Source organism: Malus domestica, chromosome 01 (assembly GCF_042453785.1).
Source record: "Malus domestica chromosome 01, GDT2T_hap1".
Classification (NCBI taxonomy): Eukaryota; Viridiplantae; Streptophyta; class Magnoliopsida; order Rosales; family Rosaceae; genus Malus; species Malus domestica.
This window is the reverse complement of record NC_091661.1, coordinates 10,570,625-10,642,713: the sequence shown is the minus strand read 5'-3', so window position 1 is coordinate 10,642,713 and position 72,089 is coordinate 10,570,625. Positions and strand designations below refer to the sequence as shown.

The 72,089-nt window shown below is 37.8% G+C and overlaps 2 protein-coding genes and 1 long non-coding RNA gene across 3 annotated transcripts; 2 read left to right on the top strand and 1 right to left on the bottom strand.

Annotated features, from left to right (window-relative positions):
• The first annotated feature begins 39,173 nt into the window (after window positions 1-39,173).
• On the top strand, window positions 39,174-44,673 carry LOC103406066 (protein SCO1 homolog 2, mitochondrial). The gene is made up of 7 exons (XM_029105814.2): window positions 39,174-39,473; window positions 40,164-40,299; window positions 40,481-40,559; window positions 43,604-43,804; window positions 43,894-43,983; window positions 44,104-44,236; window positions 44,321-44,673. Exons 1-7 carry the CDS (start codon window positions 39,403-39,405, stop codon window positions 44,427-44,429), a joined length of 819 nt encoding a protein of 272 aa, XP_028961647.1. The 5' UTR covers window positions 39,174-39,402; the 3' UTR covers window positions 44,430-44,673.
• Window positions 44,674-45,425: 752 nt separating this feature from the next.
• On the top strand, window positions 45,426-48,249 carry LOC103432344 (inactive TPR repeat-containing thioredoxin TTL3-like). The gene is made up of 5 exons (XM_008370564.3): window positions 45,426-46,524; window positions 46,631-46,826; window positions 47,040-47,212; window positions 47,404-47,737; window positions 47,869-48,249. The coding sequence occupies exons 1-5, from the start codon at window positions 45,566-45,568 to the stop codon at window positions 47,989-47,991; spliced, it is 1,785 nt and encodes a 594-aa protein (XP_008368786.2). The 5' UTR covers window positions 45,426-45,565; the 3' UTR covers window positions 47,992-48,249.
• Window positions 48,250-50,464: 2,215 nt separating this feature from the next.
• LOC139196602 (uncharacterized) lies at window positions 50,465-52,694 on the bottom strand. The gene is made up of 4 exons (XR_011581687.1): window positions 52,529-52,694; window positions 52,354-52,422; window positions 51,564-51,622; window positions 50,465-50,682 (listed from the first exon to the last, which is right to left on the bottom strand). It is a non-coding gene; the product is annotated as an uncharacterized lncRNA (long non-coding RNA).
• Between the last annotated feature and the right edge of the window lie 19,395 nt (window positions 52,695-72,089).

Genomic DNA, 72,089 nt, shown 5'->3' with positions numbered 1-72,089 from the left:
CACCTTCCCTCATTTCCCTCCTTTCCCTTCTCTCTGGTTGGTCAGTCTCATCTCTTCCTTTCCTCCAATTGGGCAGCAGCCCTTCTTTGTTCTCTTCTCCTGTTCCCCACTTCTTCTTTCTCTTCTTCTTCAACTTTAAAAATCACTAAATGATAAATCAAATATAAACATTATAAAAATATATAAATAGTGACTAAACAAAAGTACTTCTCGGGTTTACAGTTCCGTAAAACTTTAACCGTAACTCCAAATCCTCTTCTGCTTGCACCTACGAGTCCGTGATGTCGAGTACTTCAGGAAAACGCTAAAGGATTAATTCATACACCTCAATATACGTTGGTCAACGGAAGTCAAGACCCTCGCCTCTAAGGGCATTTTCGTAAAATCACACTTTTAAAATTTGTAAAAACGTAAAATTAGGGACAGGTCGTCACAATAAATCTCATAAAATATCAAACAATTAATGTCAAAACTATAAAAATATAAATATTAATTGTAATATAATGAGGTGTACAAAGTCAAGAAACTTTGATGAAACTTTGAATACCATTAAGGTTTTTAGTCAAAGAATGTTAAGGATTAGGGACCGCATCCAAAGTATCCCAAATAAAAAAGAAAATAAAGATGGGTGTTTTCCTCTCTATTAATAACCCTAAACCCACCACACCCTGCGAGGAAAGTTTCCATTACTTCCAACAAACCAAACCAAACATAAAAATTTCCTAAGGTCGTGGACAACTGTTTACTCCATCCATTCTTTTGCTTCTCTTTCTCCTCCTCCCTCTTCTAATTTTGAGAAGAATATGAACCACCATACTATGTTGGTTGCCGGCGTCGACATCAACATGGCTCTGCCATACTCCTATCAACACCAATTCACAACCGTCTCTCTCTTTCCCAATTGATTTGGTCCAAGTTCGCATAAAGAAACAAGAAAGAGATAAAGTAGAGCATTAATTGTCTGAATTCTCACATCTCCTCTTCGAGTGCATGTTTTCAACCGTTAGTGTGTCATTTCGGTCCTGCTTAGTACTTATTACTTATCATGTAGTTTTGAGTTGCATATTGTATAAATTCTACGTATTATTGGTCATGTTACAATAGTATGTACCACCTAGTGACACAGGATAAAATTTAATTATTGTAAAGATTCATTACATATCTCTATATGTAAAATATTATCATAATTTTCTGAATTACTCAATAATACACATTGCAAAAGAAAAAGGCTAAATAGCCAACATAGTCCCTGAGATTTACATAACTCATCACTTTGGTCCCTAACATTTCAAATCGATAAAAGTGGTCTCTGAGATTGTCCACCATCCATCATTTTAGTCCTTCCGTTAAAAACTCCGTTAAGAGTCTCGGAGCTCTTGGCCGAAAGTTTGGGCAATTTTCAAAGCTTCGTAACTCAATTGTTTCTTAACCAAATTCGACCCATAATATATCAAAATGAAGATAGAAAAGTGTAGAATAAGATTATACCTATTTGGAAGTTCAATGGTTTCCGGAGATGGCCGTAAAATAGCCTCAAAGTTAACTGGTCCGAGGGAAAACTTGAAAACTCACCAGAAACTAGGTAAACTTTAAACGTTCATAACTTATTCAATACTCAACGAAATCAAGTGATTCAAAAACGAAAATCATGAAAATCATAGTTCTCAATGTGACGAAGAGAATGGTACCTTTTTAGATGGTTAACGCGCCGTGTTTTGGCCTGAAAACGGCTCGAAAGTGGCTATCTTGGTCTCGAGTTAGCCACTTTCGAGCCTTTTTCCGGCCAAACCACGTTGATTTAGCCATCTAAAAAGATATCATTATCTTCCTCTCGTCGAGAACTATGATTTACATTTTTGAATCACTTGATTTCATTGAGTATTGAAGAAGTTATGAAAGTTTAAAGTTTACCCAGTTTCCGAAGAGTTTTCCAATTTTCCCTCGGACCAGTCAACTTTGAGGCTATTTTCAGGTCATCTCTGGCAACCATTGGGCTTCCAAATAGGTATAATCTTATTTTACTCTTTCCTATCTTTATTTTGATATATTATGGGTCGAATTTGGTTAAGAAACGATTGAGTTACGAAGCTTTGAAAATTCCCCAAACTTCCGGCCAAGAGCTCTGGGACACTTAATGGAGTTTTTAACGGAATGACCAAAATGATGGATGGTGGACAATCTCAGGGACCACTTTTATCGTTTTGAAATGTTAGGGACCAAAGTGATGAGTTATGCAAATCTTAGGGACCATTTTGGCTATTTAGCCAAAGAAGAATGACATATTATCATATGTTTTTGTCATCTTCTTATGTGTATCCTCATGGCGTTTATTACCCTCTAATCAATTACCTAATTGTGTCATATTTAAGTTACTTGAACTTGTAAAAGTGCTTTTTTTAACCATATGTGGGCGGAATTGGATCCTCTCTTAAGCAAAGGCTCGGGATCCTCCTAACCCACTAACACGGGCCATTGGATTTTGATTCAACGACTATAATTATTATAACTTTTAGATGTGCTCCCTGTTTGTAGCCGTTAGATCCAAATCCAATGATCCGTGTTATTGGGTCAGGAGGATCCTATGCTTAGGAGAGGATCCAATTCCTATATGGGCGCTATCTCTGCCAACTTGAAAGATTAAGTAAGATCAAAAGTTTGGGGTTGATGGGACCTCCATCATTTTCAATGAACCCGTACCTCACACAAGGATGCAATGCACACACAACCATTATTATTGATCTTCACCATGGGATTCATTGGATCTTCTTTGATGCGTCATCTGTGTGTTATTTCAGACACATGAAACGCTCCGCTTCAAAATATTAGGTACATCCACTAGTAGAAAAAATAGCTTGGAAAATGAGATTTTGTGCAACAAAACAAATTTCGTCGCCTAAGTGGCACTTGCGTGACGAAAAAATATATTCGTCGCACAAAAATGGCAGGATAGGAAAAAAAAACTTTATGCAACGAAAATATTCATCACGTAAGAATATTCGCACGATGAAAACTTATGGTCATTGCACAAGAAAAAGCGGGAAATTTTGTTTTGCCGCCAAGTGTTTGCGCAACGAAAATTTCCACATATTCATCGCTCAAAGTTTCACTGAAATGATCAGATACCCTTCAACTGCGCCCATTTAGTGCGCATTTTGAGAGACAAACCACACATTTTGCGCGACGAAGTGGTTCATCTCGAAAAGTGTTATGGGTTCTATGTAAACACAATTTCAGAACCCTAGTTTTCAAAGGTTTTGTTTCAAAGGCAATGGCCGATTCGGGGAGAAGGCTCTCGCGAAAGGAAATGTGTATTGCGAATAGAGAGATACTGTCGTAAGCAAATGCCTTACTTTGAAGACAAAAGTAGGACTGATGCATACACCGAACTTAGGTTTGATATTGGGGTTTGGTGCGGAGCAAATGCTATGCCGAGTTTGAGTCTTGGAAAAGGTTCCTGAGGAGTTGAAGAAGGCTATGGTGGGGGAGTTATCGGTAAGTTTGTATTAAATAATGTATAATTATTTTTGTTAAAAAGTATTGTTTTTTAAATTACTAATTTATTGTTATTGGCATTAATATAGGTTCATTGGAATGTTGATGAAACCAATGAGAAGCAACGGAAGTATTTGGATGACCTTTTCAAGATGCATTTCCAACAATGGAAGTTCGATGTGTTGCCGGATACGGAGCAAGGTGCTGATGCCCCGGAGGACGAGGATTAAAGTTTAATTGTTTTTTTTTTATGAAATAAGATTTTTAGGACGTTATATTTGACTTTAATTAATAAATTTATGTTATATGGATGACTATTAATATTAATTTACATTTGTTATAATATGTATTTGGAATAATAAATTAGTTTTATTAATTATTTTGGTAATGTTTAATTAGGTTTGAGTTTTTTTATTTAGATTAAAATAAAAATTTACAATAGTTGAAAAGAAAATGGTAAAATATGCATGTGGCATGACCAAAATAGTATTCGTTGCGCAACTTGTTTACATTAATAAATTAAAAAGAAAACAAAAAAATTTAAAAAAAATGTAGACTTACACGACGAATATATGCCTTAGTCGCGCAAATATATTTTGTACGGCGAACATCATATTCGTCGTTCAAAATGAGTCGTCCAAAAGTAATCTTTATAGGGTGGTTTCAGCTGCAGAGGCAGAAAATTGCAGATTCAGCTTCTGCACCACATCCCCTTCGTTTTTCTTCAATATGGCATCCTTCACTTCCATTTTCTTTCATTTTCATCATCTAATGTTCCCTCCATCTTCTTCTCTAGGTTGATCGAGCTATCTTAGTGTGTCTAGTAAGGTTTTTTTTTTTTTTTTTTTTTGGTTATGGTAAAAGTACTAATATAAATTCATACTAACGCCATGAAATTTGTTGTCTATAGGGATATTGTGTGTGATTGGTGGAGAACGATTTAGAAGATATTTTCTTCGTTTTATTTTTAAAGAATATAAAATTATTTAAATTATGTTGAAATTATGTTGTTATGTTTATATTATATTTATATTATGTTGTTAAATTTGTACGTGACGTACAAATATGTGTTGTGATGTATGGAGTTAATTGTCATTAACTTCGTACTTGTTTGTTTTATTTTTAGTAAAACTTAGTTTCCCGTTTAAGGATTAGTTAGATTTCTCCCATGCGCAAAATCATGACTGCGGTCCAATTGATTCTTGAATTGTCCCATTATTTAAACAGTTTGGGATGCACAGTTATGGCACATAGTTTATGGTTGAAGGATTAGGTTTCGGTTGTGGGGATTTCGATGTCATCTCTGTACGTTCTTTGGGTGGCACATAGTTATTTCATATCTACGTCGTCCATTGGAAGAACTATACCGAGATGCTGCCGAAATTCCTCCACGTTGAAATCTAATCTGATGTAGCCGTAAATTACGTGACATAACTTTGCATTCCTGAATCGGATAGGGCCCTTACCAGAGGCATAAGGTGACAATATCATTTGTATGAAGTTGTTGTGATTGTTGTACTGTTATTGTGGTTGCAGGAATTATGGACAGAACGTGGATACATAACTCAAATAGATGCACGGATGAATACTTGGATGGAATTGAGGATTTTATTGACTTTGCACGTACACACAACCCGGGTGTAACTAGAATCTGGTGCCTTGTAGAAGATGTAACAACACGTTAAAGGACACAATTGAAAATGTTCGATTTCATTTAGTAAGGAATAGAATAGTTGAGACCAATAATACTTGGAACCATCATGGGGAACAATTAGACAATGTTTCGTCTTCAAACGCCACAAGAGTGGGCAATGTTGAACCTAATGTGGATCCTAATGAACAAGTCATTGATATTATAAATGATGTTTTTCCATTTGCATCAACAAACACCAACCAGGAAGGGAAAGATGACATGCCTACACTAATGGACAATGCAAAGTTCGAACAATATAAAAAACTATTAAAAAATACCAACCAAGAGTTATAACTGATGTGTGAGACATTTTCGATTCTCCCGGCCGAACTAATGCACGGAAATATAAAGTGTAATTCCCTGAAAATTTAAATATATGAATATGCGGAGGAAAATTGAAAATAAATCGATTCATGGTTATGAAAATTTAATTGAGGAATTTTAAAATTTTGTTACCATAAATTATTATAATTTATGTATTTGTATTATTGAGATTTTATATTATTTTTCGAGAATTTATATTAATTTATTTGAATTGAGTTTTAAGTTAAACTCGTTATGAAGTTTGAAGTTTGGAAATTAATGATCTAAAATTCATAGACCCTTCGAGGTCACAATTTATATGTTTGAATAGAGCTCGATCTCACGAACGCGTAGGCGCAAACCGTTCATGAAACAGAGTTATAACGAATAAGTTATTAACGTTGAAAGTGAGGGATATTTTGGTAATTTTAACCTTCTTTAGAAGGCTCCAGATTTTTTGGAGCCATGTGATATGCCACGTGTGTGGTTGGGATGAAAGGAAAAGAAAAGAAGAGTGAGAGATGGACGGCTGGGATGAGAAGAGAAAGGAGAGAAAGCAGGAATGGGACCGGCCAATCAGGAAGAGAGGAAAGGAGAGGAAATGAGGGAGAAGAGAAAGAAGGAACCGGATCCCTCTTCGACCCGCCAACCCAACTTGGCCATATCTCCCTATTCCAGCCATCGTTGACGACGGGACCGGTGCCAAAATGATCCTTACCTCGGACCCATTCGTTCTCTCTTTTAATTTCACCCAAAAATATAGGAAAATTGGCCTCAAATTTGGGAAAAACTCAACAGTGGGTGTGGGGGTTCTTACCGTTGATCCTCTCATTTATGAAACAAATTCCTTCAATCACCACCACTTATAGCATCCTCTTGAGGCCAGGAACAAAGTCCAAACAAGTTTGGAGGCGGCGAAGCTGTTTTGGAGTCAAATCAAGAACACCCAAATTAAGGGTTTCCAGCACTTTGAGGGTGATTTGAGGTGTTTCTTGGCCGAATTGGACTTTAGCCCAGGTATGAAAGTTGTTCCTCTCATTGAACTCTTCTTACCTGTAAAATTTGGTAGTTTTTTAGAGTTAGTCAGAAAATTGGGTTTCCGTTTGCCGAAAACCGCCACCCACGGCGGCGCATGGCCAATGGGCTGATGCTGCCATTTTGTACAAATTTGGAGATTCTAAATATGAATTTGGTACCCATTGGATGAGTTTCAATCATTAGAACTAATGTTGGATATTTCGTTTATTTGGAATATAATCGAAAATGGATTAAGATTGAATGGTGAACTACGAAGGGATTGATCCCGCTCAAGGGTACGTAGGCAGTCTAACAAAGGTTAGATGTAGCCCTAAATAATCGAGAATTAATATTTTGTTGAGAAGTTGTTTTAATAGAAGAAATTTGGGGATTAAGTTGATAATTTAATCGTATGTTTTGATAATTAAAATATGGATATAGTTTTGTGAGGAATTAAGGGATTGAAGTTGAGAATCATGATTAATGGTAGTAAATTAAACAAGAGTTTAATTTGGGCCTATCATTGGAGTTATTTCCCGAAAATAAGTATTTCGGGGGCGGGGCGTTACATAAAGTATCGTATGTCGAACCAGTGTTTCGATTACTTTTTGGAGGTTTTCAAGAGAATGCTTCCAAAGGACAATTGTTTACTGAAAGACCATAGACATGCGCAAAAGGTGTTGAATGGTCTGTGATTGGGTTATGAAAAAATTCACGCTTGCAAAAACAATTGTATTTTATTCTACAAAGAGAATAAAATATTGGATAAATGCCCTGTATGCAATAAGTCGAGGTTCAAAATGACACGTTAGAATAGAACGACTAAGATCCCACAAAAATTCATGCGTTATCTGCCTTTGAAACCTAGGTTGCAGTGATTGTATATGTCGATGCATACTGCCATCGACATGAGATGGCATAAGGAAAAACGGGTAGACGACGATATGATGAGACATTCTGCAGATAAGGAATCATGGAAAGAGATCGATCAAACATTCCCCAAGTTTGCTGCTGATCCCCGAAATGTTAGATTGGGACTTGCCACTGACGGATTCAATTCGTTCGGGGTTCTAAATCAACACCACAACACTTGGTCAATTTTCGTATTTCCATATAATTTGCCGCCTTGGAAATGCATGAAAAAAGAATACATGATGATGACTCTTTTGATAACTGAGAATCCTGGTAGGTCAATTGATGTTTACTTAAGGCCATTGGTTGATGAGCTAAAGGATTTATGGACAAACGGTGTGCGCACGTACGATAAGTGTACTGGTGGTGATGCTGGTCTGCTTATGCTATTTTGGAATCCACTGAATAGTGGAGGTTGATGGTGCATCATTATGCTACTGAAAGGCACTCTTTTACATTGTGGTCTTATGCTATTTGAGGATGATGGTCCACGGTATTCCATTTTTGTTCAACAAATTAATCTTGATAAGATATCGGCTAATGTATTGTCATTACCTTTTATATGTTCAAAAAGTGGTTTAAAACCATTTCCTGTAATTGAATCAACAAAATTAACCCATCTTCGGGCTGCCTGTTTATTAGCATGTCTATTGTTATAATGAGAAACTATATTTTGACAATCTATTCTAATCGTAAATACTTCATTATGTAAAAATAAAGAGAATGCTTCAAGTGAGTTAATTATTCCTAAAATTTCTAAATCTGTTGATGGTAATCTCGAATGTACATCACTAAATTTTCCTGATGAATATCTACAAACTTGTTCGTCAGACTTTGGAGACTCCTTATGCTTTTTTTGGTATAGTATATCTGCCCATCCTAATGATGAAGCGTCTGTTTCAACTATTTTATAGCTATCATCTAATGGTAATGTTAATGGCTTAAGTTTAGTAATTTCTTCTTTTATATTTTGAACTAATTTAATATCTTCACTATTAAAATATTTTTGTCCTATTTTGCTAGTTTTACTATGTAAAACTGCTATTTTTCTTCCTAAATCCGGAATAAAATTTCTTGCATAATTTAACAATCCTAAAAATGCTTGTAACTGTTTTTTTGTCTTCTAACTTATCTGGAAATTCTAAAACCTTTTTAGCTATATGATCTTGTAATTGTATTGTATATCTGACTTTATATACATTCCTTAAAATTCTATATCTTGCTTTTCTAATGCTATTTTATTTTTGCTAATCACAATTCCATTATTGATAAATTCTTGTAAAACTATCTCTAAGTGCTTCTTATGTTCATTTCTATTTTTACTATGTACTAAAATATCATCTACATAAACACTATCATATTTCTTGAAAATTTGATCCATCTTTCTTTGAAAGATCAAAGGAGCATTTTTAAGTCCAAATGGCATAACAAGCCACTCAAATTGTCCTTCTAGACAAGTAAAAGTTGTCCACTCAATTGATTCTTCTGCTAATCATATTTGCCAAAATCCTGATTTACAATCAAATTTGCTAAAATATTTACTCTCTTGAATTTTATTTATAAGCTCATCCTTATTTGGTAACTTATAACTATCTTCATATGTATTATCATTTAATCTCTTATAATTATAAACTATTCAAGCCTTACATTTCTTTAGTTCTGAATGTTTTCTCACAATAAATGCTGCTAATCTATGTCTAGACTTAGAGGGTCTAATGACTTTTAAATTTAACAACTCTTTTATTTGCTGCTCAAACTTTTGTTTATCTATTAAACTACAAGGCATATCAACAGTCTTAATGGTTAAATCTGGGTTAATTATATCTAACTTTGCTAGTGTTTTTTTTTACTCCAATGTAACTGTGGGTCTTCTCCTATAATTCTAGTTTGTTCTGCTAATTGTAATAATTCTTCTAAACTCCTTGGTTTACTTAACTGTAATATTTCTATATGGTTTCCTTCTTCTAAAATCGGATATTCATGTTCAAATATTTCTTCATCAAATTCTTCTATGCTATTATGCTCATAATTTTCTTTTGAGTTTTCCAAATAATAACTATCTTGACTACTAGATTCTTCTATACTTATACTTTTGTATGCTTTTATAGTATTGCTTTGATCAGTTATTGTAATGCCTCTTTTGAAAAATGTTATGTGAAGGTTCATAAATAAAAAACCTTGCAAACATTTCAAAAAAATTAAACCTAAAATGAATGGATATGATCCTACTGGTGAAATAAATGTTAATGGTAAATTAAATTGTTGTTTTTCTACTTTAATAGACTCATTATTAATGCAGTATGTTAAGTAAACTGGTCTCTCATCAAATTGTGTTATTCTTACTGGTTTTGCTAATTTTTGTCTATATTTTTCTGGTACTAATTCTTCTCTTATGACACTCTTTGTACTCCCTGTATCTATCATAGCTGTTGTTTGTATCTTATATTTTTTTGCTAATTCCATTTCACAATTTATGGTAATTAAAGAACTATTTTTTTGGCTTTTCTATACTATAAATAGTATTTCCTAATATTTCAGTATTTTCTTGTGATTCTGCTGAATTAATTTCTAATAACTTATTATTATATAACTTTTCGCACAATATTGAATATGTATTATAGTATTTATTTCCAACTAATTTGCTACACTTACGACATTTTTCTGGCCAACCTAAATTAATGTATTTATATTCTTCTTCATGTTGCTCTTCTATGAATGCACACATATACTCTTCTAAATCACTATTTGTGCTACTTGAATCTTCCATGTCTAAAACTATCATATTTATACTTTCTATACTATAAATACTCTCATTATCGCTTAAATCATCTAAGTTGTATATTGACTGTATATTCTCATCTTCTTCTAACTTAAACAACTCCATCAAATGTACTTTTTCTTTCGACTGTTTACCTACTTTTGGACATTTAGGTCTAATATGTCTATCTTCTCCACATGAATAACATTTACAACTACTCTCATCTTTTGGTGCTTTATATTTTCTAATCCAAGGTATGCCACTCCTTTTCCTAAATTGTTTTGGAATATATCTTTCTATATGTTCTTGAAGGTCTTTTGCTGAAATTCTTATGCTGTTTGTATGGTTTGTATGACTTATATTTCTTTTTGTATATTTTCTTATGCTTGTTTTTCTTATGACAACCATACTGTTGTGGTAAATCTATATTTTTACAACTCATGTAAAATTGCTTCCTAATTTGTCTCTTAGCTTTTATTTGACTACACTCTTGCCTAAGTATATCATATACATGTTGAATTCTAGGTCCTATTGCAATATCATTTTTCTTTGAAAGCTTTTGCCATTCATTCCAAATTTTTTCTCCTATTGGTCCTTTTATTTTTGTCATATAAGTATCTAATAAATTAATATCACTAATTCTACTTGTTCTTCCTAAATATTTAAAGAAATCTGTAGTATACTCAGCTATATATTGTAAATCACAAATTTGTAATTGTTCTAAATTTCTAATTGCTTTTATTTGTTCTTGTTCGCTTCTGCCATCTAATCTATTATGATCTAAAAATTCTTGTTTAATCAAAGTAACAAAACCATCAATATTAAAATGTGTTTTAGCTACCTGATACTGTTCTGGATTTTGGACTTTCCATGACTGGAAATAATAAAAAACTAAACCATCCAAAGTATGCTCAAAGTAATCTAACATATTTTGTGAATTACTAAAATCTAACATTAATGTTGCATGTACGCGGCCTTTTTCCCATCTTTCAATCGTTCTTTCCCAATCTTGTGGATCTACATTATCTAAATTTAATATATTACTAGCTATATTTATTTGTTCTAACCCTCTCAAATATGGAATCCTATTTTTTCTAGGTGGTTTTATCATACTTTCTTCTATGTAATCTACTTTTGCTTTTTCATTATATTGTTCATTTGTTGGTCTAAAAAATTGTTGATCAGTCCTACTTGTGTGTCCTAAATTTTCTACTCCTAATGTACTACTTTCTTCTGCTGGATTACATTCTGCTTTCAATTCTAATAAATTATTATATTCTTTTGATCCTAAAATATATTCTACTCTTATTTCTAAGATTAATTTTTTCATCTCTTCGTCTGAAATTCTATGTAGTCCTAAATAATATGTCTTATATTTTTCCAAATATTGTTCTTCATCTAAATGATCAATATCTTCTATAAGCTTATCTACAATATGATCAAAATTTTGCTCAACTAAATTAATATCTAAATTATCAAAAACCATATGTATACTCTCATTTTCGATCTCACTCTCATCCTCTTCTATTTTTTCTAGTTGCTTGTAATTACTAAACCTAATTGTTGCTTGACCTATACTAGTTTCATATATTTGTACTTTATTTGATTGTCTATTTGTTGCTACTTGTAAATTAGGCAATGTCCACTGAGTTCCTTCTAAAATGCTATTATCTACGGGTTTTGCTTCTATCATATTTACATGTTTACTACCAAATGTTTGAACTAAATTTTGAAACTCTAAATTAAACTTATGATTATATCTATCAGACACTTTACATATATACATTAAGGTAATACACAAATTTTTATACTCTCCTTTCACATTATAATTTTTTGTTCTTATACTCACTTTAATATATTTACTAAATTCATTAATTGTCATAACATAATTTGGAATACATCCTATGACTGCTAAGTTTGAACTTAAGTCTACTTCAGCTGTTGCTATTGCTGCTTGTTGGTGATTATCCCATCTATCATCATATATGTACACCAATGCTTTTATGCCTACTTGTGCTCTGGTTAATCTTGCTATTCCAATTAATATTGTTCCTATATGAATCTGACTAAAATGTGATTTTCTCAAATGCATAACTGCTTCCTTACTAATTAAATTAAGTGTAACTTCTTTATCGATACAGCTAACTTCATGTTGACTGATGCTACTTACAATTCTACTTCTGTTTTCAAATAAACCTAATTGATACAAGTTATATTTATTTTTCTGTGTTCTTTCAAAACCTCTTCGAATAAATTATTGTGCTTCTTCTTCATTTGGATAAATATCTTCAACTCTAACTACTTCTTTTCCCTTTTTCCTAAAGAGTTCCATTTTCTATTATCAAAAGGATTTAGCTTAGGTCTTCTAATATTATTATTTGCACTTAAAGTTAAATTTTCTAATTTATCTAGCAAAGATGGTGGAAGTGATGAGGATGCGTTATGCAAAACTTGGTTTATTTCTGCTATTTGTTCTTCAACTTGATCTAATTTTTCAGCTAAACTTAAGACTAATTGAATAATTAAATTATTTTGACTAATGGAAATATTACTACTAGCTACTTGTGTTGAAAAATCTGTTAAACCTGCTGGTTCTTTATCTAACTTACTAATTTCTTTCAAAGTTTGGATATATTTTCTGCTAGTTCTAGAATCAGTCATTAAACTAATAATTTGTCTATTTTATTATGTAACTTATCTACTTGTTCACTTAACTCTTTTTGTATTAATTGATTTTTTTGAACTTCTAATTTTAGCTGCTTAACTATTTCTAATGATCTAAGTTCTACTTGCTTTTGCTTACTTCCTATGAGATCAACAAGCTCTTTTATCTCTCTTTTACTAGGAAACCTTTTAATATTTTTATTATTATCTTCTAACTGAAATGTAATATAATCTAAATTTTGTCTAATTATTTTTATGGATTTTTTCTGAAAATGCTCTAACAACTGGTTTAACAAATGATTATGCTTATTATTTTCTAATTTTATATTTTCTGCTTCATTAATAATAAGATCTACAATACTATTGGCTGGTGGATTTTCTTCACTGTGCAAAATATGATTATGCTTTTTCAATGGAAAATAACAAACTAAACTATTTTGGTCTAAGGTTATTTTTCTTTTTTGAGGTTCACTAATTTCTAAATTAAGATAATCTAAAGTTACTGCTAACTGGTTTCTTAGAAACTGTCTTTCTTCTCTCAAGGTCTCTAAAACTTGATATGTTGCTCTTTTTGCTTCTAAAACTTTATGTTGCTCTTTTTGCTTTTTAATAAAGGCCATGTGAATTCATGTGAAATTTTCTGCATATTGTCCTGGCTGCTGCATGTTTTGTCTCCTTATTTAATTGTGTCTAAAGGCTTCCAAGGGCAACCTTGGTATTTTAAAAATTGAATGTCTTTATGGTTAAATGAAACCTTTTTAGGATGTTTTGGATAGTTTTTCCTTTTATTTATCCTGCTCCTTCTTTGGTTTATGCTTCATATTTGCCAAGTTGCCTACTGGGTCTGAGTTTATTTCCCTGATCACTTTGGTGTTATGTGCTCTGCATCTTCTTTGTGAGATTGTGGATTGTGATTGTGAATTTTTTTCTAGTTGTGCAGATGTCACATCTTATTAGAAGTCGTAAGGTGGTGACGACTGCACCTCGTTCGATTCCCCCACCTCCTACTTCAGCCGCCACTGCTCTAGTAGAAATGGACCTCGAACCGGTTAATCCAGTTGATCCAGTTGGTCCCCAGGTCTCCAGGCACCGGCATCATCAGCCTCTTCAGTGGCGCTACCTGTTAGCGCCAGGCATGGTCATTACCGCTCCCGTACGCCTATCCACTATTGAATCCTCGGGGTCACAACAAGGTAAAGATAAATAACTCCCTTTATTGACTTGTGAATTTAGTTATTCATATATTAAGTTCAATCAAAATTTGCACATACTGCAATTGTGCGTTTAGTCCAAATTTAGCTTATTCAGCTATTGCAATTGTTGTTGGATATCATATATTATTCATTACAATGTCTGGGTTTGGGAAATGTTATAACTTTAAGGGAGGTTCTTCTGAAATTTCGGTTCAATTTGTACAATTTGTTTGACATTTTTTTTAGCAAAGAAAAATACCAGGGGACCTTGTCGCCAGTTAAAGACAGCAAAGGTCACCTGGGTGACGAACAAATTTATCACGATCAAATACGACGATCGGCATTAGGTTGCACCAACGGCGGAGCAGTATTGCACATTGGCCCATGGCATCTGTCACATTGTTCGGACCTATTGCCCTATGCAATGGAAATCTTGGAAGGCGATGTCAGACGAGGTGAGGACGAAGGTGCACAATTATTTGTCAGTAAGTATCCTGACTTTTTATTGCTTTTCCTTTAAAGTTTATATATTTATATTAATTAATGTATGTAATTAATTTGTTACATTGTAAACGAACTACAATTTCGACGACATCAACGACAATATGTTGGCGTACATCAACAGGCTCTTTGCTGAACTGTACAAGCAGTAGAAGAGTGACCTGCACCAATATTTTCAGACATTTGATGATCTGCAGGTCGCTCTTGATGAGGGTTGCCTGAAGGAGTTTGAGGACCGGGAAGAAAATTGGGTGTGGCTTTGCAGTCATTTTCAGGAGCTCGACTTTGTGGTACGTTTTTTATATTTAGTCTAAAAGTATTATACGTTTCTTACTAATGTTTGTTGAATTTTTTATATTTTATTTAAATTACAACTAATACATTTATTTTGTGTATAACAGAAGAAGGCGAAAGCCAACAAGATCAATCGGGAAAAGAAGACTCTTCTCCACCATTCGGGTTCGAGGCCATTCTCATATAGGATGGAGGCACGGTGGCAGGTAATAATAAAGCATTTCATATTCAGTTTTTAATATGTCAGTAATATTTTTTTTTTCGTACTAACGTTTTTCTTATCTTGTTCTATTCAGGGGGTTCAAAATTCCCGGAGATCGATGTCTTTGCAAACGTTTATGTTTAACCCGGGGATGAGTTGGCCGAGTCCCTTCATGTAAGTATTCTTCAATTGTAATTACTATCTTATGCATTCAAGTATCATGGTTATTATTTCAATGTTATTATTCATATTTCATGTTATATTACACAGGCGACGATGATGAAGAAGAGGCAGTTGGTTCTTCAGGAGTCCGCCTCCCAGCTTTCTCCCCAGACTCCGATCGAGTCTGTGGATCCCCCCGAGGATGCAAGGTTTCAGATCCTTACAGACACCTTGGATCAAACTTTCGGTCGGAGGTCGGGGACATATTGTAGGGGGATAGGGAATGCCCGGCGGCGGGAACCTATAGCCTATTCAACCTCACAGTCAAAGGGCGAGGTCACAACTTTGACAGCAGAGGTAATCGGCCTTAGGACTGAGCTCACCTCGTATAAGAGCTAGATTTCACTGATTATACATACCCTCAGTCAGTTCGGCATTCGTCTCTTAGATATTCGTCCCCTGTCGACTTCCGAGCCCTTCCAACCTAAGCATGCCCAGAACTCTGCCCCTTCGACCTCTGAACCCATCCTCAATCCAGAGGCCTTCTTGTCCCAATCTTTCCAGCCGCATGGGAACGATGAGCCCGTAGATTATTCCACCTTTTTTTTTCTTAGTTGTTTACTCCCTTACTTTTTAAACTTTTTTCTTGTACATACATTTTATTTTTATTTTAAATAAATTATTTTTATCTTCATTACATTTTTTTATTCCTATTTTATTATTTTATTACAAAATTAAATCCATAACAAAAAAAATAAAAAAATTTAAAAAAAATAAAAAAAATTTGCATGACGAATAGCTTCGTCGTGCATATTTTTTTGCGATAATGCATTTTCGCAACGAAGATTAGTCATCCCATGTTGTATCCTGGCATTTTGTGAGATGAATATATTTGTTCCTAAAACTTTGGTGCGACGAATGCGGAACCGTCGCGCCTTATTTTCTGCGACCAACGTTTTTGTTCGTCATGCAAAGTCTTTCTTCACGATGTTTGCGCGACGAAGTTTTCGTTGCTTATACGCTTGTGCGACGATAATAAGCTTTGCGCGACCAATTTTTGTTCGGCACACTAAATGTTAAATGTAGTAGTGATTTGAAGGACTGAAAAAAGGGAAAAAAAAAAGATGTGTACATTGAAGAAGAAAGGGGAAAATAAAAATTTTCCCGATGTTGTAATGCATATGTTTAATCAATCATAGAAATCATCCAAGCCAAACCTACTAATTAGACATGGTTTAACTTTTTTGAATACTCGAAACAACTTCAGCTTGAGAGCAAGTGAAAACTTATTCCTCCAGTTTGGTTACCAATTTAAACTAGGGGTGGGCAAACAAGTCCTAAACTTGCGGTTCGGAGCGAGTTCATGCAGCTCGGGATAGTTCTAGATATTCTAAATACAAAATGGGTAGGGGCGGGTTTAAATATTTGAGGAAACAAGGCCCTGGTCAAGACGGTTTTCACCATAAAAAAATATGAGATTCAATCTGCACCCTTGATTTCTGACACATATCACAACAATCGAGTTGAGTTTGAATGACTTTCTATCAGATCTCAGTCTTGTTCGGGTAGGAATATCGTCTGTGGGCATTCTTGGCTCGAGCACACAGCTCCCCACGGAGTTGGCACTTTGGTTGATTGTCGGTCTCCTACTCGTTACAATGCTACAAGAGAAGAACAAAGTTAGCTTCAAAAAGGTGCCTTTGCAGAGCCTTAGGTATAGGCTTGGAGGCTCACAATCAAAACTAACTTTAAGTGCTTAGGCGTGCCACTACCATCTCTGTATGGCAGATGTAAAACAACTGTATTTAAGCCGATTACTTGCGCCCCAAGTTACTCTGACTTCTTGTTATCAAAGGATTGTCGTAGATGGGTTAAGCCTACATTAAGTTTTTTTTTATGCCTTGAGGTCAATGACTTTTGTTCATCTTGTATGCTTTAAAGAGTGAATATCCATATTTGGCTGAATGGTTTTATTTCAATAGTAATGCCCAAATGATATGCTTTGAACCACTAAAAGACTGGAAATAACTTGGATATATATCGAAGGATACATGATAATACTAGATCTATTAAGTAAGGAACAAAACAAAGGGGGTCGGGCTAGATTTAACCTTGTCGGGCAAGGTTGAATCTTGTACAGCTTCACTTCTTTGTAAGTATAAAGGTTTGGGGACAAAAGGGAGTGAATGGTGAGCAGGGTGAACATAAGAGAATCAATACTACTATGGTTGAAAGAGTAGCAGAGCTATTAAACTAGACAAAAAATGGCTTTTGTGAGGGCTGATCCTGAAAAGGATTGAGGTTGGGGGCTGACTACAACTTCGTATGCAAATCTAGCTTGAGCAGAGTTTGTGTATTTGTTTGTTTGATTGGTTGAGTGTCCTTGTGTCTCGGCCCTCTTCCTGCTTTTATAGCCGAATTAGTCTGATTGCTTGCAACTTGGCTCCTGCCCGAAAGCAACTGAGGGTTAGTGACTCATCAGTAATTTACATACTCTGCCATTCAGAAAGTGCTTTTGGGCTGAGAGTAGGTTGATTTCCATCAAGTGTCACTTCTTTCAAGCTACTAGCCTTTGCATTTAATGTGGAATCATCATTTTGCCTTGGGCTGGGCGAATGGATTTGATGCTAGGCCTTCGGGCAGAGTCATGTCTTCTCGGCTTCCTTTTCGGCTTATCTTCCTCCAGCCCAAGTTCAAATATTAACCCAAATAGTGCCCCCTTCAATCGTTATTAAGCCTTCAAACCGAGGTGTTAATAATGATTAAAAAGTTGCCTCGTGCCTACACTCCATATGAGCGCCATTTAATGCAACTGTCGCTACCTGAGTCTTTTCCACAAACCCACGATTTTTGCCCTTTAATCAACAGCTCATTATGTAATTTCCTCTAAATGGTTTAAAACCCCTAAATTTCCAGAATTCCCCAGATTTTTCTAGAACTCCTAGGGTCTTCAAAAATCTTTCTTGATTTTGGCTTCTTCTTTTCTACCCTTTTGAAAAAACATTCTTTTATTTCCCTCAAATTCTAATCAATGGCCCCAAAAACAATTTCAAACCGATCTTTATACGAATCTAGTGAGGGTATAGTCACCCTACGCCGTCTGCTTAATGCCCTTCATCATCCTCGGGCAGGTCTACGTTCTGAATTCTTTTTTTATGAGGAAGGGCTCCACTCACTAGGACTTACATTGGTTTCTCAAGTTCCTTCTGCAGTAGAAGCCAGCATGCCAAAAGCCAATTGGTTCACTCCGAACTCGTTTCTGGCTGAATCAGGCATTTCTTCATCCAAGTGGTCAAATCACTGCCGTGGCTTCCCTCTAATGAACGATGAAGCTTGGGTTAAATGGATAAATGAGCTCGAGCCTATCTTTAAAAAGAAATGGATGAAAAATGGTATTTATGAGTTGATAATGCTCTCAAAGACCACCGTGGTAGCAAAGCCAGAATTATTGACCACTGCTCTTTTTTTTTGGAACTCAGGCACCAACACCTTTGACTTCAGGATGGGTCCCATGTCTCCTACTATCTTGGATATGGCACAGGTCTTTGGGCTAAGACCATCGGGCAGAATTGTGGACGTAACTCATGATTGGGCTCTCCCTTCTCGCCCAATTGCTGAAAGTTCAGGCACAAGCTCAGGCACATCGGCTTCCCTTCTTCAGTTATACTACAACTCAACAACTTTTAAGAGTTATGGGGCGTCTTTCAAGGGTTTTATCCCTTTTGTGAAGAACAACTTTGGTGCGGGTTCTCCTAATGCCAACATAGATCAGGAACATATGTATTTTCTTCTGTACTGGCTCAACAAACATGCCTTTCCTAACAAATCCAAGCGGGTAAATGTCGAATGGATTCCCTTGGTGGAAGCCCTTCATAATTTTGATGATGTAGCCACAATTCCTTTCTTCATTTCTCATTTCTATCATCTCTTTTTTGAAATGACTCGGGGTGAACCATTTGAGACCAACCTTAACAGGCCCATCTGGATGATCCAATTATGGTTGCAATGGTACTTTCCAAAGTTTTGGGCAGTTAATTTGGAGTTCCCAGAAGGTGTGGCCCCTGCCCAAATTTTAGCCGAAGCTTCCCCCACTGATCATTCAACATTTGCCTGCTTTTATTTTTTCAGAGTCTGCAGGACTTGGGTAGACTTAGAGAGGGGAGCATCTGTTTTTCGTAGATATCTGTGGTTTCTTGATCAAGCTTTTCAAGATGCTCTTGGAGGAGATGCTGCTCCTTCTTGCAGAGAAAAATTTATCAACTGTATTCAATCGCAGGATTTAGCCTGGGGAGTTCGCAACGATCGCTATGAGTGTAGGTTAGAAGTTTATCATCCTAATTTTTGTAGTAAATAACTAGGCTTTAAACAAACTATTCCAATCCTATTTTTTTATTTTGTTAATTGTGGTACCTTATACCGCCTCCCATCTCCTCAAGAAGATATTTTTCAAGCTGCTCGACGTAGCCTTGAAGTTATGAGCAAGGTTGCCCGAAAACCTTTGGCCCTTAATTTTGAGTGTACTTCGACTTTTTCTTCTTGGTGGGAGGCGAAATGGATCAAGAAATATGGAGGAGATCTACGGGAAGCTCATGACCGTCTTTTCAGCCAACTTTCTCTCAGATCTTTTCCTAGCTCAGGTGAACTTGAAAATTGGAAAGAAATGGTTTCTCAAAAGAATCAGCTTCTTTTGATAGGTACTTTCTGTTCTCTCAATTCATTCCTTATAAAAAAAACTGTATACATCAATGATTTTTTAACTCTTCAATCTTTTCATTCCTTGCAGCCCAAAGGATCATAGAAACGACAGACGTCGGGTCAGAAGAAGAATCTACCGACACATTGATTCTTCAAAAAGCTGCAAACGAAGCGAGAGATTGGAGGTGGTGGGGATTCCTCCGACCTCCTTAGAGACTCAGAAGCTGAGGGAGAGCCCAAAGTAAGTACTCGGGCCTTCAAATGGTCATGAATAGTCGTGATAGATACTTCTGATTCTGATCCTGAACAATGACTCAAATCTAAGCGGGCAGCCCCAACCAGGAAAAGTACAAGAGCCCAAACTTCCAAGTCTTCCAAAGCTACTTCTGCTTCAAAGACCTCTACTGCTGCCGTGGGTAAGAAAAAACAGAAAGCCCTCAGTAAGTATCTTTTGCCTCAATCTTTCATCCATACCTTACGTTTGGGAACCAACGGTTTGGTCCTTTTTGTAATCAGGACCTTTGGTATCCAAAGAACCTCTTTGGTTTTAAAGGACGCTCCATTGGATGTAGAAAAGCAGCAAAGGGCCAAAGATTACCAGGATGTGGTGCTTGGAGAATTAGAGGTATAGACTGCCCCATTTTCTTAGAATTATTCCCCCTTTTTCTTTTCCTGATATCTCTTTTACCCGATTATCTGTATCAGGAGATTCAAGCAGAAAAGATCTCTGCCCGAAACCTCTTCTCCTTCAGCTCGATCAAGGCAATCCCCTTTTTTCCAAGCAAAACCTACTCCTTTGGAGGTGACTCTGATCTCTCAATTTGATCATTCAACCGGGCAGATGATGCATTATGTGGAGGATGACAGTGATTCAGTGAGTATTTGTTCCTATCATCCCATGTTTAAAACTCTTTTTCTGTACTTACTATCCTTCATTTCTTTCAGCCTGCCTTGGTACAGGAATTTCAGCACGTACCAGCTTCTAATTTTGGAGAGCCAATAGTTCCTGAGATCCCTGTAGTGTCTGAGGTGACTAATCCATAGGTTTCTCAGGCACTCTTGGCTAATGCGCCCGAGGTTCCCGAGTTACATGTTTCTTAACCTCAAGTTCCTCCACAGGTATATTTTTGAACTTCCCACTTTTTCTCTTCTTTAGCTATTGGCCTTCACTTCTTCTTCTACTTTTGCAGGCTTCTGTTGAAGTCTCAGGTACCGCCTCTCCTACCCCAGTAGGTGGAGATAACCTCCCCCAACAATCACAAGAAATTACTCACTCTCCACGTCTTTCTAGAGCTCCGAGTTTATTTCAGGTATATTGACCTTTTGTATTTTATCTTTTCCTGGCTTGGAGAACCTCTCTCTTATCATTTGTGTCTTGTTTGCAATAGGATTCCGGAGAAGGCTCGGGCAAGTCCCCTCCACGCTTGGTGCGTAAAGGAGATCTTTCACACCCTCATTCGATCTTCGAGGTTACAAGGGCTTCTGTCTCTAGGCCTGAACAACAAGCCAATACTATTGTGGCAACTTCTTCCACTTCTACTCCTACTTCTGAGGACCTTCTAACTCCACCTTCTAAAGTTGTCCCTGCTGTTACGACTGAAAGTGTTAGAGACATGCCCCCGACTTCATCAACAACATCGTTGCCCGATCTAGTGAAGAAGTTCGGGCAGATAAAAAACAAACTATAATAATCTCCAACATCTTCTAAGCTTCCTTCATTTCAGCATGCTCGTAATCTTTTCAAGGACTGGACAAAAAAGAGGTTCACAGCTTCTTTTAGTCTTAAGGTCATTTATGATGCAGAAAAAGCCCTTTCTGAACTTCACCAAGCTGAGTTACTGCCCCCAGCTCAATACAAGTCTTTTATGAGTTTCTTCGAGAATTTGTGGGCATTAAGGGATCAGAATCTTAAGGCAGAGCGAGCATCTAATAGAGTAAAATGCTTACAAGAAAAGCATGTGAAGAGTACAACCGTGCTCCGACAATTGGTAGAGAAATGATCAGCAATGGAAGCAAGGATCTCAGTGGTTGATTCTAAAATTCGGAGTTTGGAGGAGCAGCTTTCATTATTTCAAGCTGAAAAGATAACCCTTACCAACCAACTATCCCAGAAAGTAAAGGAGATGGAGAAAGCCTCTCAAGAGGTTGAGGACTCCAAGAATCAACTAGTAAATAACAATATGTACGTAGGAGTGCCAGATAGAATTTTTGTTGTTATGCAAACTTACTTCTCTAGAATAGTTGCTCTAGTCGAAGATGTAAAGTTGTTGGGTTAAGATTTCTGTAATCCCCTTATGAAATGGAATCTTCTTTAATCCGCATCCCTATTTCTGATTTTCAATAGTAGAAGTTTATTTCCTCCTTTCTATTTTTTTATCAACTTCTGGATTGATTATGGTTTTTGTTGGGGATACCTCAATCTCGTGTCTCCGTTGGTATTGATTTGTACAAACATCCACCTCTTTATTACAGCTGCTTTGGACTTGTCGGGTAGTTAGAGAGCTCCCTCCATAGGATTATTCATCCCACCTTTGTCTCTCAAGTGCCTTTTTTCTTCTCCCTTCTGGCCCATGTTAAGCTGATCACGTTGATTGGGGCTTCTGAGAAAGGATATGTGTCAATCATCATGATGGTCTGAGGTTCTCTAATAACAACTACCCTTTAACCATGAGATCTTGTATCCAATCTCTGAATTGGACACAATTGGCATTTTGAAGTTAAGAGGAAAGGGATTTTGTTCATCAATGACCTCCAGGTAGGGCTTTTGATAAGCAATTCTAAATAGTGGGCGAGCTTGTGGTTGGGCATTCCTTACTACCATCCTTCTTAATTCAGCCAACTCATCTCTAAGTTGTTAATTGGCTGTATTATTAGGCGGAGTATAAGGACGTAGTTCCCATTTCGGGCTACGATCATTGCCCAAGTTATTCTCCTTCCTTGCGTCGAGCCTCCTCCATTTAGCCTATCCTCCCTTATTAGTCATTGGCAGCGGTTTATAAGGAAGTGGTTTATTTGCCTAGGCAGGTTCTCTCTTCCCACTGGATTCCCCGATCAATTGGGGCATCCCATATTTTGCTCTTTCTTGCCCGATCTGCTCCTTATTGTTTAGTGGAAACAGGGGGTCGGATAATTTTGTTTCTAGAATTTCTTCCAAAACCGAATGACTCACTCCAGATTCTTCCTTGTTCTTCCCTTTATCCTTTTTTTCCTCAAGTATAGGAAATAGAGGAATAACTGGCTCCTTCACGGGACTGGCTTCATTTGTCATTGTCCTAACATGATCATTTTCTGTAGTAGGGTATTCCAGATCTAACCTCTTTTGCAAATTTCCTGTTAAGGAATAGAGTCTGCTTATGTCTTCCCTTGTCTATCGGGAGTTTCTCTCCATGCTCTGAGAGCTTATTTCCATGCTTTGGGAGTTTCTCTCCATGCTTTTTATAACAGCCATCATGGTGGCTTGTAGGACTTCCTTCGTAACTTTTCTTTCTGACTTCTCAGAAGAAGTTAGGCTTTCCGTTAAGACGGGTCCTTGCAAGTCTTCGGGGAGATTTGCCATGTTGGATCTTGGTGTGTAATGGGATGATTTTTGTTTTGCTCCCCACCTAAAGGTTCGTTCCTTCCTTCGCCTTCTTGGCATACAAGATTTGATCCCACCAGGCGTGCCAAAACTATGTTCAGCAAGGAATATCGCCTATGGGCATTCCTGGCTTGAGCACACAGCTCCCCGCGGAGTTGGCACTTTGGTTGATTGTCGGTCTCCTGCTTATTTCAATGTTGCAAGAGGAGAACACAGTTAGCTTCGAAAAGGTGCCTTTGCAGAGCCTTAGGTATATGCTTGGAGGCTCACAATCAAAACTAACTTTAAGTGCTTAGGCGTGCCACTACCATCTCTGTATGGCAGATGTAAAACAACTGTATTTAAGCCAATTATTTGCGCCCCAAGTTACTCTGACTTCTTGTTATCAAAGGATTGTCGTAGATGAGTTAAGTCTACATTAAGTTCTTTTTTATGCCTTGAGGTCAAGGACTTTCGTTCATCTTGTATGCTTTAAAGAGCGAATATCCAGATCTGGCTGAATGGTTTTATTTCAATAGTAATGCTCAAATGATACACTTTGAACCACTAACAGACTGGAAATAACTTGGATATATATCGAAAGATACATGATAATACTAGATCTATTAAGTAAGGAACAAAACAAAGGGGGTCGGGCTAGATTTAACCTTGTCGGGCAAGGTTGAATCTTGTACAACATCACTTCTTTGTAAGTACAAAGGTTTGGGGAGAAAAGGGAGTGAATGGTGAGCTGGTTAAACATAAGAAAATCTATACTACTATGGTTGAAAGAGTAGCATAGCTATTAAACTAGACAAAAGATGACTTTTGTGAGGGTTGATCCTGAAAAGGATTGAGGTTAGGGGCTGACTACAGCTTCGTATGTAAATCTGGCTTGAGCAGAGTTTGTGTATTTGTTTGTTTGATTGGTTGAGTGTCCTTGTCTCTGGGCCTTCTTCCTCGTTTTATAGCCGAATTAGCCTGACTTCTTGGAACTTGGCTCGTGCCCGAAAGCAACTGAAGGGTAGTGACTCATCAGTAATTTACATACTCTACTATTCAGAAAGTGCTTTTGGGCTGAGAGTAGGCCGATTTCCATCAAGTGTCACTTTTTTCAAGCTACTAGCCTTTGCATTTAATGTGGAATCATCATTTTGCCTTGGGCTGTGTGAATGGATTTGATGATGGGCCTTCGGGCCGAGTCATGTCTTCTGGGCTTCCTTTTGGGCTTCTCTTCCTCTAGCCCAAAGTTCAAATATTAACCCAAACAAGTCTCTCGACCTCGACAGACTTCTCTCAACTACTAGACTCAGTCTCTAAAATTTGTTGCTGCTGCTAGTAACAAAAATTTTAAAATTATTATGTTTTTTAGTTATTATGTTAATTTGTTGTTGCTGCTAGCAACAAAAATTTAAAAATTAAAAACAAGATCTCGTGGACTTGTAGGAACCTGCCCGTTTGTAACAGGCTGGGATAGGCTTGATTCCATTTTTAAAATTATAAAACCCATCCCGCCCTTATTTCATTTACAAACAGGTCCGGTCCAGTCCCTCCAATTTTGGGCCCTGCCGGCCCATGTCCACCCCTAATTTGAACAACTGATATTCAGTTTGACGAAATTGTATGTACAAAATAAATAAACATTTTTGACCATGGCCAAAGCCTCACGCGTCAACGAGGTGGTGGTGGTTGGGGGTTTAGTCAATGAATCTCTGATGCCTAAGTTAGTTTCTCTGAAAAGAGAGAGTGCTTAGGGATTAAATGGGTAGCAAAAGTTTACTAGAAATTGGTGGAGATGAGATATTTATAAAGGTAGAGTCGGCCACATTTGTAGGGTTTTGCCCTGTGGAGGTATCCGATTGGTTAAGGTGAGTCATCCATAGGATGGATGAGGAAAGACTAATCCCAAAGATATTATTTAATAAATAATATCTTGGGATTATTTTGGAAGTATTCGATTGTGATTCCTTAATTGATTGAGTTGATCTTCAATTAGAAGAGTATTAAAGATAAGATTTAGTAATTAATCATATCTTTAATACCTTTGACTTTTCTCCTTGTCACAGATAAGGGAGCTTGATGAAGGTGTAGTTAGCTGCTCTAGACTTCAGGGATGTTGGATTGCGCATGAAAATCTTTGTAGGCCTCACTAATTTAATAAGGGCATTCTTGTCTTCTTCATGAAAAAGTTCACGAATCACTTCCAAAAGTTTTTGGATTAGTTTTGGCTCCACACAGATGGCAGCTGAATCCTAAAAAAAGAACTTACAAAAATAAAATATCTTACGTCGTCTCACATATTTGATAGCTTGTTCTAAATAACGCTAAAGTGAAGCAAGTTTTATCATGCACTCATAAACACGTTCCTAGCATGGGTATATCTTCTCTCTCCAAAAAGAACCTTTGGATCTAACAATTATGGCAGAACATCTATCTTCATCAATTATTTGTAATATATGCAGATGATACCTTTGTTTTCTATAAGTCGCATTACAAACCATTTTCGATGACCGTGTCTAGGTGCATCGTGGTGCTACCATTCCTATAGGATACTGCTTGGTTTTCGAAACCTCTATGCTTTGCACTAAGTGAGTAACCTTTCTTGTCATTGGATTTAGCAGATGCAAAGTCTAAGCCAATGCATCTTCAAATTACTGTTTGAAGCTCCCGGTGAGCCATTGAAATTTCTTCTAAATATAAAGCATAAAGCGGTTCACATAGGAATGCCTAACGAGCAAATACACAAGCTGGTTAGCACCTTCTATACGCGTTTACTTAGTTAGCATCCCAAATTCGCGTACCCTTGCTTCTTTTAACAGGCCAGTACAAAAGCTACTAAACCTAGTAATCTAGTCTACTGGCATTTGCCCGATTACTTTACAAAAGCTTACCTCCAAGTTCATACCTGTCTTGTCCAAAACTATGGGAAAAGTTGATTTACTAGAATAGAACATGAACTCGATAGACAAGTTAACCACCTAGAATCGATCCATGACCACTACAAGAGTCCTTTACTAAGTAAGCTATGCAATCATCTTTACCCGCCTTAACCAATCTTAGTTTGGACATGTCAACACCAACATTTCATTGTATTTGAGGAGTCAAGGATTTGCTAGGAATTCCGGATTGAAAAAGAGGTAGATCAAAATATAGTGCGGAAAAACCCAAATCATGATGAATGGAATATGCCTCTGGAACTAACTTTTTTTCTCTTGATCAGTCTAGGTATTCATTGAAAAAAAGGGCAGTAAGCAAGCATAAAAGATAGGGGATGAAAGCAAATGGTATCCCACAATTAACTAAGGGTGGGCATGGTTTGGTTTGGTGCGATTTAGGGTAAAATTGAAATTTATTTCGGTTTGTTCAATGTAGCTTTGGGGTAAGAACTGAAATGGAATCAAACCATTTGATTTGGTTCAGTTCAGTTCGGTTTCAAACAGTCTTGGTGTTGGTTTGTGCCTCACTTGTAACAAGTCACCACTTTGAGACACTACTTTGGTTTGGTTTCATGAAATTCAACAAAAAGGTTTGGGTGTTTCAAGTCACTACTTTGAAATTTTGAATCGTTCAACCCTTTCTCGCTCCCTTTCCTTTAGGACACTACTTTTTGAAGGTTTAGTAGGTCTTTGAGCTTGTGAATGGGCTTGATAAGGCATTCGAGTTTGAGAATGCGATACTTTTGAAGACCTTGAATCTTGTGATGGTGAAACCATTGAACCTTGTGAACTAGAAACTTGAGATTGTTTTGATACTTGTTGTGGTTGTGGATTAAGAGTAAGAGAGTCGATACTTGAATTCAAATGGGTCAGCTCAACACAATAGAAAAAAATAACAATATACATCACATTAGTTATCATAAACTTTAAAAAGTCTAAAAATATTTTTTATATTATACGGTTTGGTTCGGTTTTAGATGTTAAGAACCGAAATCAAATCGTTTTTTAACTTGGGTTCGGTTTCAAACCGAAACCATTTCAAAACTATACAAACTGAATCATCTGGTGCAGTTTGATTTGGCTTCTGTTTTGGTTTCAATTTTTTTGGTTCCAAGTGCCCACCCCCAGTACCATGAATAGCATTCATCATTGTTGGACCACTCACAATACCCTCTGGGATGAATTGTATAATCATATTGCTAATATCACTCTGATACTTAGTCCAATTTGGTGGAGAGATGCTTCATCCACATTACTTTAAAAGGTTTGAGATCAGGTATATGCTTCATCCACATTACTTTAAAAGGTTTGAGATCAGGTATAGGAAAACAAAGATTCATACATATAACATTAACTTTTGGTAAATGTCTCGTAAACCCTCGGAAAAATTGTTTGGGCCATAAATAAAAATCAGGCATGGTAAAAAACTAAATGAATTTTATTGGCTAAAGGCGTGCAAAATGTCTCAAATTTGACTCATATAAATAGGATAATGATTTGTATTTCTTATTAAGTTAGGACTCATTGTGAATGAGTTAATGTCTCACCATACGAGTATTTATGTAAATATTATCATTTGTGCCAAAAAGAAGAACTTACTAGTTACTTAATATTACAGCCTAATGGTATTTCTCCTCGCTTGTAAGTAAGAGGTTTTGGATTCGATTCTCGTCAAAGGCAAATTTGAACTATATTATTGCTAGCTTATTGTGAGACTAAGCCCATTTCCGTCCCCTCTTGCTTTCATTCCTCTATCCATGGTAAGAGCCTTAGTATAGATGATATCGTCTAATAAAAATAAAAAAAGAACTTACCAAACATATTTCTTAGGGAAATTTTATTTCAACTCATCTAACCTCTTTCTACAGCCAACTTAAATTTTAAATGTTAATTGTCTATTTTACCCTATTCCATAATTACTATTAAGTACAAAATGAAATTAATAATAAAAATCAAATTTATCAATAGACCCACATACTGTAATTAAATCCTAGCATCACCCTTTGTTTATTCTATGTTCATTCCGATTAAAACCCTAATAGCTCTTGTTCGCGTCAGGAATTTCTGTCGGGGACGTTTCCTGGCCGACGAGCGCACAGCTCCCCGGGAGGTTGGCGCCGGTTGAGGGCTGTTGTCGGGTTTCTGCTTCACTGTCGGGCTTTGTTGGGCAAGGCTCGTCGGGCAAGGCTTGTCGGGCAAGGCTGGAAGAGAAGGACATCGTTAACTTTGAGAGGTGCCTTTGTGGGGCCTTAGGTGTAGGCCTTGAGGCTCACAATCAAGATTAACTTCTAAGTACTCAGGCGTGCCACTGCCATCTTTAGCATGGCAGATGTAAAATGGATGTCGAGTTTTAGTTGTATATATATATATATATATATATATCCGAGAAACCGTGTTAGTTATAACAGGTGCCTTTATGGGGCCTTAGGTGTAGGCCTTGAGGCTTCCCATCAGTAACTAAACCAGTGCTCGAACATATAATATTTGTTCCATTGGTTGCAGGAGCCTTACAACTATTATATTTCTGATTACCTGAATCTGAGAGATAGAACGAACCCAAGTAGGTGCCTTTGTGGGGCCTTAGGTATTTGTGGGGCCTTAGGTATAGGCCTTGAGGCTTCCCATCAGAATTCGTTCTTATACTCAAACGTTCTAGACCGCGGAATGGAATGAATCCAAATAGATGCCTTTGTGGGGCCTTAGGTGTAGGCCTTGAGGCTTCCTATAAGAATCCATTCCATGCTTAAGCGTTCTATGGTAATCATAATATAATAGAAATAAAACTAAGGGGTAGGTCGATTACTTGCGCCCCAAGTAACTTCGGACTTCTTGTTTATCAAGGATTATCGTGGATGGGTTAAGTCCACATAAGATTCTTTTTTATGCCTTGAGGCCAAGGACTTTCAACTGATCAAATTTACATGCCCGAGGGCTTAGAACTTAGATCTGGTTTGAACAATGAAGATATATTCAAATCGAATCCAGAAACTCTTTTAATAGTCATCTTACTAGAAATAACTTGAATACAACGGGAAGTATACAACATATTGCTAGGCTAATGAATGAAAAGACAAAAACAAAGAAGGTCGGGCAAGGTTTAACCTTGTCGGGCAAGCATGGTCGTCTTGCAGGTTCCTATCTTTGTGGTTTATCAAGGGTCTGAGAGCTTTTAGGGAGAGGTAAGGAGAAGAGTTTACAAAGAGAAATTGATACTACAGTAAGGTTGAACAGGGTAGCAGAGCTATTACAAGGGTTTGAGTGAAGGTTTGTCCCGAGAGGGATGAAGGCTTGGGCTGACTACAGCTTCGTTTTGAAGGCAAATCTGGCTTTGAACAGAGTTTGTGCTTGCATTTGTTTGTTTGTTTGAGTGTCCTTAATCCTGATTTCTCTTTCTCCTTTTATAGACAACTCAGCTTGGCCTCTTGTAGCAGCAGCCTTGCCCGAATGTAACTTGAGAGGCAGTGACTCATCAGCTATTTTACTTGTTCTGCCATTATAAAGTACTTTATGGGCTGTATAGCTGGTCAGTCTATACCACTTGGCCTTTGGGTAGGTGAGCAAGTGGTCTTCATGAGCTGCACCAAGTCAGAAAATCCCTTTTCTGTTTTCTGGCTTTGGCCGGGCTTAGGCCGATTCTTCCTTTAGGCATCCCTTTGGGTTAGCCCCCTCTCCTGAGCCCAAAGTTCAAGTTTTGATCCAAACAGTGCCCCATTCAATTGATATTTAGCCTGGAATTCCAGGCGCCAATATTGATTGAATTGCTCATTATCCTTGGAACTTGTGTCTTCTAGATGAAATTAATGGCACCCGGAGTCTCTTGATCTTCTCACAACCCTTGAACTACCCTCTAGTATTCTTTATAAATGTCAGCCCTCTTAACAAACCATCCTCGAACTCAACTTTCAATCTCCCTAAGTGTTTCTTCTTTCTGAGTTTCCTCCTAAAACTGTGGAATGAGTTCTTCAAATTTTAAGTGGAGTTTCCTAAAATTCCCTTTCTGTGAGAAAAAGAGTTTTCATCAAATAATCGCTATCTCCAACACCTTTGGTCGAACACCCCGCTATCTCCAACACCCTTGGTCAGGCGGTTTCCTCACGACGGCTTGCTTTCCTGCTTGCTACCGTAATAAGTCGGGCTTCACCATCACATACAGTGATAGTCTTGATTGAGGATCCTCTACCAGGCATGTCTTGGCCGCACAACCCGATCACTTGATTGGGTTCCATCCATGAAGACATCGGAAAATCAGCTGAAGATATCATTGCATCCAGAAGGAGAATTGATTGTAATACGTCGGCTTTGAATCTTTTGTAAATTTCACCAATTTGTCGAAATGAAATATACATTATTTCAGCAACTTTTGTCTTTCCCTCTTCTTGAATGATTGATAAATATATATTGCACATTGATATCCTAAAGCTTGCCTTACCTTGCATCCTCTTCAATATAACAATCTCTAACATCCCACAACGTAGGACAATATTTCTTTAAGAATTTAACATTAATGGGATGTTTCTGCCTGTTTCCTTCAAGGTCCGCCAAGTAGTATCATCCTCTATCCAAAAAGCGACTAATAATGAAAGGACCTTCCCATGTCGGGCTCCATTTTCCAAAGCCCCTGAGCTGAGCTCCTAGAGGGAGGACTGTCTTCCAGACTAAATCCCCTTCATTGAAAGACTTCATCTTTACCTTTTTGTTATAAGCTCGAGCAACGGCTTGCTTTCCTTCTTGAATCTGGTTTAAAGCTTCAATTCGGGCTACATCCAAGTCTTCAATTCCTTGACACATGGCTTCAATGTACTCTTCACTATGTAACCCAAATTGATTTTGAATTCTGACAGAACTTACATTGATCTTCACGGGGAGCACTGCATCTTGCCCGAAAGTTAAAGCATAAGGAGTTGTCCCCGTTCCTGCCCTCTTGGAAGTTCTATATGCCCACAAAGTGTTCCCCACTTTTCTGGACTATCTATCACCATTCTTTTGATAATGTTGACCAGGATCTTGTTGCTGGCCTCTGCCTGGCCATTTGATTGAGGGTAGTACGGACTGGACTGGATCATCTTTATTTTGTACTTGTTTGCAAACTCCTCAACTTCTTTTGAAATAAAAGATGGCCCACAATCCGTTACTATAGTTTCGGGCACCCCATACCTGTGCAGAATCTTGGTCTCGATAAAATTCTTGACTGCGGCTGAAGTTGTGGATTTTACTGCTGATGCTTCCACCCACTTGGTGAAATAATTCGTTGCTACAATTATGAAAGTATGCCCTTTACTAGAAGCTGGATAGATTTGCCCGATGAAGTCCATCGCCCATCCTCTGAAGGCCCAAGGCTTAACTACTGGATTTAAAGGTACTGAAGGTACATGCTGAAGAGGTCCGTGCCTTTGACATTCTTCACAACCTCGGGCATAAGACTTGCAATCTTTTTCCATGTCGGGCCAGAAATAACCATACCTTCTAAGTAACCATCTCATCTTCGTTCCAGCCTGATGTGTTCCACATACTCCTTCATGTACTTCGACCATTACCCTCATGGATTCTTCTTGGCCCAAGCATTTCAATAGTAACCCCATCTGGAGTCTTCCTTAGCAAGTTCTTCGCCCATAAGACATACTTGGTTGCTTGCTGTCTATCCTTCTTGCTTGAAGGCGAAGAGGGATCATTCAAATGATGAATGATAGGTGACCTCCAATCTTCTATCTTGGCTTCTAACACCATTATATCTAGACTGAATCCCATTTCTAAGATCGAAGGAAGGTTTCTTCTTTGGATCTCGACATCTACCCCATATATTCTCTCCTGTATTGGCACTCCTGAGGCTAGTTGTGCCATCTCGTTGGCCGCTAAGTTGGATCCCCTGGGAATATGATTGACTGATATCTCAGAATCCCAGAAACTCAGTAATTGCGTAGCCGCCAAGTAATACCCCGCCATGGTAATATGTCTGCACTTGAACTCCCCATTTAACTGGTTTATTACTAACTCTGAATCTCCATAGACCTCTACCCCTACTGCCCCCAGATCCATCAAGATTTCCAGACCAATTATTAAGGCCTCATACTCTGCCCGATTATTAGTATTTCCTTGGTAGTCCAGGAGAAATGAGTAATAATGATAAACCCTTTGAGGGTTTACAATCACAATCCCTGCTCCTGAAGCCTTCTGAGTGTGAGATCCATCAAAGTACGGCTTCTAAGGAGTGATACAGAGACCTGTCACTATTCTTATCTCTTGTTGGACCCAATCTTCTTTGCCCGAGATATCTTTTCTTGGCGGGATCCAAATGCTAGTGACCTCCAGGCTTCCTGGGATATTGATTACCTCACTTTGAGATTCTTGATGCTTGGCCAAGAAGTCAGCAATTGCTTGGCCTTTGACTGCCCTTTGGGGTACATACTGAAAACTGAATTCTGATAATGCTAGAATCCATTTCCCAATCCTTCCTGTTAGCATTGGTTTTGACAACATGTACTTTATCACATCTGTCTTGGCGATGATGTGCACGTGACAAGGTAACATGTAATGCCTTAGCTTACTGGCAGTGAAATATAGAGCCAAGCATAATCTCTCTACTGGGGAATATCTTGTTTCTATCTCGGTCAGAATTCTACTGAGGTAGTACACTGCCTGCTCCTTCCCGCCTTCATTATTTTGGGCTAGCAAACTCCCGATTGACTTTTCTGAGGCAAAAACATACAGCTTCAAGGGTTTTCCCCTTTGAGGTGGCACCAACACTGGTGGAGAAGTCAAATAGGCCTTGATGCTGTCAAAGGCCTATTGGTGTGGTGGTCCCCACTCGAAGTTTTCTTTATCTTTCAATCTTAGTAAAGGAGTCAGCGGCTGGATCTTGCCTGCTAAATTAGCAATGAATCTCCTCAAGAAGTTAATTTTGCCCAGTAGCCTCTGGAGTTGCACCTTGTTGGTGGGTGAAGGTGACTCCATTATTGCCCGAGATTTGTTTTTGTCCACTTCTACACCTCTTTGATGCACTAGGAATCCCAAGAAGTTGCCCGCTCTTACTCCAAACGCACACTTCTTTGGATTCATCTTTAATTTGTGGATCCTCATCCTTGCTAATGCTTGTCTGAGGTCTTCCAGATGTTGCTTTTCTGTCTTAGACTTCACCACTATGTCATCGATGTATACTTCCATGCTCTGGCCAATCAGATCGTGAAAGATGGCATTCATTGCCCTTTGGTAGGTTGCACTAGCATTCTTGAGCCCGAATGGCATGACCAGATATTCATATGCCCCCACATGACCGGACACCTAAAAGTTGTTTTGTGTATATCTTCTGGAGCCATCTTTATTTGATTATACCCGGCATTCCCATCCATAAAAGATAAGACTTTATGTTTTGCTACTGCATCTATGGATAAATCGGCCACGGGCATGGGATACTCATCTTTTGGTGTAACACTATTAATATTTCTGTAATCCACACAACATCGTACTGCTTTTGTTACAGCTTTTAAAACGGGTACAATGTTGGCCAACCACTCCACATATTTGGCTGGTCTGATAAAGCCAGCTTTTACTAGCCTTTCAATATCTTATTTGACCCTTTCTTCTATCTCCTTTGACATCCTTCGTGGTGCTTGCTTAACAGGTTTATATCCCTCCTTAATGGGCATTCTATGTTCCACCAAGGCTGAATTTAAACCTGGCATTTCAATATAATGCCAAGCAAAACAGTCTTTGAATTCTTGTAAAGGCAGATAATCTTTGCCCGATCATCAACCCCCAATAAACCACTAATTTGTATTGGTCTTGGATCCTCCTCTGTCCTTAGATCAATAACTTCTAGAGGATCTTGGACTTCTAGTGGTGGCTTATCTGGTTCTGCACACAAAAATTCGACTAGCTCCGGGCTCTCGGGCAAGTCGTCTGGCCCATCTAGGTCATAAATGCACTCAGCCATTTGAATGGCCCTTTCCAATTCTTTTTTACAAGATTCCTCCTTGCTTTCATGCTGGCTGGTTGAAGCTCCCACCTGGCATTCCCGCTCTTCTTTGTCCAAGAGCTCCCTTTCTTACCTTCTTCCCTTCCCATATACCAACAGTCTTTTAATTAGGGATCTGACTACCATTACCTGATCTTTCTTCTTTTGTTCATTCATTGATGGTGTAGGGGATTTGGGATGATACAAGGTTTATCCCACTCCTCTCTAGTAAGGAGCATTCCTTGTTCCAAAAGCTTTTGGGCCGTCACCTTGGTAGGGCGGCCGTTCTCATCAGCTCCTGAACATTTCAAGATTCCTACGTTAGGGTTGTAGAAACTTGCTTCCGCAACATTAGCTGTGGGGAGAAATGGCCGTGATTCGGCCTCTACCATCTCCCAAAAGCCTAGTCCTTTTGTGCCCGCTTCATGATAAACAGCCACTTGTTGATGAAGAGTGGAGGGTATGGCTAGACTTTGATGGATCCAATCCCTCCCGAGTAAGGCTCCATAAGTGGAGGTGCAGTCCACCACAAAGAATGCCAGCATGATCTGTTTAGATCCCAAATCCACTTCTAAAGGCAATATCCCATGAGTTTTGGTGATAGCGCCCGAAAAGCTAGAGACCGTGAGGTCTGTAGGAATAAGATCCTCTGTGCCTCTTCCCATTTTCCTCATTTGCTTGGCTGGTAACACATTAACAGCTGCCCCCCCCATCAATCAAAATTCTTTTGAAGGGCACCCCTTCCAAATAAGCAGTAACAAATATGGGCTTCAGATGATTGGCCAATGAGATATTCGGGCGGCTAAACACCATTTTGTCTGTATAAATCCTGAAAGGACCATCCTTGGATGCTTCAGCAGATTCAGCCTTGCCCGACTCTCCTCCTTCGATTACCTCCACATTGACATGTGCCATTATTGGCTCAGTTGTCAAGTAATCACCCTTCATAGTAACGGGTTGATCAGGTCTGGCACCAAACATGGCGGATAATACATACGCCATGTTGATATGAAAACTACTAGGCTCGGGCAGATCTTCTTTCTTGCCCTCAATCTGGTCCATGAATTCATCCAACCAAGCCATCGCATCTGCTGGAAGTAGTGGTTCCAATGTCCTTTCTTGTTGATCCATGCCGGCATACAACGTTTTCTTTGGAACTTCACCAAAAAGATCTACCAATGGCAGAGAAGGTGGTCTCCTTTCAGACGAAATAGTTCCATCCGGCTTCTATCCGGGAGTTGGTACCATGATTAGATCTTCTTGAGCCCGCCTCAAGATCCTATACTTCCCAAGGTGTTGGTTCTGCGGAACGTGATTCCCATCGCCTTCTGTCTTGCTACTGGCCTTTTCCACCTCTTTCTTACTTCTCCAGCGGAGCTGACTATTTCCCCCAGATGATGTTTTTTCCAATTTTTTATTTTGGGAGGCTTCAGATGTTGCGGGGGTCTTCAGGGAATTCATGTAGGCTTTGTGCTGCCTTTGAACTCTTCTAACCATGGAGGCTCCCATTTGTTTGGTAAGCTGTCCATTCTTTCCGACTACGTACCATTTTCACCCGAGGTGGGTAGGATTTCCTTTTCCGACAGGATTTGTTATCCCATCAATCCTCTTGATTTCCTTCCCCAATGGCCATATTAAGGATAATCTGCATCCCTCCGTGTTTTGGCCTCCATATCTTCCGCCTCTTCAAAAGCTTCATGGTTTCGAAATACTTCTGATAAAGCTTTGGGTTGGGAATCACCTCCTAATCGTTGAAAAACGCTTCGGGAAGTGCCTTTTCTTGTAGCCTGCTTGATCTTTTCGTGGGCTTCTCTCCTTTCATCTTCTTCTTTCCTCCTGATTAGTTCATGATCAATGAGGATTCCAACTGGGGGAATTTCGAGCTCACACTCGCATTGGCACTTACTACACATAACCATCCCCTTGATTATGGCTGCTTTTGGATACTCGGGCGATTTGATTACCCTTCCTGTAGGTTTTTTAGCCAGTCTTCCTTCCTCCACTTCCCTTGTGATTTTTTCTTTTCCTTTCTCAGCCCATGCCATACTGATCATATTTATAGGGGCCTCTGAGAAGGGAACTGTAGGTTTGTCCACCACCACCTCTTCTGGCTGGCTGGTTTTAAGTCTCTTTCCCTCGGGAGGAACCAAGTCTGTTTCTTTTCTGGAGCCTGTGGAGGCTTTCTCCAATCTTTGCAACATCTGTAGCAACGTGGTTTGCAAATCTTCTGGCATTTTGACATATATCTTCTGATCAAATGTATCTCACCGGGCGTGCCAAAACTATGTTCGCGTCAGGAATTTCCGTCGGGGACGTTTCCTGGCCGACGAGCGCACAGCTCCCCGGGAGGTTGGCGCCGGTTGAAGGCTGCTGTCGAGTTTCTGCTTCACTGTCGGGCTTTGTCGGGCAAGGCTCGTCGGGCAAGACTCATCGGGCAAGGTTGGAAGAGAATGACATCGTTAACTTTGAGAGGTGCCTTTGTGGGGCCTTAGGTGTAGGCCTTGAGGCTCACAATCAAGATTAACTTCTAAGTACTCAGGCGTGCCACTGCCATCTTTAGCATGGCAGATGTAAAATGGATGTCAAGTTTTAGTTGTATATATATATGTCTGAGAAACCGTGTTAGTTATAACAGGTGCCTTTGTGGGGCCTTAGGTGTAGGCCTTGAAGCTTCCCATCAGTAACTAAACCAGTGCTCGAACATATAATATTTGTTTCATTGGTTGCAGGAGCCTTACAACTATTATATTTCTGATTACCTGAATTTGAGAGATAGAACAAACCCAAATAGGTGCCTTTGTGGGGCCTTAGGTATAGGCCTTGAGGCTTCCCATCAGAATTCGTTCTTATACTCAAACGTTCTAGACCGCGGAATGGAATGAATCCAAATAGATGCCTTTGTGGGGCCTTAGGTGTAGGTCTTGAGGCTTCCTATCAGAATCCATTCCATGCTTAAGTGTTCTATGATAATCATAATATAATAGAAATAAAACTAAGGGGTAGGTCGATTACTTGCGCCCCAAGTAACTTCGGACTTCTTGTTTATCAAGAATTATCGTGGATGAGTTAAGTCCACATAAGATTCTTTTTTATGCCTTGAGGCCAAGGACTTTCAACTGATCAAATTTACATGCCCGAGGGCTTAGAACTTAGATCTGGTTTGAACAATGAAGATATATTCAAATCGGATCCAAGTACTAAGAGACTCTTTTAATAGTCATCTTACTAGAAATAACTTGAATACAACGGGAAGTATACAACATATTGCTAGGCTAATGAGTGAAAAGACAAAAACAAAGAAGGTCGGGCAAGGTTTAACCTTGTCGGGCAAGCCTGGTCGTCTTGCAGGTTCCTATCTTTGTGGTTTATCAAGGTTCTGAGAGCTTTTAGGGAGAGGTAAGGAGAGGAGTTTACAAAGAGAAATCGATACTACAGCAAGGTTGAACAGGGTAGCAGAGCTATTACAAGGGTTTGAGTGAAGGTTTGTCCTGAGATGGATGAAGGCTTAGGCTGACTACAGCTTCGTTTTGAAGGCAAATCTGGCTTTGAGCAGAGTTTGTGCTTGCATTTGTTTGTTTGTTTGAGTGTCCTTAATCCTGATTTCTCTTTCTCCTTTTATAGACAACTCAGCTTGGCCTCTTGTAGCAGCAGCCTTGCCCGAATGTAACTTGAGAGGCAGTGAATCATCAGCTATTTTACTTGTTCTGCCATTATAAAGTACTTTATAGGCTGTATAGCTGGTCAGTCTATACCACTTGGCCTTTAGGTAAGTGAGCAAGTGGTCTTCATGAGCTGCACCAAGTCAGAAAAGCCCTTTTCTGTTTTCTGGGCTTTGGCCGGGCTTAGGCCGATTCTTCCTTTAGGCATCCCTTTGGGCCAGCCCCCTCTCCTGAGCCCAAAGTTCAAGTTTTGATCCAAACAGCTCTAATAGAGAAAAACAAGCTTTCTATTGATGGATGGTGATTTTGAAGTTTTTAATCCTCCAACTAAGGTATGACTCGATTTATGGATATTTTGTTTGTTTGCTTCTTCTTTGGATTAAATTTCATACTTTTTATATTATATTGTATTTGTTTTTCTCTACCGTGTGTATGTGCCCCAAAACACCAGTGCAAGGACTTTTGATTAGTACTGCAAAGACATAAAACTTGATTCTTGGTGCAAATAAATATTGCTCAACCTTAACCACGAACTAGCGGGTGGCATGTCTTGCATCTATTTTATTCGAAATAGCTCTAATTTGTTTATTTGTTTATTAACATAGCAGAGCCCTATGTCACTTCAAAGGTTTTTAAAAAGTACATGAAAATGCTCGATTTAAAAAGGATTGAATTGGGGCTTGCATAACATTCTCTTGGCAAATTCAAGTCTATGGAATGATCTCTTGGATCCCAAGTCCATGGATGGGTTGTGGTAGCAAAAAGGAAAAAAAAGCAGCCATGGAAATGCTAGTCATATACGACATATGCAATTATAAAGGGGCAAAGGACACCTCTTTGAAAAAAAAAAAAGATTCAATTAGATATGTTATTTTATTAAGGGAATGAGTGTAAAGATAATTTTACATTTTGAATTGGGTTTAAGAGGGTAGTTTAGGTAATAAATTTGGGTTTAAAGAGATATTAATTCTTTAATAAAAAACAATATGGATGAAAAGAATGAATTGAGTGTAGAAATATGTTAGATGAGTTCATATAAAATTTCCCTAATTCTTATTATTAATCAATGCATTGTGTTTGACAGATAAGCTATGGGAGGAGGATGTCCATGGACATGGATTGCAATCCAAGGGTTTACCCAAAAAAATAAAAATAATAAAAAAATTGAAAAAGATGATGTTTTTGGGGGGGGGGGGGGGTGATAATTTATCTTTCCAATAGACTTTCGTAAAAACATTTAAAAAAATAATAATAAAAACATTTCCATAGGGGGCAATTTTGCAGACGGAGGGAAAAAGAGCGCGTGCTGTGCCCGTTGGACTCTCGGGGTTTTGTACCATGATACAAAGTCGAAATGGGTTTTCGCTCAAATCAGGTATCCACCAAAAATTCACCGAAGAAATTTTCCTAGAAAATCATGCCCTTTCCTCGGTTCATTTTCTTCTCGTCCAAACAACGCTCACAGGAGGCTCTCAATCTACTTCGGAGGTACTCACTCCACGATCCCTTTGAGATTTCTTTACTGGTAGAATTTAATTCATGTCAGTACTCTTGAATCGCTGGAATTCATTCTTTATATTGGAATCACTCCTTTTCAATTTCACCGAATTGGGTTTTTGATATGCAGACTAGATTATATGTCGCTAAATTCTCATAAATGTTTGCGTTCATATACGCACACATAAGTGTATCATTTTAAATTACATCCCAAATGTCTGTTGTTGAAAGGTACTTGGAGTAGTAGTATATGTGTTCTTATCACCTTTTTCTTGCAAATTGGGTTTGCAATGGCAAGTTCTATGTTTGGTTTTCGAACAGTTTTCGCTACAACCCGAATGTGTTGATTGGAAAGATAAAATGAGTCAACTATGTGATATTTGGTTATGTTTCAGTACATTGTCTTTTACAAATAGACGATTTTATTGGATTTTTGACCATTAACTTGAAGTGGGTTTTTTGGGGTTTTATGTTTCATCCCACTATTGAGCACATTGGGGTTTCGAATTGAAGAACGTAAAATCCCAAATGGATTTTTTTCGGTTATATGTGAAGTGGAATTCACCATTCTGGCAAGCATAAATCTATATTCTAATCCCCATATGGGGATACCGCTCAAAGTTCTGTTTCATGTGTCCTTTAGCATTTGAGTTTTGACTAAATCACTTGTGCTTGCTGTAGGTCTGGCTTCTCTAAGAAAATGCAGTCACGTAATTATGCCAAGTCATCGAACCATGCCAATGGGAAGACAGATATTAGACCTCCTATGAATGTAGAAACACCACCGGCTTCTCACTCATGGGGCACCTATGTTATTGTACGCAGCCTTCACCTTTATGTTCTCTTATCAGTTTTATTATCTACATATTCTTGTTTTCAGAAGTTGTGAAAAATGAGCATCTGTCTCATGCTTTTCCGGGATTAATTTCCCTTTATTTAATGTAAACAGATTGTCTCTAACCTCTATTGATATTGTTCATAATATACTTGTTCTGCAGCCGGCTGCTGGTATACTAGGATTTGCTGGTATTGCAACTTTCATTCGCTATAACGATGAGAGGAGAGTAACTTTGAAAGGTACAGTTTCGGCCTGTGATATTGCTAGGTAACTGTGTTTGGTTTGAAGAAGTTGGAATACATTTACCTAGTTCTGTGGCCTTTTGATATAATTTTGTTTTCGTGTTCTTCCTCCTTATTTGTTCCATTAAGTGGAATCCAGTCATTTGTTGGTATAAAATGGCATTTAAGTTAAATGGCTAATTTTATCTGTCAAAGATAGCTCATTTCAGCAACTTAAGAGTCTTTGCTTCTGACTGTAAAAGCGTTTTAAGTTTTTAAGGGATTATTTGATGTTAGCCTTGATGTGTGAAATACAAGAGGTTTCATGATGAATGTATACCTCCAGTCTGAAATCTCTAGGATATTGGTTATAAAATCATTTATCTAGTGAAATTAGACTGTTTATGTGAAGTGTTAATGGTTTGGCCATCATGCCATTTTCTTTTGAGGTAAATCATTGATGTCTGTTTTGTACATTAGTTGGAAAATGTTTAATAGGATTTCTTGGTTTTAAATGTAAGCAAAACTTGCAGCACATATGTCATTTTGACCCTCAGTTAGGATTTATTTTGGGCGTAGACAAATTGTTCTTCATGCAGGACTACATCTTTTGTTCCTTTCTTCATTTAATAGCTTTTGCTTGATGAATGAGTAACATAAACAATTTAGTCTTGTGAACTTCTTGTTATGTTTGACAATACAGGATAGGAATGGTTGGTATGACAATTTAATAATGGCTGAATGAGTTTATATTGTTTGTAATACTAAGTTTGGTGATTTTCTTTTGCTAATCTGCAATGGCTTGGGTTCGGCTTGACTGACAGCCATATTAAACACTACTACTGATAACTGAAATGGAACCCTAAAAGTGATATAAGTGATATGAAGGAAAACAGTGAAAACCTTGGTACTTTTCTGTTCTATCTTCATAGCTTCATTTTCCCCTCGAGAAAAGAGTGACATACAGGTGATGGCATAATTCAGTATGAGGAGTGAGGCCTAATCTTGTCATGGTATTCGGTATTCTGTAAGGTAGTTGGCACCCCAAGATTTATCCTACCTGAGTTTTTGCTGTAACTCGTCTGTGTCAGGCTGTAAAACTTGATGGCTTGCAGCGTTGCAGCATATTATTATGTACAGGGAGTAATGGGTTAGTGTATGGGTTCTCGATTTGTGCAAATTACTTGTCGGGAGGGAAATAGGCGCCCAAGCAAGCAGGTCTTACATTAAGCATGATATATTGTTACTAGGTTGAGAAATTCGTTGGAGTAAGGCCTAGAGTTACTGCAGCCAATGTTTAGGTATTATTAGAAAATGGTAATTATGTGTTAAGTTATGATTTTGAAGGGTAAATTAAATGCCTTCCCGCGAACTTTGTTTCAGGCCAAGTTTGGAATATTGTGATCAGTTACTTATATCTATGCAAATCATTTTTTAATCAGTTGCAACATTTGGACAGAGGATTTGGACTTGGAACCTGTTTAGAGGAGAGGTGTGGATACCAATTGGGTTATACTGTAATCAAAATCAATAGGAAGCGAAACAGAATATAGGGTAATCGGCCCTTTATGCTCTCAGCTATTATAGTAGTGTCAAATTACCCACTAGACATTTTTTCCCCCAGCCAATTTAGGACCTGAAATATATAAAGTGGTAAATCTAGGACGCACCGTCAGATTCCTTGCAATTCCATCCAAGCTGTTGTCAAATAAAGTCAGGTGACCTATCTTCGAAGTTGTCATTTATCGCAGATGTTTTACTACCCCCATGTACCATTACAGAGGTTCAAGCCTCCTCAATTGGAATCACTTGAAAAACAAGGCAGCTTCCTCAGTTATCCCAGCTTGGGGTTCCTCTGTTATGTAGCCACTTTGTAGCTCTGTTTGTCTTTGCACCCAAATTTAACGGGAGATAACAGAGGAAAAAGAACACCAATATTTAAGAATCCCCCTATCACTTACCCAACATCTCTATTCCCTATCAGAGTACCCCTACCCCAGATTATATTATCTGAAATTTCAATGGGGTACTTGATGACCCAATTCTATATCAGTTTCTACGTTCAATAGCTGTGCTGGGTGGAAAATATTACAAATCAGACTTGTAGACAAGTCTGAGCTCATTGATTTGGACAAGGAATACTTCGCCAACACTGCTTAAGTGAAAACTCAAAACCCAAAGACATAAAAAAGTTTGATTTTATGGCAATGTTGAATATGCTTTTGGACAATAAGAGGGCAATGATGTAGCTGGTTTGGTTTGGATGTGTGAACTTGGTTGGAGGTTTGGAAATTGGTAGGGACAAATTTGTTTGAAATGGAGGAAGTGGGCTGACGATGATGGATGATGTGATTTTCGTTTTGCAATTGTTCTCTTGGAGAGATTCCGATGGAGGAGGCTTGATCTTTGTGCAGTCTGATTGATCTCTGTACTGTATGGGGTTGCAAGGGTTGTAGAATATCTGACTAAGCTGCCCTAAAATGTGAGTCGCGTGGCGGGTACATGAATCAACTTGATGCTAGCTTGGATGGAATTGACGTGACGTGTCCTAGATTGACCATTTTAATATATTTGAGATCATAAATTGGCTGAATAAAAGTTTTGAGGGGTAAATTAACACTTAATAATTCAGGGAGCAAAAATCTGATTACCCAAGTTATAATATCTTTCCATATGAGGTTCATGTGCATCTCACCTATTCAATATCTACCCATTTGGTATGACTTCAACTTTGTCTGAAATCTTATGAGAAATTCATAATAAATTTAGTTCCTCATTGAACTCTGTGTGAGAATGTGAGGACAAAGTCCTACATTGGTGAAGGATCAAACCATGCAAGGGCTTCTAAGGAGTTGGGCTACTCCGCATATTGCCAATTGGTTTTATGGTGGAACCTCAACTTTCTTCACTTTGTTACCCCCATGTTAAAAGAACATCTAGCTTCCCTATTTGAAAACTTAATGGCTCTTCAAGTATGTTCCTGATTGAATTGGTATAGAAAGGACTGTTTATTTCGTAAGGCCAAGTGATAATCCCTTTTCTTACTTTTTCTTTCTGAGCAGGTCAGGGTAACAACCAGTGCATGAACAATGTCAGGGGCCCTATAATCGGTGGTCCATTCACTTTAGTAGACACAGAGAATCACACGGTCACTGAACGGAATCTATTAGGAAACTGGGTTCTTCTCTACTTTGGATATACTTCTTCTCCTGATGTTGGACCGGAGCAAGTCCAGATGATGGCCAAGACCATAAACATATTAGGTTTGCGACGCTTGTCAACATTTCATATGCGAACACAATTTCGAGGTTTGATTACTGATGCGCTTCTTTCTCTTTTTTGCTTTTATAAGAGTCGAGATATAATTTGAAGGCTCTACCAGTATTTGTTACGCTTGATCCAGAACGTGACAACCCTTCTCATCTTCGTGCCTACCTCAAAGGTCCAAATTCTTCAACAGCCCAGTTTGTAATTTTATATTCAAATTGTTTATACACAGATGGTTTAGTTAATATCTCCTTTTGGTTTCCCCACCCACCTCACTCAAAGTTTTCATGGACAGAGTTTGATTCAAGGATTGTGGGGTTAACTGGACCTGTATCAGCTATAAGGCAGATAGCTCAGGAATACCGTGCTTATTTTAAGAAGGTTGAAGAAGACAGAGATGACTATCTCGTTGAGTCTTCCCACAACATGTGAGCCACTAGCTTAAATCTTTTCCTTTTCAAGTTTTCTGGTTATTAGCTTATAGTGGCTGTAATTTGTATTGAAACAAGCAGGTATTTGATGAACCCAAACATGGAAGTTGTGAGATGCTTTGGTGTAGAGTACAATGCAGAAGAACTGTCAGAAGCAATAGTAAAGGAACTGAAAAGAACCTCAACTTAAGAGCCGAAGGGTTTTGCAAAGCGTAATGGAGATTTTACATTCCTCCTATCCTTCATTCTCTCTCTCTTAGCCATACATATCACAGAATTCGATCACCACTCTTGATTAGGTAGCAGTTTAGAACTTTCACAGTTTCTTGGTTCAGAATTTTTTTGTTTTTGTTTTTTAATGCTACCTCAAATTCTTGGTTCATTTCTTAACTTCATTGGTTGTAGACAAGAATATGTAAATTTCTTTTCTCAAATTGTTGGGTGATCGAGTCCTTATTAGTTGCAATGATGAGACATGTTATAGGCAATTAAAACGTCTTTGGGTCCAATCCGTTGTTTGATGGCAATTAAAACGTCTTTTGTTTTTCCTGCTAACATGTATTTATACATTTATTAATCCTTCTGTTAGTAAGTAATATTCGGAACTTGCCTGATTTATAAAAATAAAGTTTCGAACTTGACTTGAGTGCAAAGAAACAATCAGCTTCACGATATACGCACATTTATGTTTGGGTCCTACGTGGGATGTTGAAACCAACAGAGGCATGCCAAGCTCAAAAGAAATAAGGGCAACGACAGTTTGACATTAGGTTGTGGTGAGTCAGTCTGAGCTGTGCTTTCGTTTCTAAAAATCTAGAGATCGTCATTTAACGCTAGACCGGGTCTTCTGTTTCCACCTCTGCACCGCACCAGAGAGCAAAAAACACAAAAGAAAACGTGAAGAAAACGAAATATAACAAAAAACAAATCCAGAAACAGAAACTCCAAAAAACAGTTTATGTTTTTCTATTTTTTATTTTGTATTTTTGTATTTTATAAAAGAACAAACCCGTAAACTGTTATTCTCTTTTCCTGCCATTTATTTTCGTTTTTCTTTCCCTGCCCCTGATTAACTAATGATGCAATCCGGTTTCGTCTCTCTTGCACAGAGCAGGGAGAAATCAAGGAGACATTGTTTCTAGATTCGCAGGTAGATGGCCACTCAGCTCCAGGAGGCCATGCACATAATCTCCTGCTTCCTCTCTCATTTTCTTATTCATTTTTAATCCTTTTCTTTTTTCCATGCACTTGATGTTCTTCTCTTGGTTTTGTTACGTCACACCATGCGCAAATTTGATCAGGGTGAGAGATAGCAATTAATAAAATATGGGAGACTCACCGGAGAAGAAATCAGGTTGCGGCATCTTGAGTGCTGTTTTTGGGCGGAATAGTTTCTGGCCGAGAAGAACAACTTCTACGGGTTCTCTTCCGGTATCCAACAACAACAATGCCACGTTAGTTAAAACACCAAGCACTCCCAATTCCAAACGGCGTCGTGGTGGCTCCGATGAGGCTTCCTTCCTTGATTCATCAAACAATGTACCATCAGATTCATCGAAACCGATCACGAAGCCTTCCCAGTCTAGTAATAGGGCACCCCCTATACAACAGCAGCAGCAGCAGCAACAACAACAACAACACCACCAACACCACCAACAAAAAATGGCGCCAAGCCAAGGTTATGTGAACCAAGGCCGAAGGGTTCCAAAGGAGGCGGTGGGCATATCTGGGGAGCTTGAGAGCATGATTGCTGATCATCAAAAATCAAAAGGGAGTAGTAGCCTTGTTAGGGCTTCATCCAGCAATGTTATGCTTTTCGGAAATTTGGGTAACTTGAGACAACCTGGTGGTGGTGGTGGTGGAGGTGGCGAAAATGCAAGCCCGTATAATGTTCTTGATTATCTTCCAAGGACTGCTAGGGAGGACGCTCCAATGCCGACTCATGTAAACATGGGGAAGACAAGTACTGCTAGGGAAGAGAAGAGACAAAGTGAGCCGGAACCACCTGCTTCCTTATGTCGCGCATTGTCTACTAGAATGGACCCCGAAACATTGAAGATCATGGGCAATGAAGATTACAAGAACGGAAGATTTGCAGAAGCATTGGCTTTGTATGATGCTGCAATTTCTATTGACCCCAATAAGGCTTCTTATAGGAGCAACAAGAGTGCTGCATTAACCGCTCTAGGTGAAATTCTTGAGGCAATTTTTGAGTGTAGAGAAGCCATTCGGATAGAACCCCACTATCATAGGGCTCATCATCGTCTGGCAACATTATATCTTAGGTACAGCATAAAATTCCACATGTTAGCTTCATTTTGGAGTTGCAACTTTTGTCCTTAAAATTCTGTTACGCCTAGTTCTTAAAATTAATGTGTTATGTACATATAGATTAGGGGAAGCAGAAAAAGCTTTGTATCACTACAAGCATGCTGGACCAGAGGCTGATCAAGAGGACATTGCTAAAGTAAAAACTCTTCAGGCCTGCCTGAACAAGTGCACAGAGGCTCGTAGGTTAAGAGATTGGAACACCCTCATAAAGGAATCCCAAAGCGTTATATTAGCCGGTGCAGATTCAGCGCCCCAGGTCAGACATAAAATTATCAAATTCAGGTCTCATCGTTACTAGAATTGCTTCTCTCTTATTCTCTAGTAGATGTCCTTTGAATAAGTCTATAAGAATTTGTTTCTCTACTTTACCTGAAAATGTGATGTATCTCAAAAGTTTTTTTCAAAGGTAGAAAAAAAAAAATGTTTTGTGGATTGACTAATATTGAATTCATTTTTACACTCCACGAAGATATATGCTTTGCAAGCGGAGGCCTTGTTGAAGCTCAATAGGCACAAGGAAGCAGATGAAGCATTATCCAGGGGTCCAAATTTTGATGTTGATGCCTGCAACAAATTCTTTGGCCCAATTGGTAACGCGAATTTGTTAGCAACACGAGCTCAGGTGGACATGGTTGCTGGCAGGTAGTGTATTTTATATCTTTATAGTATAGCTGTTTTAGTTACGATTATGCTAATCCTTATGCAGTCTCAAAAGGAAGAACGTTCATAAAAAAGAAAGTAAGAAAAAGAAAATGTCATTGGAAACACATACATTAAACTTTTTCTTAATTTGGTCAAATAATTGTTTTATTTGTTTTGCAATGGTTTGGCAGATTGGATGATGCATTAGAGGCAGCTCAACGAGCATCACAGCTTGACTCAAACAACAGGGAAGCAAACATGGTCATGAGAAAGGCTCGAGCTGTTGCAGTAGCTCGATCAAAAGGCAATGAGCTTTTCAAGACAGCAAGGTTCTCAGAGGCATGTGTTGCATACGGCGAGGGACTTGAGCACGATCCTTATAACTCGGTGTTATTATGCAACCGTGCTGCTTGTCGTTCAAAACTTGGCCAACTAGATAAAGCAATTGAGGACTGTACAGCTGCCCTTAATGTCCGCCCATCTTACAGCAAGGCTAGATTGAGAAGAGCAGATTGCAATGCTAAGGTGACCATATTGTTGCTCTTTCATATAACCACATCTTTCCCGGAAAAAACAATTTTCAAGTTGTTCATATTGTTGCTCTTTCATTATGTTACTAGTGAGTTGTAATGTTTATCTGTTGACGTACCAAGCAGTTGAAAAAATGGGAAGCTTCAATACAAGACTATGAGATTTTGATAAAGGAAACACCAGAGGATGGGGAGGTAAACTGTGCTTTGTCTGAGGCGCGGGTGCAGCTCAGAAAACAGCGAGGCTAGCAAGAGAGCCTAGACGTGGACAATGGAAACAAGCCAATGCAACTAAATTAGAAGGCAATAGCCATGAAAGAAAGTTGCCCTTCTGCAATTGGATGGCTCTTGGAGCTCAAGAAGAGACACAGAAAGTGGCAATTCATACAATGTAACACAGATACGTGGCCCAATTTTCTTTTATGTATACTTGTATTTGTGCAATTCTTTCTGGGAAATGTATTTGATATTGCTTATAAAAGTTGTCAAAAAAGTACTTGGGAGAAACCCTGAATTCTTTGTTTCTGCAAGCCGACATGTTTCCCTCGTTACCAATGTTGCACCCATACGGATACTATAAGATTCGTACTGTGCTACTCTTAGTTTTTTTAGGAAAACTAATAAAAAGAGTTTCAAAACATTGAGTTTTAACAAAAAAATCATGTAATAACTTTATTTAATGGTTAGTACAAAGCCCAATATTAAATCAATCCAAATAAAATGGCCCAACCAAAATAACAGAATAAGTTCTCAATTTTACGTAAGTTTTGTTTTTCTGTTAGTTTAGTTATGTCTACGAACAGAGTTATGAAGACCATGTGTTTGAAAATTTTCAGATACCCCATTAGTTTAATGGAAAACTAACCAAAACCCCCCAAAAACTTTCCTTTTAATCATAAAGACAAAACAATTCAATAATATCCAAAATGGGAAGAAGACAAGGGAGAGAGCATTTCAGGGATATCACATGCAAAAGTAAAAATGGGCACCAGGAAAATCAGGCCAAGTTTCAGAAACAGTGCTGCCAATTTCAGCAACACTAAAAGCATAGTGACAAATGACAAGTACCAAGAAAATGTCCACTCCATTTATGTATAAATAATTTTAATATCATTGTATCCTCATTCAGTCTATATAAGTGGAGTTTCATTAATTGTAAAAGCACACCTCAACATCTCAACACCTGAACACCCTACTCTCACTATATACTCACACCATCTTCATACTCTCAAGCATATGTAGTCTTCATAACATCCTTATAAACACTTCCTTGTAAACACTCTCCTGTAAACAATTATCTTTGTAAACATTATATATATCAATAAAAGTTCAAGCGTACATATTCAAGAAATCTCCAAGTCTTAAGTAAGCTTTCTTTTCTTTCTTTAATGTGTTTGTTTAATTAGACTTCTAATGCAAAATAGGGAAACACTATTGTAGTTATATTATTAACCTGTTAAACTGACGATCATACTTTGTTCGAGTACACTCTGTTGTAGTTGAATGTTTGCCATACAAATAACTGGACATTAACCAGGGTATTTCTGAGTTCTTCGTACCTTTGAGTTCAACCATTAAGGTCTTATACTTGTACTGTGAATGGCCGTCATGCTGAAACATGTCGAGTTCCATGTGCAAGGTTTTATGTCTAGTTGTTATAATGGTCATCCGACTATTTAACTCGGCCTGCTGTCCGAATCTGGTATCAGAGTCAAAGTTTAGCATTTTAATAGTATAATTATAATAGTAAAGTACCTTGAAGGCGGAAGTCATTAATACAAGTGATATCCCACTTGTTTATTTTGTATGAACAACACATATTATTGTCCTTATAGACCTTGTCAACCACAACCACCAGGTATTTATTATCCCAGACATCCAACTATAATTAGCATAAAGAGAAGATTAACATATATATCCAAAAGAATTAGCAGGACTTTGAAGAAGCAAAAGTTTTATCTTGGTTATCTTGAACATCCTTCATTTATTCGTAAATATAATAACACAAAAATGCAGCATAAAGTTTTAGAAGCAAAAGAAGCAACATATCAAGTTTTAGAAACCTTGAGAGAAGAAAGAAAGTTTCTAAGAAACCAGTTAGCCGTAACTCTAGAGAAATGTAGACTGTAGTTTATGATAGATTATCTTAATTTAGAAATTAGTGAACCTCAAAAAAGAAAAATAACCTTAGACCAAAGTAGTTTAGTTTGTTATTTTCCATTGAGAAAGCATAATCATATTTTGCATAGTGAAGAAAATCCATAAGCCAATAGTATTGTAGATCTTATTATTAGTCAAGCAGAAAATATAAAATTAGAAAATAATAAGTATAATCATTTGTTAAACCAATTGTCAGAGCATTTTCAGAAAAATTCCATAAAAACAATTAGGCAAAATTTAGACTATATTACATCTCAGTTAAAAGGTAATAATAAAAATATTCAAAGGTTTCCTAGCAAAAAATAAATAAAAGAGCTTGTTGACCTCATAGATAGTAAGCCGAAGCAAGTAGAACTTAGATCACTAGAAATAGTTGAGCAGTTAAAATTAGAAGTTCAAAATATTCAATTAGTGCAAAAAGAGTTGAGTGAACAAGTAGATAAGTTGCACAATAAAATAGATAAATTATTAGTTTAATGACCAATTTTAGAACTAGCAGAAAATATATCCAAGTTTTAAAAGAAATTAGTAAGTTAGATAAAGAAGTAGTAGGTTTAACAGATTTTTTAACACAAGTAGCCAATAGTAATATTGACACACCCCGTCCAAAAGGAGGGCATGCTGGCCGTCACGTGAGAGTGACGTAACCATTTGCACAGTACGGAAGCTTTAAGATACAATTTATAAGTTGATACACCCGAAGGTGAGTCCTAATTTTGTCCAATCTGTCAGAACACCGTCGAATTCCTCGTAGTCACCACACCTTTGTGATTCCTGAACCTGGAGGGGCGCAAAACCAAAATTGAGTGGGTCAGTAAAACAATTCTTTTCCAAATCCAAACATTTCTCAAAACGTTGTAACCCCTCTCCGTAAAACCTGTATACTTTCCCAGAAATGTAAAATATAAATATACATATATATTCTCAAACTTCATTTTTACTATCTCAACATTTTTCTTTATCAATCATGCCATGCCATGTCTAATTCAACAGTTAAGTATGGATGCATCAACAATAATCATATCAGGTGCAAGAAAGTAATCAACCGGAGGCCTTCTAATAGCCTTGTACGGTTGAACCTAGAGCTCAAAATCTATCACTCTCACTCTGCCGGAGTCACCTCTGTGACCTGTTCGGCCTTCTGCACACAAGTTACGCTCTAGTGCTTCTCTCATCAATCATCTGTGCACATAATCTAAGGTCACCCACCAGTCGAAATCTCACTAACACTCTACGACTGGCCCGTCGCACCCACTCAGCGTGGACTCTGCGACCAGCATCTACTTGGATCCAAGGCGAGCGTGCGATGCGGTGAATACTATAAGCACTAAACCATGGTGCAGGATTTGAGCTCAATATATATCAACATCATCATAACAGTATTTAAATACTCACCTGATACTCACCTGTGCGTCCGCCGCACCATTCATTCATATGCATCATATCTCAATTCATACTTTTCATATCATTTCATGCATGGCAATTCGATTCACATTTCTATATACTTTGCATATACTTTTATGCATGGCATCTCAATTCACATTTCAATATACTTTTCATATAATTTTATACATTGCATTTAAAGCATACTTTCATTAAATTTCAATTTCTGGGAAAACGTCAAGTATATATATATACGGAAAACAAAACTGCCCACTCACCTGGAGTTCGCCCTACAACTCCCTAGCACAATACGCCAAGGCGTCATGACGATCGGCGCCTAAAACAATAATCAATTCCAACCTCAGAATTCATATCGATAGAATATATAACTTATATAAAATACGTCACTACGTAGTTCAATCCGGAAGATCCACCACTCAGATTTTAAATCCATAACTTCCAGAGGTCCACAATATATCTCTAGGATAACATCCTAAAATTTCATCACCATCCAACGGTCGGATCTCCCTCAATTAACAAAACTAAGTGACGGTTAACATTTTATTTTATGAACTTACAACTCCAATTCCGGAAGATCCGTAACTCGGATTCCCAATCCGTAAGTTCCAATAATCCTCAAACATTACGTATTGCAACGTATTAAAGTTTGGTGATGATCCAACGGTCGGATCGTCAATTCATATTTTCACCTAAATGCAAAAACTATAAAACGTTATTTGAACACCTAACCAACAATCCTTAATAACTTTCTCATACGGTGCTCAATTTGGGTATATGAATATACCACAGTGATCTACTCGACGTCACAGACGTCGACATATTTTTAAAATAATTTTTTACTGTAGCACGCGCCCCCACGCGCCAAGGAAGGCACGGATCCACGCGCCCCCACGCGCACCTTCTTCTTCCTTGGGTCGCCGGACTGGTTTTTCCGGCGGCCGTTTTCTGGGCAGTTTTTCAAATTGCCATAACTTTGTCATTTCTCAACGAAATCAAGTGATTCAAAAACGAAAGTTTTAGCCCTTGAAGAGACAAAGAGAATGGTACCTTGAACAACACCTAGTTCTCCGTGGTTTGGCCGGAAACTTCCTCGAAAGCCTCGGAGGTCGCCGGAAACTGGGTAAGATTCAAATGAGTATAACTTCTTCAATACTCAACGAAATTGAGTGAAAAAAAAAAGGAAAATTGTATTACTTGACGAGACGAAGAGATTGATACCTACCTCGACTCCTAACTCGCCGGGAATTCGCCGGAAAAAGCCTCGAAAGCTCCGGCCAAACTTTAAACTTGTCGATCTCCGTGTTCTTACGTCCAAAAACTTCCAACGAAGCACTCCGAGCTTCCTTGGGACCTCACTAAGCTCACTATGAGCTTGGATTGTCCTAAAAATCAACCAACAAAAAGTTCATGAATAGTGCCAAACTCGGACCTCGAGTTTTCAACGCGAAAACGAAGGATTCCTTACCTAAAAATGGTGTCTTTGAGTTCGTGGAGTCCTCACAAGCACGATGGTGCCTTCAAAACCCTCGATCCATGAAGTTTCAGGGTTATATGGTGGTGGTCCGTACGTTCGAGAGTGAGGGAGAGAGACGGAGAATGAGAGATTGTGAGAGAGGAGAGAGAGACAGGGTACGGGAAAGAGGGAAGGATTTGAGGTATGTGGTCCTACCCAACCCCAAATCACAAAATTCCATCATAAAATTTAAGTCTAAGTCTCCACTCTAATTACCAAATTTTAGGAGCTTAGATATAACGAACGTGAAAATTATACCTTAGTCACGTATTAGGGACATTTCCGTCAATTCACCATCACGAGTGTAAAACTTTGGGACGGGCTGTGACAAATATTCCCATTAGGCAAAATAATTTAATTATTCAATTAATTTTAAGTTTGGCTGAAAAATTAGATCAAGTTGAAGAACAAATAGCACAAATAAACCAAGTTTTACATAACGCATCTTCATCACTTCCACCATCTTTGCTAGATAAATTAGAAAATTTAATTTTAAGTGCAAATAATAATATTAGAAGACCTAAGCTAAATCCTTTTGATAATAGAAAATGAAACTCTTTAGAAAAAAAGGAAAAGAAGTAGCTAGAACTGAAGATATTTATCCAAATGAAAAAGAATCAAAAGAATTTATTAGAAGAAGTTTTGAGAGAACACAGAAAAATAAATATAACTTGTACCAATTAGGTTTATTTGAAAACAGAAGCAGAATTGTAAGTAGCATCAGTCAACATGAAGTTAGTTGTATTGATAAAGAAGTCACACTTAATTTAATTAGTGAAGAAGCAGTTACTCATTTGAGGAAATCAAATTTTAGTCAAGATTCATATAGGAACAATATTAATTGGAATAGCAGGATTAACCATAGCACAAGTAGGCACAAAAGCATTAGTATACATATATGATGATAGATGGGATAATCACCAACAAGCAGCAATAGCAACGGCTGAGGTAGACTTCAGTTCAAACTTAGCAATCATAGAATGTATTCCAAATTATGCTATGATAATTAATGAATTTATTAAATATATTAAAGTAAGCATAAGAACAAAAGATTATAATATCAAATGAGAGTATAAAAATTTATGTATTAGCTTAATGTATATTGGTAAAGTGTTCGATAGATATAATCATAAGTTTAATTCAGAGTTTCAAAATTTTGTTCAAACATTTGGTAGTAAGCATGTAAATGTGATAGAAGCAAAACCCGCAGATAACAGCTTTTTAGAAGGAACTCAGTGAACATTACTTGATTTACAAGTAACAAGAAATAGACAACCAGATAAAGTACAAATATATGAAACTAGTACAGGTCAAGCAACAATTAGGTTTAATAATTACAAGCAACTAGAAAAAATAGAAGAAGATGAGAGTGAGATCGAAAATAAGAGTATACATATGGCTTTTGATAATTTAGATATTAATCTAGTTGAGAATTTTTTTTATCATATTGTAGATAAGCTTATAAAAGATATTGATCATTTAGATGATGAACAATATTTAGAAAAAATATAAAACATATGATTTAGGACTACACAAGATTGGGAAAGTATGATAAAACCATCTAGAAAAAATATGATAAACCCTAAACCCTAAGAAAGTATGATAAAACCATATAGAAAAAATAGGATTCCATATTTGACAGGGTTAGAACAAATTAATTTAGCTGGTAATATATTAAACTTAGATAACGTACATCCACAAGATTGGGAAAGAACAATTGAGAGATGGGAGAAAGGTTACGTACACGCAACATTAATATTAGATTTTAGTAATTCACAAAATATGTTAGATTATTTTAAGCATACTTTAGATGGTTTAGTTTTTTATTATTTTCAGTCATGGAAAGTTCAAAATCCAGAACAGCATCAAGCAGCTAAAACGCATTTTAATATTGATGGTTTTGTTACTTTGATTAAACAAGAGTTTTTAGATCATAATAGGTTAGATGGCAGAAGCAAACAAGAACAAATAAGAGAAATTAGAAATTTAGAACAACTATAAATTTGTGATTTACAGTATATAGCTGAGTATACCACATATTTCTTTAAATATTTAGAAAGAACAGGTAGAATTAGTGATATTAATTTATTAGATACATCTATGACAAAAATAAAAGGACCAATAGGAGAAAAGATTTGGAATGAATTGCAAAAGCATCCAAAGAAATATGATATTGCAATAGGACCTAGAATTCAACATGTATATGATATACTTAGACAAGAATGTAGTCAAATAAAAGCTAAGAGACAAAATAGGAAGTAATTTTATATGAGCTGTAAAAATACAGATTTACCACAACAATATGATTGTCATAAGAAAAATAAGCATAAGAAAATATACAAAAAGAAATATAAGTCATATAAACCCTACAAACAGCATAAAAATTTCAGTATAAGACCTTCAAGAACATATAGAAAGAGAAAATATATTCCAAAACAATTTAGAAAAAGAAGTGGTAGACCTTGGATTAGAAAATATAAAGCACCAAAAGATAAGAGTAGTTGTAAATGTTATTCATGTGGAGAGACTGGACATATTCGACCTAAGTGTCCAAAATTAGGAAAATAGCCCAAAGAAAAAGTACATTTAATGGAGTTGTTTGAGTTAGAAGAAGATGAAGATATACAATCAATATACAGTCTAGATGATTTAAGTGATAATAAGAGTATTTATAGTATAGAGAGTATTAATATGATAGATTCAAATTATGAAGATTCAAGTAGCATAAATATTGGTTTATAATAGTATATGTGTGCATTCATAGAAGAACAACATGAAGAAGAGTATAAATACATTAATTTAGGTTGGCCAGAAAAATGTTATAAGTGTGGTAAATTAGTTGCAAATAAGTACTATAATACATATTCAATATTATGTGAAAAATGTTATAGTAATGCGTTATTAGAAGTTAATTTAGCAGAATTACAAGAAAGTACTTGTCACAGCCCGTCCCAAGAATTATTTATCGTGGTTGTGAAAAGACAGATTTACCTTTGAGCGTTTGTGTCATCGTGGGGCTATGTGTGGTTGAGGACCAATGTGTTAAGTCCCTATTATTTTGGACCCAATTGGAAGTAAGAAAATTATTAGTTGTGATTGGTGACTTTGGAACACACACACACACCCATAACCTTCCCTCTCTTCCCTCCCATGTTCTCTCTCTATCTCTCAGACTCTTTCTCTCTCTCTCTTCCCTCCTGTACGGACTCAAACCCAAAACCCTTTGAATTGTGACGGATCGAGGATTCTAAGGCCACCATTGTGTTCGTGAAGACCATACGAGTCTTGGGGTACACGTTTCAGGTAAGAACTTCATCGTTTTCACGTCGAAACCATAACCTCGATTTGAGGTACTATTCATGCTCACGTAAAATGTTGATTTTTATGGAATTTCAAGACCATAGGAAGCTTTATGAGGTTCTAAGGAGGCTCGGAGTGCTTCGTTGGAAAGATTTAGACGTCGGGATAGCTAGTTTCAAAGTTGGCCGGTTTCCTCAAATTTCCTCAGCAAGATTTCGTAATTTTTGGAGCTTTAAACAGGTATAACGTTGTTCTACTCATCTCTAGCTTTCTATTGGTATAAATTTCATGAAAAAATGGTTAAGAAACGAGCGAGAATAGACATTTTAAAGTTTCACCCAGTTTTCCGGCGACCGGCGACTCGCTGAAGAAGATGACAGCATATTCGTCAGTTTGGACGGAATATGCTAACGCCGTCAGTCAATTTTAATGGAATTTGTTAGGCTTTAACGGAATATTCCCTAACGGTCGTTAAGGAATCCATCAGGTTTGGCCGCGCGTGGGGGCGCGTTTTGCCGTGCCCTTGCGGGCGCGTGGTGGCACATGGGAGCTCGAAAAATTTATCTAAAAATTTGGGGATGATCCTGAGGTTGTGTAGGTCACTATGGTATATTCATATACCCATTTTGAGCAATGTATGAGAAGTTATTAGCTAGTTTTGTCTATGTGCTTTAAAATAACATTTTTATAGTTAATTCGCATATAGGTGAGACTTATCCCGAGGACGAGCGTATCCATGGGTGACTCGGGGGTTACGACCCATCGACATACCAGTGAGTGGGCTTTTGTTTTCAGTATATATTTATATACTTGGTATATTTCCCCATAAATGCATTTTTTTAGGAAAGTATGCTTTGAAATAATATGCCAATTGCTTTTATATTCTGAATATGCATTTCATGGTTGCATATATATATAAATGTGGTGCTGTGGAGGCACATGTAAGTTATGTTTGGCTATGTGAATCATCGATGATGTGATATGTGATTGATTGATGTTGAGCTCATAAAACTGCACCTAGGGTGATTGTGATCTAGCCAGAGATATGAAATACAGGCCTGTTTATTTATGTCACCTCCCGCACTATATGCTCATATTGGATCCAAATTAAGTGCACAGTCTTGTCGTACAGACCTTATTTATGGTTCCGACTCATAGGTGACTAGTGATTTATCACCCAGCTATTATGAGAGAGTAAAATTGAGCATAACTATATTACACCCAATCTTGTCGTACAGACCTTTTTAGGGGTTCCGACTTATGTGCAGTATATTGCCGTATAGGTCATTGTAGTGACTCCAGCTAGATTGACTTTGAGCTAAGAATTCAACCGTACAGACTGCCACAAGGGTTCCGGCTAACATATCATATTCTATGCATTTATTTTTACCTGAATTGCTTACTCTGTTATATATTAGCATGGCATATATTTGAATATGATTATGTGAAGCATGAATTGTGTTGATGCATAAAACCGGAGGTCTTGGAACAATGTAAATCCGACCGTGAATCTGCATGAAATGTAAATAACACAAGATGTATCGTGGTTCACCCCAAGGTTTGGGCTACGTCCACACTGCTTATATTTTTGAGAGAGAGAGAGCTCTAAATGAGAGTTTGAGAGGGGTGAAGAGGCTTAGGAATTGGCCTCCCTAATTGTGAGGGTGAGGGGTCCTTTTATAGAATAAGGTTTCCTCACTTATTATATATTTGCCCTTTCCTTTATTACATAATTACATTTACGTCCCCCAAGTATTTATACGAGGTCTAAATACAAGGCCCTAAATATGGTATAAATAGTAGTCCCCTAAGTCTTCAGTCAAGAGAGTCTTTTGGCTGGAGACTTGAAATTCAGTCCATGTGTGGGCCAAAGTAATTAAATGCTATCTTGAACTGATGCTCGATATGAGGCAGTGCTCAATCTGAAATGACGCTCAACTAGAAGTAGCACACGCTGCGAGGCTGCTGGGCTCGTGGCTTATGTCGCCTTGGTTGGCTCGGCTTGCGGAGTTTGAAGGTGAGGGAGTCCCTTTTATAGAATAAAGGCTCGTTTCTCAATACATGAATGATGGGCTAAAGTTAATGCTCTCTAATGATGGTGAGGGAGTCCCTTTTATAAAATAAGGGCTCGTTCCTCAATACATAAATGATGGGCTAGAGTTGATGCTCGCGGCGAGGCAGTTGCTCAGTAGGCGGCGATGCTATCTAATGGTGGTGAGGGAGTCCCTTTTATAGAATAAGGGCTCGCTCCTCTATACATAAGTGATGGGCTAGGAGTGATGCTTGTGGCTAAGCGGTTGCTCAGCTGGCAGCGTTGCTCTCTAATGATGGTGAGGGAGTCCCTTATATAGAATAAGGGCTCACTCCTCAATACATAAATGATGGGTTAAGTCCCCCAAGTATTTTCATGAGGCCTAGTTAAGGCCCAATATATGGTACATAATGTAGTCCCCTAAGTCTTCGGTCAATAGAGTCTGTTGGTTGAAGACTTCAAATTGAATCCATGTATGGGCCGAAATGGTGGTTGTTCGGAGGCGGTATTTGTATACCCTGCACTGAAGCTTTGTAAGTGAAGCTTTGAAGCTGGAGCTCTGTAAATGAAGCTTTTGAAGCTAGAGCTTTTGTAAATGAAGCTTTTGAAGCTGTAGCTCTGTAAATGAAGCTTTCGAAGCTAGAGCTTTTGTAAATGAAGCTTTTGAAGCTGATTGACATGAGTGATGCTCATGAATGTTTGATTGACATGAGTGATGCTCATGGATGTTGACATGAGTGATGTTGGCATGAAGGAGAGTACGGGTTGTACATTTCATCACCTGGTTGGTGGTAATAGCGGCGGGTTGCCGAATAATTTGGAGTACTGGGCGTACTTTTGATCACTGGTTGGTGGTAATAGCGGCGGGGTGCCGAATAATTTTTTGTAGTACTAGGCGTACTTTTGATCGCCTGGTTGGTGCTATTTTATGAGCCTTCGCTTTCCACATAATATTCCAGCCCATTTATTTTGGGCTTTGCCTTTTTTTTTTTTTTTTTTTTATATATATACCCTCTGATGGGGTTTTTACAGATGTCTCCGAAAGATAAAATAAATTACATCATTCAGAAATAACAAAAGTAAATCACATTATTCTGATGGTATGTTTATTCCTCACTTTTGCTTTCTCTTTTTTGCTTTTGCTTTCTGCTTTATGGGAGTGGTTGAGCTGTCTGATGGTTTGCAACGATCTCCGAGATTGATCGAGGTAGTGGGTTGTATCATGGAAATTCCATCATTCTCTGGTAGCTAGGAAAGTAATAATGATAAAGTAAAGAAAAAGGAATCTTATCTCCTTCAATGCTTTTCTGTATACAGTGCATGGCCAAAGATATTGCACTTGGACTTCTGGAAAGATGTTCAGGGAGCACGTGTTCTAGGATCATGGTCTTCACATCTGGACCTGCGACTCGAGAATCCTGTTGGAGTTGTCTACAACTCCTCGGTCCTCGGATCTTGCTGATTTCGATGCCATAGTCAGAAGCAATTGACATCATTTGTTTCCCACTTAAATTTGCCACAGTTTCTGCATCAAATCATGAAAATGCATTCCTGAAATCTTGACATTTCTTTAAAATGGGAGTCCAATCTGAGCCAACTTGAGCTTCACTTAACACAAGGAGTTCAAACATGTTGTCATCATGGACAGGAAAACTCCCAATTCCTCATCATGGTAAGCAACATAGATGGGATCTAAGTTAGCCATGATAAAGCTGCACGGCCTAACAAACGACACCGAAGCCCTGCCTAACCAACCCACTCTTGCCTCTCAAAACACTGTTGAAGTGAGGCCTCTCAGGACACCAGAGCGCTGCCGCTCTTCTGTTCAGCTTGCTGCACGGAGTTTGGACATATCCAGACGAAACTCCAACAATAGGCGTCATCTCTGCAAGTTCTGCATGACCTTGAACTTTTTTCGCCCTCTGTTTCTTCTTTGTTCATTCTCCTTACACGTAAGGTGTTTGCTGAAACTCCTCGAAGAGGAGGAAGACAGGATAACAAGAAATTGTACTGCACTAGGATCATAACAAAAGAAGCCAAAATCATGGACTGGATCCCTGTATATAGGATACACTGGAATTTCTTCACGGTTCACAAATATAGCTTCTGCAACTACAGGTCCAGGCTTGACAACATGTCGATTGGTGAGGATGATCCCGCAGTGCTTATCGACAATGAAACTGGTGGCATAGCTAGCACCAGCGGCCTCAGTGTCAAAAACATGACAGGCGGGTGTCCGTAGAACGATGACCGCGGAGACTTGACCAGACCAATTGGGTCCGTGGTTAAAGCTCCGCGAAAACTCAATCGGATCCGCAAATGGGAAGTAAACCCAGCAGTGGCAATCAATCAACTAATTCGGGCGGTAAATTGGATGGTTCGAATTCAGAACCCGAGATCCGAATACGTTACCAGCGAGATCTGGGTTAGAAAATACGGAGAGAGAAATGAGAGATTTGGATCTCTGAGCTTGCCATTTGTTGAAAACCTCTCGACTGCACCGAATGCTCTTCAGATCGTTCCCGCCACGTGGCAGGAAGACGAATGTGATGAGAACTTTGGGCTCCTTCTGGGCCACCCATTCCTTAGGCTCGCGTTCTTCCAGATCCGGAGATGAACGTGATGAGAACTCCAGGCTCCACCTGGGCCACCTATTCTTTGGGCTTGCGTTCTTCCAGATCCCGAGATGCTGCTACTGCTCTGTTCGAAACCATCCTTGGCTCCATCTCCGAGCCTCGAAACTGATGCTGGGCATAGTGGATTGGCGCACCTGCAGAGACAAAGAGCTTGTTTTCTTCTGGAATTTGGATTTTGGTGATGGTTTAAGAATTTGGACGGGTTGGAGTCCGTGTGGGTCTTGAAGGCTCTACAAGACAGAGAGATGAGAGATTTGATTCCTTTGGTTTTTTGGGTTTTTACAGATTTGCAGATTCACGGTGGAGGTGAGAAAATGAAAGAGAACCGACACAACTTTTTGTATCGATTCCTACAGATGGCGCCAAATGTTGATGCATAAAACCGAAGGTCTTGGAACAACGTAAATCCGACCGTGAATCTGCATGAAATGTAAATAACACAAGATGTATCGTGGTTCACCCCAAGGTTTGGGCTACGTCCACACTAATTATATTTCTGAGAAAGAGAGAGCTCTGAATGAGAGTGAGAGCTTTGAGAGGGGTGAGAAGGCTTAGGAATTGGCCTCCCTAATTGTGAGGGTGAGGGGTCCTTTTATAGAATAAGGACTCCTCACTTATTACATATTTGCCCTTTCCTTTATTACATAATTACATTTAAGTCCCCCGAGTATTTATACGAGGTCTAAATACGAGGCCCTAAATATGGTATAAACAAATTGAATTGATATGATTTCATATATATTTATGTATTATGTATATGCTAATATTTTGATTCTGGAAAAAATTATACATGTTTTACAGCAAGGGGTTAGATATGTTAATAAAGAAAATGATTTTGTAAAACATTTGTTTTTGCCTACTCACGTTTTCTGTTTTGCGCCCTTCCAGGTTTTAAGTAAGCTTGCTATTGGTGGCTTGAGGACGTCGGCGGTTCTGACTTATCTAAATAATAGTAGGACATTCCTGGTACTGTATAATTAGTACTTGTCCTACTGGGCTGCACCTAGACTTAATATGCTCTGATTATGAGTGTTTACTATTGTAACTAACTCCTATCACTTCCTGTTTAATAGTGAACTCTAGTATTTCGGTTTTTAATTATTTGTATAATTCTTATCTTTATTGCTTCCGCACTGTGCACATGGCTACGTCACTCTCACGTGACGGCCAGCATGCCTTGATCTCGATCGGGGTGTATCAATTTGGTATCAGAGCCTAGGTTTAGCAGTCCTGTATAATTCTTGAATATTCTAATCCTTGTGATGTCTTATGTCAGAACTATGTTGCCTCGTAGAGAGCCCCGTCAAGCAGCTGAATCTAGTTTCCCTGATATTGCTCAATTAGGGGAAGCTATAGTCTCTTCCATTCAAACAGCATTCCGTACTCCCCATATGACACCTCTTGAGACAGTTCATGATTTGAAGTTGACTCACTTCATTGGAAATGAAGGTCATGAGGGGGCAGAAAAAATGGCTGAATCATGTAGAGAAGACTTTTCAGATAATGCAGAGTCAAATGAGTCTTTCTTTTGATAAGTGTGTCGAGACGACTACCTGGTTTTTAGGAGAACAACCTGCATCCTAGTTGAGACAGGAGTCTTACCAGTTGACCCCAGCAGAGATTGTGGATTGGGGAGTGTTTAAGGAGCTGTTTCGGAAAAGGTTCATTCCTCATGCGTATATCAATAGTAAGAAACATGAGTTTACTCATCTGATGAAGGAAAGAATGGGGGCCAAAGACGAGACGATAAAGGAAAAGGGCAAGCATTTCAGGGACCCCGCAAGACCCAGAACTTTAGAGGAATGGTGGTAGTTCCAGCTCTTCTAGCGGAGGATTAAGTATTAATATGTAGAGGAGAGTTGGTAGATTCACTGGAGGCCCTAGGTTCCAGAGGTAGATAGATTTTGGTGGTTCAGGTGGATCTGGTGCTCCCTTATGCCGCAGGTGTAATAATCGGCATTTTGGGAAGTGTATGAGAGGCAGCAATAGATGCTTCACTTGTGGTCAGATGGGTCATAGGGCTGCTCAATGCCCTCAGAGTCAGTAGAGACCCTCGCAGCCTTCCTTCCCACCATCTGCACCTATTCAGCATGCTTCAGGATCTGGTGGTTATACTCAGACGGGACGAGGAGGTGCCTACCACTATCAGGGTGACGCCGCTCCCTACACCTCAGGACAGCAGCACTACTCTCAAGATCCTTAGTACCAGAGTGGGTACCCTCAGTATAAGGGAGGATCTATGTCTTATCAGCCACATTCAGCCGGAGGATCTCAGTGGTACCCAGGGGCACAACCCCAGCAGGGAGAGATTGCTGCTAATAGTGCAAGATCTTCGAGGCAGCTGGGTCAGCAGAGGCAGGGATGTGGTGTTCACGCCAATAGAGGTCGCGGTGGACGACAGCAAAACCAGGTACGTATCCACAACATATCACTGCAAGATGCCCAGAATAATCCAAATTTAATCATGGGTACATTAAATATTCTTGGTCATTTTGCTAGAGTATTGATTGATTGTGGTTCTACACATTCTGTTATTTCTCATACATTTGCTCAAGTGACGCAACCCCATCCTACACCTTTAGGATATAATTTAGAGTTTTCTATGTCTATAGGGGATATATGTTTTGTGGATCGGTATACCCAGGATGTCCAGTGATAGTAGAAGATATTATTATGCCGGCTAATCTTATGTCATTGGATATTATGGATTTTGATGTGATTTTGGGCACTGATTCGTTGCACTATAATCGTGCCAAGATAGATTGTTATGGGAAAACAGTCACGTTTCATTGTCCTGGATTACCTGAAGTTACATTTGTAGGAGAGCCTAGTGGGGTGAGGCATGGTATTATTTCAGCCATGAAAGCAAAAAGATTGTTGTCAAAGGTTGTTAGGGATATTTGGCTCATATGGTGTTGAATGATGATGCTCCTAATAGTGTGGAGGATGTTCAGGTGGTCAGAGATTTTCCGGATGTATTCCCTGAGGATTTGCCTGGATTTCCGCTAGATAGAGAGGTGGAGTTTGTTATTGATCTGCTTCCAGGTACGAATCCCATATCATTAACTCCTTACAGAATGGCTCCTGCTGAATTAAGAGAATTGAAAGTCCAGTTGTAAGAGTTAGTGGATAAAGGTTTTATTCAGCCGAGTAATTCATCTTGGTGAGCTCCAATTTTATTTGTGAGGAAAAAAGATGAACTTTGAGGCTGTGCATTGATTACAGGTAATTGAATCGGGTAACCATTAAGAACTGTTATCCATTGCCTCGTATAGATTATTTATTTAATCAACTCAGAGGTGCCTGCATATTTTCTAAGATTGATTTAAGGTCTGGATACTATCAGTTGAAGATTAAAAATGAAAATGTCCCTAAAACTGCATTCAGGACTCGATATGGTCATTATGAGTTTCTTGTGATGCCATTCGGGTTAACTAATGCACCAGCAACTTTTATGGATTTGATGAATCGAGTATTCCAACCATATTTGGACAGGTTTGTTATTGTCTTCATTGATGATATTCTGGTATACTCTAAGTCTAAGGCTGAGCATGCTAAACATCTGAAGTTGGTGTTGAACAGTTTGAGCAAACACCAATTATTTAGACATTAGAGGATATGTTGAGATCTTCGGTGCTGCAGTTTGGAGATAGTTGGCATGATTGTTTGGATTTGATGGAGTTCACATACAACAACAGTTATCATTCGAGTATTGGTATGTCACCATTTGAGGCACTTTATGGGAAATCTTATCGTATGCCTCTATGTTGGTCAGAGGTTGGTGAAAGAGTTTTAGTGGGCCCTGATATTGTGGATGTGACTATTCAAAATGTTCAAGTAATTAAGTCTAACCTGAAAGCGGCCCAAGATCGACAAAAGAGCTTAGCAGACAAGCATGCCACTAATCGGAAGCACGATGTATGCGATTGGGTATTTCTGAAGCTATCACCTTGGAAAGGTGTTGTACGATTTGGAAAGAAGGGAAAGTTGAGTCCTAGGTACATTGGACCATATATGATCGCCGAGCAAGTCGGTGAGGTTGCTTACAGGCTTGAGTTGCCTCTAGAGTTGTCCAAGGTGCATGATGTATTTCATGTTTCGATGCTTCGACATTATGTTTTAGATCCTTCACATGTGATTCCTCCTCAACCTTTGGAAATTAATCCGGATTTGACTTATGATGAGGAACCAGTGACTCTTTTGGATTGGAAGGATAAGGAACTAAAGAACAAGACTGTACATTTGGTGAAAGTGTTATGGAGAAATCATTCAGTGGAAGAAGCTACTTGGGGAGACAGAGGATTAGATGAGAGAGATGTATCCACGCTTGTTTTATGATTATTAATGGATGTATTGGTTGTATGTAATTTCGAGGACGAAATTTTATAAGGTGGGGAGATTGTCATAGCCCGTCCCCAGAATTATTTATCGTGGTTGTGAAAAGACAGATTTACCCTTGAGCGTTTGTGTCATCGTAGGGCTATGTGTGATTGAGGACCAATGTGTTAAGTCCCTATTATTTTGGACCCAATTGGAAGTAAGAAAATTATTAGTTGTGATTGGTGACTTTGGACCACACACACAGACCCATAACCTTCCTTCTCTTCCCTCCCATGTTCTCTCTCTATCTCTCAGACTCTCTCTCTCTCTCTTCCCTCCTGTACGGACTCAAACCCAAAACCCTTTAAATTGTGACGGATCGAGGATTCTAAGGCCACCATTGTGTTCGTGAAGACCATACGAGTCTTGGGGTACACGTTCCAGGTAAGAACTCCATCGTTTTCACGTCGAAACCATAACCCCGATTTGAGGTACTATTTATGCTCACGTAAAATGTTGATTTTTATGGAATTTCAAGACCATAGGAAGCTTTATGAGGTTCTAAGGAGGCTCGGAGTGCTTCGTTGGAAAGATTTAGACATCGGGATAGCTAGTTTCAAAGTTGGCCGGTTTCCACGAATTTCCCTGGCGAGATTTCGTAATTTTTGGAGCTTTAAACAGGTATAACGTTGTTCTACTCATCTCTAGCTTTCTATTGGTATAAATTTCATGAAAAAATGGTTAAGAAACGAGCGAGAATAGACGTTTTAAAGTTTTACCCAGTTTTCCGGCGACCGACGACTCGCCGGAGAAGATGACAGCATATTCCGTCAGTTTGGATGGAATATGCTAACACCATCAGTTAGTTTTAACGAAATCTGTTAGGCTTTAACAGAATACTCCCTAACGGTGGTTAGGGAATCCGTCAAGTTTGGCCGAGCGTGAGAGCTCGAAAAAATTTTCTAAAAATTTGGGGATGATCCTGAGGTTGTGTAAGTCACTATGGTATATTCATATACCCGTTTTGAGCAATGTATGAGAAGTTATTAGCTAGTTTTTTCTATGTTCTTTAAAATAATGTTTTTATAGTTAATTTGCATATAGGTGAGACTTATCCTGAGGACGAGCGTATCCACGGGTGACTCGGGGGTTACGACGCGTTGACATACCAGTGAGTGGCCTTTTGTTTTCAATATATATTTATATACTTGGTATATTTGCCATAAATGCATTTTTAAGGAAAGTATGCTTTGAAATAATATGCCAAATGCTTTTATATTCTGAATATGCATTTCATGGTTGCATATATATATAAATATGGTGATGTGGAGGCACATGTAAGTTATGTTTGGCTATGTGAATCATTGATGATGTGATATGTGATTAATTGATGTTGAGCTCATAAAATTGAACCTAGGGTGATTGTGATCTAGCCAGAGATATGAAGTACAGGCTTGTTTATTTATGTCACCTCCCGCACTATATGCTCATATTGGATTAAAAAAAATAGTATAAGAATGCACCAATCCTAGGGATCCATAGGATTAATTGTACAGTCTTGTTGTACAGACCTTATTTATGGTTCTGACTCGTAGGTGACTAGCGATTTATCGCCCGGCTATTATGAGAGAGTAAAATTGAGCATATATATATTACACCCAATCTTGTCGTACAGACCTTTTTAGGGTTCCGACTTATGTGCAGTATATTCCCGTATAGGTCATTGTAGTGACTCCGGCTAGATTGACTTTGAGCTATGAATTCAGCCGTACAAACTACCACAGGGGTTCCAGCTAACATATCATATTCTATGAATTTATTCTTACCTGAATTGCTTATTCTGTTATATATTAGCATAGCATATATTTGAATATGATTATGTGAAGTATGAATTGAATTGATATGATTTCATATATATTTATATATTATGTCTATATTTATATTCTGATTCTGGGAAAAATTATACATGTTTTACAGCGAGGGGTTAGATATGTTAATAAAGAAAACGATTTTGTAAAACATTTGTTTTTGCCCACTCACGTTTTCTGTTTTGCGCTCTTCCCGGTTTTAAGTAAGCTTGTTGTTGGTGGCTTGAGGATGTCGGCGGTTCTGACTTATCTAAATAATAGTATGACATTCATGGTACTGTATCATTAGTACTTGTCCTACTAGGCTGCACCTAGACTTAATATGCTCTGATTAGGAGTGTTTACTATTATAACTAACTCCTATCACTTCCTGTTTAGTAGTGAACTCTAGTATTTCGGTTTTTAATTATTCGTATAATTCTTATCTTTATTGTTTTCGCACTGTGCACGTGGCTACGTCACTCTCACATGACGGCCAGCATGCCTTGATTTCGATCGAGGTGTGTCAGAACTAAAATATTAAGAAATACTTTTCATAGAATAGAAAAGTCAAAAAATAGTTCTTTAATTACCATAAATTGCGAAATAGAATTAGCAAAAGAACATAAGATACAAACAACAGCTATGATAGATACCTGTAGTACAAAGAGTGTCATAAGAGAAGAGTTAGTACAAGAAAAATATAGACAAAAATTAGTAAAACCAGTAAGAATAACATAATTTGATGAGAGACCAGTTTACTTAACACATTGCATTAAAAATGAGTCTATTAAAGTGGAAAAACAACAATTTAATTTACCATTAACATTTATTTCACTAGTAGGATCATACTTATTCATTTTAGGTTTAAATTTTTTTTAAAGTTTGCAAGGTTTTTTATTTATGAACCCTAACATAACATTTTTCAAAAGAGGTATCACAATAACTGATTAAAATAATACTGTAGAAGCGAGCATAAGTATAGAAGAATCTAGTAGTTAAGATAGTTATTATTTGGAAAACTTAAAAGAAGAGCATAATATATAGAAGACTTTGATGAAGAAATATTTGAACATGAATATCCAATTTTAGAAGAAGGAATCCGTATAGAAATATTACAGTTAGATAGACCAAAAAGCTTAGAAGAATTGTTACAATTAGCAGAAGAAACTAGGATTGTAGGAGAAGACCCACATTTCCATTGGAGTAAAAATAAAATATTAGCAAAATTAGATATAATTAACCCAGATTTAACTATTAAGACAACTGATATGCCTTATAGTTTAATAGATAAACAAAAGTTTGAGCACAAATAAAAGAGTTGTTAAATTTAAAAGTAATTAGACCTTCTAAGTCTAGACAAAGATTAGCAGCATTTGTAGTGAGAAAACATTCAGAGCTTAAGAGAGGTAAAGCTAGAATAGTTTATAATTACAAGAGATTAAATGATAATACATATGAAGATAGTTATAAATTACCAAATAAGAATGAGCTTATAAATAAAATTCAAGAGAGTAAATATTTTAGCAAATTTGATTGTAAATCAGGATTTTGGCAAATACAATTAGCAGAAGAATCAATTGAGTGGACAGCTTTTACATGTCCAAAAGGACATTTTGAGTGGCTTGTTATGCCATTTGGACTTAAAAATGCTCAATCGATCTTTCAAAGAAAGATGGACCAAATTTTCAAGAAATATGATAAATTTTGTATTGTTAATGTAGATGATATTTTGGTACATAGTAAAAGTAGAAATTAACATAGTAAGCACTTAGAGATAGTTTTACAAGAATTTATCAATAATGGAATTGTGATTAGCAAAAATAAAATAGCATTAGAAAAGCAAGATATATAATTTCTAGGAATGTATATCAAGTCAGGTACAATACAATTACAAGATCATATAGCTAAAAAGGTTTTAGAATTTCCAAATAAGCTAGAAGATAAAAAACAGTTACAAGCATTTTTAGGATTGTTAAATTATGCAAGAAATTTTATCCCCGATTTAAGAAGAAAAATAGCAGTATTACATAGTAAAACTAGCAAAACAGGACAAAAATATTTTAATAGTGAAGATATTAAATTAGTTTAAAATGTAAAGGAAGAAATTACTAAACTTAAGTCATTAACATTACAATTAGATAATAGTTATAAAGTAGTAGAAACAGATGCTTCATCATTAGGATGGACATATATACTATACCAGAAAAAGCATAAGGAGTCACCAAAGTCTGACGAGGAAGTTTGTAGATATTCATCAGGAAAATTTAGTGATGTACAGTCAATATTACCATCAACAGATTTAGAAATTTTAGGAATAATTAACTTACTTGAAGCATTCTCTTTATTTTTACATAATGAAGTATTTATGATTAAAATAGATTGTCAAAATATGGTTTCTCATTATAACAAGATACATGCTAATAAACAGGCAGCCCGAAAATAGGTTAATTTTGTTGATTTAATTATAGGAAATGATTTTAAACCAATTTTTGAACATATAAAAGGTAATGACAATACATTAGCCGATATTTTATCAAGATTAATTTGTTGAACATGAATGGAATATCGTGGGCCATCATCCTCAAATGGCACAAGACTACAAGGCAGAAAAGCACCTTTCAATAGAATAATGATGCAACATAGACCTCTAGCATTCAACGGATTCCAAAATAGCATAAGCAGACCATCATCACCACCATTATCCACTTTCAACTTCAATGGCAATATTGTTGAATGAATCAGAAATCCAACTTTGAGGTATAGGTCAAGAGTACTAGGGCTTTCTGATAGGCAGCAGGTTCTCCTAGATAATTTTTGAAATATCCAAATCAAATAGCCAAACATGAGGTTAGGTCATGAAAAATTAATTAGAGTCTTAGAACAAGAGTTTGATAGTTTTAATTTTAGTATCCATCAAAGCCAACATCATATTCATTCTCTTCAGCACAACCTTCAAGCCATTTCTAGGGACCATGAGTCATTACTTAGTAAGTTTACTAAAATGAACCAAGAACTCCAATATCTTAGAATGCAGCAGAAGGCAAGTGGTGCCCTGAAAAGAGAATTGAAAATAAGTTTGAAAACTGATCAGCATAAGAATAAAGAAAAAAAAGTTATTGAACCCATAGAACAAGAGGCTAATGAGCCCACAGAAGAGATTAAGATTGAGCTCTTAGAAGAAGACATTGAAATGGAGTAGCATCAAAATAATGAGTAGCATCAGTATTTGAGTGACAAAGAAAAACAAGAAAGATATGAAAGTTTCCTTAGGAATATATTTTTAGACTTAATAATAGATGATATCCTATTAAAAGAAAATTTCAAAAGCAAAATTAAGAATAATGCCACCAGATATGCAAAATGAGATCCTGAGCAAAGCATCATAGTCCATGAAAGAGTTACAATTACAATTACAATTAAAATGTGCTTTGTATCAGTCCATCTTTTATTCAAAACCAGGGATGGATATTATTACAAAGATGTATCTACCATATCTTTGTGATAGCACAAAGAGTTGTATTTGTAAACCGGAGGTTAGCATAGCTGTGGCCAGGATTAACATGAGAGATTATAAACCATGGCATTTTAGTTATGGGCATCAGGAAAAGCATTATGTGGTAGAAGTTAGCCCAATCTTACTATTAGAGTCTGCCTATCTTGATAAAATATTCATCAACCATGTCTCCCAACTAGAATTATTTCCTAAGAAGCTTTTAAAGTAGCAGAAGATTATCTAGAAAGAAATTTACATAAGTTTTATCAGTAGTCCTCTAGATTGGTATGCACATATGCATAAGGAGAAGACTAGACATATAGCCATGATCAATGAAGAGTCCTTTAGACTATCCCATATCTCCTCACATAGATGGACTCCTTCATACAAAAATATTCGAGGGATCCAAATGCTAGCCTTAGATGAGTTTGAAGATTTTAGGTATGATATGGTATTAGTAGCAAAAGAAGAAGAAATGTATATTTACAGTAAGACAATGATCAGTTATCAGCCCTATTGGAAGCCACAAAATTTCAAAGAAGAAACAACATAAATGTACTACAAAGTGAAAGAAGATAGAGAAGGAGATGCAGAGCTAGTAGAAGGTGATGAACATTATTGGAACAATTTGACAGAAGAAGAGCTATATAACATTGACAACATAATAGAAGCATGAAGAGCTAGCAGCAAATTAGCATAAGTTGAATGAGATCATGTATTTTCAGACAGAAATGTCAATATCATTGTGGACCTTGCTATAATAATAAAAATGGCATAAGACTAAATAAAGAAAAAAGTTTGATCCGTTATGAACTTTTTATGTAAAAAATATCATTTTGATTAGGAATGAATAATGTCAGACCATTTTCGTTAAAACTCGCTTAGTTTAAACCAAATGCTAGCCACGTTTCCTTCCCACTCAAGGTTAATGCCCCATGTGGCGTCCCACCATTAACTCGTTTAAAAAATTAATAAAGCAATTAAATTAATAATTTCTCTTTCTCTCTCTTCTCTCACTCTTCTGCTCATCAAACTCGGAAATCTGAATTTTTTTTTTCTCAAGTTCTATATCTCAATTCTCAGACCATGAAACTGGTAGCTCTTAATCGAAAAACAATTAGATAACTCAAATATGAAAGAAAATTATAGTGATTAATTTTTGGGTAATCATGGTGAATTAGTTCCAGATCCAAAAGAAGAAGAAGGAGGTGACAATTTAGATGTATTTTGGGATCTCATGGTGGTCACGGCAATGGGGTTGGTGGCGGCGACGATGTGGTTGCTGGTGGATCCTTGAAGAACAAGAAGTAAATAATTTTGGTGGTGGTGGTGGTGGTGATGGTGGAGGCGCTTGTTTGGTGCATGTGGTGGTGAATACAAGAGGGGGTTACGAGATCGCAGCGTCCGCCATGGAATACATGCTCTGTAAATGGTGAACGGAAGGGAATATGTGTGGTCGGAATTAGTGGCGGGGTGGGATACAGTTTATCGGAAAACGAGAGAGCAGAAGCTGAAGAGAGAGAAGAGATTTTCAATTTGTTTTTTAATTATTTTATTTGTGGGACCCATATTCCACAATTACTCTTAGGCCAAATCTCTTTGGGGGGCTTTTGCGTGAAAAAGGTCAAGTAATCCCCAG

What these genes read in the sequence shown, in the direction of transcription:
- LOC103406066 (XM_029105814.2), top strand. Translation starts at nt 39,403, where the DNA reads ATGCCCTTTCCTCGGTTCATTTTCTTCTCGTCCAAACAACGCTCACAG. An exon ending in GAGGAGAGTAACTTTGAAAG is followed by an intron (nt 40,560 to 43,603) that starts GTACAGTTTCGG and finishes CTTTCTGAGCAG; the next exon opens with GTCAGGGTAACAACCAGTGC. An exon ending in GTTGAGTCTTCCCACAACAT is followed by an intron (nt 44,237 to 44,320) that starts GTGAGCCACTAG and finishes TGAAACAAGCAG; the next exon opens with GTATTTGATGAACCCAAACA.
- LOC103432344 (XM_008370564.3), top strand. Translation starts at nt 45,566, where the DNA reads ATGGGAGACTCACCGGAGAAGAAATCAGGTTGCGGCATCTTGAGTGCT. An exon ending in GTGCAGATTCAGCGCCCCAG is followed by an intron (nt 46,827 to 47,039) that starts GTCAGACATAAA and finishes CACTCCACGAAG; the next exon opens with ATATATGCTTTGCAAGCGGA. An exon ending in GAGCAGATTGCAATGCTAAG is followed by an intron (nt 47,738 to 47,868) that starts GTGACCATATTG and finishes CGTACCAAGCAG; the next exon opens with TTGAAAAAATGGGAAGCTTC.